The following is a 72,089-nucleotide window of genomic DNA, read 5'->3' on the forward strand; positions in this document are numbered from 1 at the left end:
GTCTAGTCTCCTCAATAGGCTCTCCCTATATATGTGCAGCTCTAATAATAATAGCCCAAGGCATCTCTGATCTTGATATCTTATAACTTTGGCTAGTGGTCCAAAACCCTCTTTGAATACGTAGTGAAAACGGCCTCGTATCTCATAGTAGAATGGGTAGTGACAGATGTGATGTAACTTTGTCTCTGGCTCTATATGGCATAGCTGACAAATTCTAGCCTCTACAGCAGGTACTCCTCTAAATCTACCAGTCTCAATCTCTAATTGATGTGACAATGTGTGCATGTATCCAATAGCACATTGTAACCTATGGGATAGATGAGTGTCCATGTAGGCGAGTCTGATCACAAAACCATCCTCTTTAAGCTCAAGGAGATGCTCTCTGTAGAAATCCATCTTGGTGCCAAGCACACACATAGGATGAATCCATGTCCTCCTAATGTCTAATTGAATCAAGTCCTATCTGATGAGGTGAGTGATCTCAATTCGTGTGAGAGACAAGGAGGGTGTGTCCAGCGAATACTCAAAAGGGGGTAGTCTATCCATATCAAAACCATGCAGCTTACAACAAGCTATCATTTGTGCATACCAACAAGCGGTGTCTCCCTGTGAGGCTAGCTGTCAAGAAGACTCCAATGCTAGATGGGCATATCTGTCTCTAGGAGATCCCAACAGATCTAATAAGTGCCTCGATGACCAGTGGTGGAGTAGCGAGCTCTGCACAGATAATCTCATGTGGTATAGAGAGCTTGGCTCTAATCATCAAGAAATCATAGAGACCAGAGGCCTCTCCATGCACTTCCATCCATCAGTACTGCCAGCCCGTCGGCTATGGCGGTCCACTAACTTGGCTCTCAAATCTGCACCCCACAAAGCATAGCTGATGTGACCAAAGTATCAAAAAGGCATAGTTTCATTTGACTTTCCTGAAACTGAACCTGCCAACAGATCCTTGTTGGGTTAAAGGCCCGTGTGCCCGGCTGCCCGTTGTTCAGCCACCCATGTACAGCCATTCATTTACTCATTCATAATAACTATACTCATAACTACACATTGTAGTGTGAGTACCGCCCCGCCATACACTGTGTCTATCTCCTTCTTCGTGTTGGCTCTGTGTGTGTGTGCTCTCCGATCCCAACAAGTGGTATCAGAGCTTGGTAGTGAGAGCATTGAGAGCTTCATCATCATTGTTGAGTGTGTTGAAACTTGCTGCTGTTTCATTGCCGTTTTTCGATTTCGCGCATGCGCGCATTTCTAAAGAGCAGAAGGTTTTTCTGAGCTTGGCATTGGAAGGTTCAGCACTCCGCGAGTATTTTCAACAGGCGTCCTAGGATTTAACCCCCCTTTCGGAGCCATTCGTGCCATTAGAAATCCCATCCGAGCTACAGACTAGGAGCTGCGTTTTTCAGCTCTCTTTGGTAGTTTTCTGCTTCCAGAGATTCCATAGCCATTATAGGTGCCATTGGTGTAGTGTCTTCCACTTACGTGAGCCCACAGCTCATTTGAGAGTGTGTAGCCTCTTCTTGGAGTGGCCTCATACACACAGATAGAGTGGGAGTTTGGCGACATTGTCTTCTTCGACTACAGGTACAGGTACAGGTACAGGTGCAGGTACAGGTATAGGTACGGGTATAGGTTACAGGTTACAGGGAGCTTTGGTCACAGGTTTCTTATGTGGTTACAAAACATGTATTTTGACTGTGGGACAACCATGTATATGGTTGTGGTTTGAGTGGGAGCTTCTACTCTTCTGGGCAGTCTGTTTATGCGTGTTCTTGAGCTACAGGTTTACATCATCTATGTATGTTGATGGATGTGGATATGGCAGTTTGACAGACACTCTTTATGCATGATATTGTGGAGATTTGGTTCACTTATACATAGAGCGGGTTTGCTCTTGCTTGCAGTGTTGCGGTTTGAGTACGGACAGGTACTTGGTTGACAGTAGAGATTGGACTTCGTTGAGCTTGTGCATTGGTTATATGCACACTTGGATCCATTTATGCTCACGGATTTGTGTAAGTTTGGTCAGCTTATGTCTCTATTGTGGTTATTCAGACATGGAGTATGTTTATGTTTCTATGACAGCTCATTGTTGATGCATTTTGTGGCACGGTTTGCCTAGGCCGGTTGAGTTACAGGTGTCACGGGTTTATGCATTTGTTTGTGGATTTCTACGTACATATTTTGACCATATTATGGGCTGATTTATACTCTATGCGTTTGCTCTTTGATTGAGCAGCAGGTGTTGTCAGATTTGCAACACTACTTTGTTGTGGCAGTTTGTTGGTTGGTTACAGGTTTCTCATTGTTGCATTCTTGTTGTAATGGGCACTAAAGAGGACACAGTTTTCAATATTGAGAAATTGGATGGTGCTAATTTCTCATATTGGAAGATCAGATTTGGGATGTCTTGGTGCAGAAGAAACAGATTCGACCTCTAAAGTTGCATGGAGTTAAGCCAGAGAACATGGAGAGGGATGATTGGGAGGAGTTGGATGAGATGTGCAGGTCTACCATTAGGCTTTCCCTTTCAAAGTCTGTTTATTACAATGTGAAAGATGCACAAGGTGGAGCTTATGAGCTATGGCAGCGGATTTGCGATATGTATGATAAGCATTCGGCTGCTTCTATGGTGTATTGGATTAAAAAGCTTATTGATTTGCGAATGGAGGAAGGTGCTTCCATGAATGCGCATTTGAATGAGTTCAATACAATTTTCAGCCAACTTGCTACGCAGAAAATTACGTTTGAGGACAACGTAAAAGCTATGTTTTTACTTGTCACGTTGCCTGAGTCATGGGACACATTTAGGACAGCCATAAGTAACTCGATTCCTGCAGATGAGTTGACAAGTACTAATGTGGAGTCTAGTCTTCTCACGGAAGAGATTAATCGAAAGAATAATGCAGGTAGTAAGTCTTCTAGTGCAATGGTTGTCAGAGGCAGGACTATAGACAAGTATAAGTCCAACAGGGGTAAATCTAGAAGCAAGTCCCGTGCAGGCACAAGTAAAAAGGATGTGGAATGTTTTCATTGTGGTAGAAAAGGCCATTTCAAAAAGGATTGCTACAAGTGGAAAAGGGAAAATGGAGATGGTAAGAAGAAAGACCATGATGCTAAGGACAAGCCTAAGTCCAATGTCAAGATTGAGGAGTTAAATGCAACACATGGAGAGTGTAGCTCTCAAGATGACCATGTATGTGCTCCGACTAGTGCTACTAGTGAAGAGCTTGGTGATGTGTTGCTTGCATCCTATTTTGATGACGCTTTTCTTCTCACTCATGAGCGTAGTATGCCTATGGATTGGGTCATTGACAGTGGTGCTTCTTTTCACGTTACGCCTCATAGGTCGTGGTTTCATGACTATGATGCTTCGAGCACAGGTACTGTCAGGATTGCCGATGGGCGTTCTATGCAGATTCATGGCATTGGGGATATTCATTTGGCTATGCCAAACTCTACTACGTTTGTCTTGCAGCGTGTGCGTCATGTGCCGGCTCTTGCAAAAAGCTTGATTAGTGTGGGTCAGTTGGATTCACTTGGTTTCAATGTATCTTTTGGTGATGGAGGTTGGAAAATCACTAAGGGCATCCTTGTTTTGGTTAAAGGTGCTAAGAGGAATACGTTGTATTCCCTTTGTGTAGCTAGTGTGGCTGATCACATTGTGGGGATCACTGAGCAACCTCCTGCTTCTTTATGGCATCAGTGTTTGGGGCATATGTCACTAAAAGGTTTGAAGTTGTTGGCACGTGCGGATTACATTCCCGTTTCAGATTTTGGTGGTTTTGAGTTTTGTGAGCATTGCCTTTATGGTCGACATGCTCGGTCTTCTCATAAGAAAAGTGTTCCACACAGATCTTTGGAAAAGCTAGCTTTGGTGCATAGTGATGTATGTGGGCCGATGCCCAATGCTTCTCTTGGAGGTGCTATGTACTTTGTTACGTTCATTGATGATGCTAGCAGGAAGGTATGGGCATACCCCATTCGTAAGAAGGATATGGTGTTTGATATATTTAAGCAATGGTTGGCTTTTGTTGAGAACAAATCAGGTTGTAAGTTGAAGTGCTTACGTACGGACAATGGGGGTGAATTTATGTCTCATGCTTTCACAACATTATGTGTTGAGAAGGGTATACGGCGCGAGCTTAGTGCTCCCTATACACCTCCTCAAAATGGTGTGGCAGAGCGCATGAACAGGACTATACAGGAAAAAGTCCGTAGTATGCTTTCTATGGCTGGTTTGTCAAATGGATTTTGGGCTGAAGCTGTTGCCACTTCTGTGCATTTGATAAATCGTTCACCTAGTGTTCCTTTGGGCTTCAAAGTGCCTGAAGAGGTATGGACAGGTTTGCCACCTTCGTATGGTCACCTTCGTGTTTTTGGCTGTGAAGCTTATGTACATGTACCTAAGGCAAAACGCAGCAAATTGGATCCAAAGAGCAAGAGATGTATCTTCTTGGGTTATGGTAGCTCTGGTGAGATGGGTTATTGATTGTGGGATCCTATTGACAAGAAGATTGTGCGCAGCCATGATGTTGTTTTTCATGAGGACTCTATGTATAGAGCATCACCGCGAACGGTTGAGGTTCAGCGTGTGATATTTAAGGAGGATGGTCATCGGTATGATGGTCCCATGGCTGCTCGTGGGCAGCCCATTGACCCTCAAGTGGGAGATCAGCCCTTGTTGGGAGATCATGTAGATGTGGGACAGCCAGATGCACCTCCTGCACAGTCTTTGAGGCGTTCAGAGCGGCGTGCAAGACAGCCTCAGCGTTTTGTGCCTTCTATGGATTATGTATTGTTGACTGATTGCGGGGAGCCATCATGTTATGATGAGGCCATGTTTAGTGTTGACAAGCTCAAGTGGGAGCAGGCTATGCAGTCAGAGATGGATTCGTTGATCCAAAATGAAACGTGGGAGCTTACTCCTTTGCCAAAGGGTAAGAAGGCACTACCATGCAAGTGGGTTTACAAGATAAAATTGTGTTCAATGGATGCAAAGCCTAGGTACAAAGCAAGGCTTGTGGCTAAAGGATTCAAGCAACAGAAGGGCATTGATTTTGACGAGATCTTCTCCCCAGTGGTGAAGATGTCTACTTTGCGTTTGTTGTTTGCTTTGGTAGCTACAGAAGACATGGAGTTGAAGCAAATGGATGTAAAAACAGCTTTGTTACATCCGGACTTGCACGAGGATTTGTACATGGAGCAACCAAGTGGGTTTGTTATTCATGGCTCAAAGAAGATGGTATGCCGGCTTCTTAAGACCTTGTATGGGTTGAAGCAATCATCTCGTGAATGGTATCGTAAGTTTGATGCATTCATGAGTTCATTGGGCTATGTACGCAGTTATGAGGACCCATGCCTCTATACTCTCAAGGCTGCAGATGGTAGTCTTATTGTTTTGGTTTTGTATGTGGATGACATGCTGATCGCAAGGAAGTGTATTTCTGATGTGGATGCCTTGAAACATAGGCTACATGAGACCTTTTCCATGAAGGATCTTGGGGATGCCAGTCATATTTTGGGTATGCGGATCACTCGTGATCGTTCTCACAAGATGCTCTTTCTTAGTCAGAAAGAGTACATTGACAGGGTGCTTGAGCGTTTTCATATGGAAGGGGCGAAGGCCATTAGTACCCCGTTGCCTCCATATGTAAAACTCAGCCATGATGACTGCCCTCAGACAGATTTGGAGACTACAGAGATGTCTCAGATTCCCTATGCGTCAGCTGTTGGTTCCTTGATGTATGCCATGGTGGCTACGCATCCAGATCTTGCTCATGCAGTTGGTGTGGTTAGCAGGTACATGTCTAACCCGGGCAAGCGTCATTGGGATGCAGTGAGAGGTATTCTCAGATACTTGAGAGGGACTTCAGAGTTGTCCCTATGTTATGGTGAGAAGGATATGTCTGTTTGCGGATATACAGATTCAGACTATGCAGGGTCAGTGGACTCGAGGAAGTCTACTAGCGGCTATGTGTTCATAGTTGCAGGTGGACCGGTTTCGTGGGCATCACGTTTACAGCCATGCGTTGCTTTGAGCACTACAGAGGCTGAATATATGGCTGCCACTGAGGCTGCCAAGGAGGCCGTATGGCTCTCACGACTAGTGGGAGATCTTGGTATGGCTGGTGATGCTCCGATTCTACATTGTGATAGCCAGAGTGCCATAGCGTTGGCACGGAATCCTGTCTTCCATGCGAAGACAAAGCACATTGAGGTGAGGTATCACTTCATACGAGAGGTGCTAGAGGACAAGCGCATAGAGCTTGTCAAGGTACACACTGACGATAACCCTGCTGATCTACTCACGAAGTCGTTACCCTCAGCGGTTTGCACTCTGTAGATCGCTGATGGGTATGGCTTGACTTCTTTTGCTGTACTTTGGCCACTTTAAAGGCACACTGCCTTTAAGTGGGATATTGTTGGGTTAAAGGCCCGTGTGCCCGGCTGCCCGTTGTTCAGCCGCCCATGTACAGCCATTCATTTACTCATTCATAATAACTATACTCATAACTACACATTGTAGTGTGAGTACCGCCCCGCCATACACTCTGTCTATCTCCTTCTTCGTGTTGGCTCTCTGTGTGTGTGCTCTCCGATCCCAACAATCCTCTCGATCTTCCCTAATGGCGCATATGCTCTCGTTAGTCTAGTCTCTCCTGCTCTCCTCAAAGAAAACACTGGGCCACTAAAGGCCACACCAAGGTAAGTGTATGCATCTGTATAATCCACCATCACCTGACCATACACAAAGTTAGGTGCAAATCTCCTGACCCACTATGGTGTGGTGTTGAACACCATAATGTTGGTCTTTCCAAGGTTCACCAATAAGCTGATATCACTGGCAAATGTGTGCAATGTATCCAAATGTCATTCCATTCCCTTTGGTGAATCTGAGATCAACACAATATCATTCGCATGTAATAGCAAATAGATCCATGGACCTGCTAAATGTGCTCCTCTATCGCCTCTCCTCTCAATGCATTCTAAAACCTCATCCACATAAATACCAAATAAAGTAAATGAGAGTGGTGATGGGGGCTTTTCACAAGCCAAGCTCCCATACCCCTCTTCTCTCGTCCCCACCCCATGAAAACCCCCTCTTAGGGAGGGAGTGATAAAAAGCATTGGAAAAAAGTAAGAAAAAAATAAAGTATGACTATGTAAATATATGAGAAAGGTAAAATTGGCCACCTCATGCCTGCGGGGTAGCCCATCCCCACCTTGCCTCCTTTTTCTTCACTGTTGCCCCGCCATGTGTCCCTTTTCCTCTCCTCCACTCAAAAGGTCAACCCCCTCTCTCTTCCCCTTGTCCTTTCTCCTTTCTCTCTCCCCTCAAGCTACCCCACCTCTCACCAATAATGCATTATAACTCACCAATAATGCACCAACTCACATGCAACTTACCCTATCTTCCAAAATAGTATACCCCACCCCCTCTTTCTCTCTCCTATCATATCCCATGACCCAAATACCCCCCTCTCTCTCTAAAGGGCGCCATGTCTCTTGTCTTGTAGCTAAATAACCTCCCCCACACTCACACACACTCAGTTTCACTGAAAAAGGTGCCCATAGACCCATCCCCACCCGGTGGTTACCTGATTTTTCTTGTGTTCACACACATCTGCACACAGATTCACCTCTGAACACACTCCCCTCTCTCCCCTCTTGTAATTACTTTATTCTCCATGTCACCTCTCACTTTTTTTCATCAACCCATCTCTCTCTCTTAGTCTCTCTCTCATGAGACTGCTGTTCTGTCACATATACACACAGCCAGACAAGTGGGGCCCACAGTCACATGGCCTATGTAGATAATGATTTCTTCATTTCTAAATTCTAGAATTTCTCCCCCCTCCTCCCCTATATAAAGAGGGGTCACCATCACACTAAGGACACAACATCACCAAAGAACATACTATGCACTGTGTGTGCCTAGTGCACACACACACACCCACACCATCACCATCACCGCAATCACCCTGCTCGTCTTGAGCATGACCTCTACACCCTTGGCTATGGAAGATGAAGGGCAACTAAATGAAGGATGATGTCCATAACCCTCGTGCGAGTCTTCGCCATCAACTCCCACCTATCCACCATGTGCTCTACCACTCTCTCCCTTCTCATTCCCCTACCCTATGCTCCCAATTTCATCACCTTATTCTCTAAATAAAGCTTGAGGTTTTGTGAGTATGTTTTCTTGCAATGTTTTGCCCATGTGAGGTGTGCGAAATCGCCACCTAGTCTTGTGTTTGGAGTGAGCTTGTGTATGTGTGAAGGGTGTGCGGATTCACCATCCTTTTGTGGTGCCTAAGTACTAAGCCGCTATACCCCCTCCCTCACTCTCTCTCTCTCTCTCTCTCTCTCTCTCTCTCTCTCTCTCTCTCTCTCTCTCTCTCTCACTTGATCTCATTCCCTTTCCTCTTCATCACTACTCCCAAGCATCCATCTATCTTGGATGAAAACTTTGTTATGGTGGTGTGTTGTTTGCGTCCTAGCCGCTGAAGCTAGGTGGTGCCCCCTGTTTGCTTTACCGTGACAGGCTCGAGGCGCGCCATTCGGTCCCCGGTGTTTTAGAGGCCGTCAGGGTTCGGGGTTCGCTTTGCTCCCGTCAGTGGATTCACCCCAATAGTGGAGTTAAAAAGCTCAGACATCCCCTCAGGGGTGTGGACTTGACCCACAAATTTCCTGTACAGGGCCATGATCCCCGAAATAAGCTATGTGGGTACACCCATCTCCTGTAGTTTGTGCATCAATCAGGCTCTAGAGACTGTATCAAATGCTTTGCAAAAGTACAGTAAATCCTCCTACCATGTGATCTACCCTCCTCAATAATAGCTATGAGTGTCAATATGTGATCAAGAGTGGAAAAACCTCTCCTGAAACCCGCCTGTCTTTATGTTTGTATGCCTTCTCTCTGTGCCCATCTACTCAATTACTGCTCAAGAATAGAAGCATACAACCTAGCGAGTGTGTGCCCAATCATAATGGTGCAATAGTTCCCATGCATCATTGGATCTCCTGCCTTGAAGATAGGCACAACAATCAACATACTCCGAGTATCAGGAAAACCCTTACATATGGCTCAATTGAACATCAATGTTAGAAGTTCTGCAAGCATATCTCAGGCATGTATAAAGTTCTCCTCTACCAATCCATGATCATATGTTGTCCTAGTCCTCATCATATCTCGGGCATGTATAAAGTTCTCCTCTACCAATCCATGATCATATGCTGTCCTAGTCCTCATCCTGTCAATAGCTTTCTTCACAATCTCAGCAGTAAAGAAAATGCATGTCTCTAGACATGGCATTGGGGACTCTGGTAGAGGCAACTGTCCTAAAAGTATGTAAAGAGATGCTACATACTCACCCCAAATCTCAATTGATGTGATAGCCAGTGGAGGGGAGTGCAGAAAGAATCTCCATGCTTCACCTGAGTCCTGGCTCAAAAATAGCTTATACACAACACCTTCTCTAGTTGAGCGAGATAAGCCGTTTTCTTCTGTTGCACAAGCTGTCAAGAGGAAATCTGTGATTGTCTATGAGTAATGAGTCCCAAAGACACCTCTCTCTCAAGTGTGGCTCTTGTTTCTCTACACTCATCATACCAACTGTTCTGGGTATGCTCCCAATGGTGTATGCGTTCAAGATGGCTTGTGGGTATGCCTCTACTACTGCATCATGTAATGTCTTTGTCAATAACTGGGTGAGATCCTCTAATGGGAGTCCCAGATCCTCGGTAGCTAAGCATCTATACATGCCATCCATGTAGACAGATTCAGTCTTTGTCGTGAAACTGTATCGGTATGTGTGGATGTTTGTGTCGATCGAGTTGTGTTGAACTAAAAAGAGACGGTAAATGTGAGAAGGGCATGATCTGCTACTACTTTGATAGGCCTAGGCCCGACTGTAAGATCTTGAATAGAGGGTATAAAATTGGGTCGTGCCAAAACATAATCCATTGTGCTAGACCCATGTCTGTGAGGAAAACAAGTGAACCCACTCAATGCTGGAGATCTCTCTGGACCATTCAAAATGGCCGGTCCGTGTGCAGTCCCCATGTCTATAAAATATCCCCCATAACCCGTGCTCTCCTCATCCTACAAACATCTGGCCAAACCCATATCACTGACATCCACTTGTCTCAACATCTCCTCTGAGGTATCGTAGAAGACTGTGAGAGTGCTCCATCTTGGCATTGAAGTCCCCTAGAAGGATAGCATCCCCATCCCTAGAGAAATCCCATATATCCTCATCCAAAATCATATAATTTGACCGTCCCTTGCGGGATGCATAGTGAGATGTGCTTGGTGGAAAATAGCATATTGAAATGTAAAGTGGCCTCCAGTCTCCGTTGTCACCTTGACCCACATATACTTGGCATGCTCATCTCTACGGACAATACGAATGAGGGGCTGAAACTCCTCCTTGAATAAGACTGCCGCACCTCCTGACCTGCATCCTTTATACTCCAATCTCACCTCCCGTCTACAAGTAGTCTCCCACCGATACCGCAACACTCTAGGCAATGTTCCACCGAGAGTCTGGTGTGTCTCTAGGTAGAAAATAATGTCTCTTCCTCTGAAGCTATCCTCAAGGGCACCCACATCAAGTTTCAATGACATAATACAATTCCATGCTGCTAGTTTTAGGCTTGTCCCATAGTCTCGCACCGTCATGCGGTGCTTTTTTTCTCTAGAATCACTACTCTCCCTCCTCTATAAAAATCAATTTTTCCTTTCTCTCTAGCTGCCTTCATTGCCGGCATCTTCTCTTGCATGTGCGCTATCTGCGCTAGGGTGAGATCATCCCCCAAGAAAATCCCGATCTTCCTGATCGCTTGTCTTTTCTTCAAAAACTCCTTCCTAGCCTCCCAAGTAGGGAAGCACATAATGAGTGCTCTTTCTTTGGAGCTACCTGCCCCATCCTTCCCTTTCTTGCCCACTCTCCAAGCCCCTATGTGAGTAGGCTCTAGGATGTTCATTCATTTCAGATGCTCCTTAACTTCTTCTTCCACATTGTTAGTGTCTTTGAGACAAGTGACACGTACATGAAGAGCTCTCATCTTCCTCTTTTGATCCTCCTCCAAGGTCAAGTTAATGATGGTAGTTGGGGGTGTAGTAGTAGATATTCCTCCTTTTCCTTTCGTTGCCATCTCAATCAATTTCTCTGCTTCTTCTACCTTCTTTTGCGTTTGGAAGAGCCTATCTGCCCATGAGGAAGCTTCTTGTGTTTTTTGTTGCTCCTCCTCCTTAAGAGTTTTTACCTGCTCTTTGATATTGTTAAACTCCTCGATCACTTTGGGTTGGTCATCTTTAGATTTTTGTGATTTACTTTTGCATTTTGCCAACTCTCTCTTGAGTTCTTCAATCAAGACATCCTTTTCATTCATACGCTTCTCCATCTCTGATTTCAAAACCGTAAAGGTGGTTGTTGTTGCAATTAAACCCTTTCTCCAAAGGACTTGTGCTACCTGTATTTTGCCCTCGTCCTTTTTTGCACTTTTGTTGTCCATTCATCGTACCACTGGACTTTGCACTCCTCCCACAAGTTCTTTTTCCATGTCTGCTCTCATGAGTTTGAGTTCAACCCAAATCATCATCTAAACCTTTTCTTCTTGGGCTTGCCTGCTCTCGTAGAGCTTGGTGACAACACACTATCCTGCATCTTCCGTCAAAAAGTGGTTGTCGCCTTGGGTGGAGTCCGTTAGTCGTCACCCTCTTCATTCATAGATGGGTCCATCTAAGCATTCTCCACTAGGTATAGAGAGTTTTGTCCCCACGGCGCGCATCCGAAGGTTTACAAGCCTTTGATTTCCTTGCGCTCTCCGTAGAGCATAGTAGGGGGAGAGAGGGAAAAGGGGGGGAAAAGAAAGGGAAAAAGGTCTCCACTCATTTGTCTTATAGCGCTTGGGGACACATTTGCCTCGCTTATGCAATCGTGCGCGTGTCGTAGAGCAAACTAGAGAGAAGGGGATTTATCCCTCCCCTCTCTTCTATGCAATCTTCCTTCCTTCTTGCCTTGGTCCTCCGCTTCCATGTTGCTCCTCCCTCCACCCCTCCTCACGCCCTTTGGCTTCCCTGTCTGAGAGAGAGAGAGAGAGAGAGAGAGAGAGAGAGAGAGAGAGAGAGAGAGAGAGAGAGAGAGATTTTATTATCGTCCTTGAAGGTCAAATATGACCTATGGGACCAAATTTATATGTGATGTAGTATGTGTATGGCTGATGAGTGACTCTCGATGCTCCAAAATTGTGGTGATGAGAGTCGCAATGGAGAGCCCACACTTTGGCTGGGAGAGAAAGTGTGTAGGTCTAAGTTATGACTGAAAATGTGAGAGAAGCAAGTTTGGATGTGACCAAAAGCTGAGCACTCTTGTACTGTGTGGTACTCAGACTCTCGAACTTGCAGTGAGTATAATGTGCACAGTCGATTTGACTCTTCTCCATTGCCCCAACGCCCTATCTCGCATCGAAGGAAATGGGAGCTAAGCCGAATGGCTGCGATAGTTCTGATCGCCAACAAGGGGATAGGCTCAAGTGTGTAATTGTGAGTATGGTTTCCTCTTTCAGCGAAGAACATGGTTTTGTAGTTGGGGGCAATATGGGTGGCGTAATGTATGAAGCATGACCCATCGGATTTCTCCCAAGCCGTAATACATTGGCGTTGTAGAAAAGCTTCAATCACTTGGGAGTCAATTGAGCATCATGTACAAAGTGTAATGCATCCCATCTCCCAAACCACTTCTTTATGTCTTGCATCCATCCCGTGCTCAAGATCTTGCTTTTATGTGTCTTTTGAACTTTTTTGCTTGCTTCCCATGCAATTGTAGGAAGTCGATGTGAGGGGTTTTGACGCATCTTTATCATGTACTCCACAACCCTTTCCATACCCATAACCTCAATTGGAAGACATCGCGACTCAAGAAGTAGGAGCATATATGGTGTTTGTGTCTTCACTTGGAGAAAGTTTGTGAGAAAAGATTTTGGACATTCTCAAACTCTTTCCAAGTAGACTTTGAGATGCTCCCTCCCCACACTTCAACTCCATAAAGAAGAACCGGTGTCACCAATGCATCAAAAAGATACTTCTTGAGAACCCAAAACTTGATGTTTTCCGCATTACACATGTTCTCAAATGCATAATATGCTCTCTTTCCCGCTTCCAAACGATGCATAGCACATTCGTGCCACTTGTGATTGGACGGAACCTCAAGGCCAAGGTACTTAAAGCTCTCAACAACTCCAAGTGTCTCATTGTTGTACACAATGCATGGCTTCTCCTTATGGTTGGTTTTCACAAGCATAACCTTTGTCTTGGATTCATTCACAATCAGCCCACTATGAAAGCAAAAGTGCTCAAGGACAACCATAAGCTTTTGTGCATCTTCTAAAGTGTGTGCTAGAAGCACTACATCATCCGCATACAGCAAAAGCATGATTACCGCATTGCAAATAGTGACCTCTTCGATGCCTTCTTCTTGCATAAACTCAAGTACCCTTTGTTCCAATTGATCGATGCATAGGCCAAAGAGAGTTGGTGACAACGGACATCCTTGTTTAACCCCAATAGTGCTTACAAATTTTTTAAGAATTTCTCTTCCCATGCGCAATTGACAAATCACCTTCTCATAAATTCCAGAAACCGCAAGCATAAACTCACTTGGCACTTGGAGTTCTTCCATCCTTCTCCACAAATTGTTACGTGGAATCATATCAAAGGCTTTCTTAAAGTCCACAAAACAACAATACAATTTCTTGCCTTTCAACTGACTTTCCTCTATGAGAACACGAAGAGTGACAAGATGATCGATGGTGCTATGGCATCGATGAAAACCCGCTTGTCCCTTTGCACGATTGTCATTATCTTCAGCCCAATCTCTCAATTTCATCTCCATTATGCACCCAAACAACTTTCCCATAAGAGACCCAATCATTATAGTTCGGTAGTTGTTTACATTCTTTACATCCCTTCCTTTATGCAAAGGCTTAACCCAATTAGTACTCCAATCATAAGGCATATCATGTTGAAGTGCAAGATTGAACATATCACACATCCTCTCATGGGTAAAATCTCTCGTCCATTTGATCGTCTCCGGATTGATACCTTGAAGATCTCCCGCTTTGCGAGTGGCCAACTTTTCAAGCCCACCGCATACATCCTCAATAGTAAAAAAAGAAGGCATACATGGGAGTGAACCATAAAATGGCATTTTTTCAGCATTTGCTTGCTCATATAATTTCCTACAATGTGTGTACATATGCACAAGGCTCAAATTACCAAAATTCTCAACCCGCTTGCCCCTCAAGTTTCTCCAAAATCTTCCACATGCATGTGCCTTTTCTTGGACTGGAAAAGTTGTTGCTTTACTTCCCATCTTCTTCTCTTCTTTTGAATCAATGCCTTGTATGTATGCAAATGACTTTGATAGTTGTCTTTGTCCATAGTTGCATCAAGATTTATCAAGGACTTTCGAGCATCTTGACATTTTTTTGTCAAACCACCTTTTGCTTGATCTATCTTTGTTGATACCATGGAGATGCTTTATAGCAAAGCATTCTTCGGCACAAGAACAAATAACTTTCTTGAAAGCTTCCCATTTAGTTTCCAATGGTGCATCATATTGAAGCTTATTCATCCATAAATTTTGCTCAACCATTTCACTGTACATTGGTGAGCGTTTGAAATCCATACATAGTGATAATTTCTCTTTCCTTTGGCTGAGATTATCATGCTTAGTTGCTTCTCCACATGAAAGGTCAATACATAAGGTGCGATGGTCGGATTCCGGGGTCCATTGGCCAAACATAAAACTCTTTATGTAATACATGATGGCTTCAGAGAGTAGCATATAGTCAATCACACTATCCCCATTATGTCTCCTACATGTATATCCATTGGTTCCACTCCACAAAGATACACCATTGGCAATGAGCATGCATGTGCTTTTACACATGTGTAAAAGTAACTTCCATAGTGATCCCGCTCTTTCTCATCCATTGAAGAACAATCATACAAGTGAACTTCCTCCAACTCCCTTGAAATGTACGGCATATCAAATTGTTGATATCATGTTGCAATGTTTTTGTGCGAGCATTCATATCCCCAAATACAATAACATCACCTTCCCCTTTGAAATAAGCAATGTCCTCTTCTAAATCAAAAAATGAATGATCTCTATCCATGCAAGCATAAAAGGGAGAATCATGATGAAGAATGTAGCAACCGGCTACAAAAATGGGTGCTCTTTTTGGTGTCATAATTTTCAGCCATACATAACATTTGTACTTGCATCTTTCACAATTGATACAAAATCTTCCAATCCTTTCTTAACCATACATGCTACCCCTCCTTGTTCTCTTTGTTGCTTAAGATTCTTTGACCACATCGATGAATGTACATTGTAATTCTCCAAGCCGTTAATCCTTTGTGTATCATGCTCCCAAGCTTCAACAAGAAGTACAACATTGGCTTTGCTTGTTAGTTCATCAATGCCAACCCCCGCATTCCATGGGTATCCATTACAATTCCAAAAGCATATTTTCAATTGTAACTCGGTCTCATAGGTCACGCCTCCCTATTTGCTCGAGGGACTTGCCTCCTCCTTGGGCACATTTTCTTCATGAGAGATCTCCTTGTTTTTCTTATTCTTTTCCTCATATGCCTTGCGACACATATTTTTCTGCTTAATAGTGCGATCTTCACATACAAAACATTTTGTATCCCTCAAATAGATCCAACTATTATCAAGGATAATCTTTCACTTGGTCTCATCCTACATGGTGCATACAATTGGCCGTTCTCCCAAGCAAGGAGCTCCTTGCTTCCCCACTCTATGTGCTCCATAGACCATAACTCCAGACATGCCAAAGTGGGTTTTGAAGAAATCTTCAATAACAATGGCAAGAGAAGGAGGTGTCTCTACCTTCTCGGGAATTCCACGAATAACAATGTTCTTGGAACGTCTCTCCCGTTCCTTCAACTCCTCCACATCCACAATCTCAGCATTCTTTGTTTGAGCCATATCTTACATGAGTGAGGAATTAGTAACCACATTGCTACCGAGAGAGAGAGAGAGAGAGAGAGAGAGAGAGAGAGAGAGAGAGAGAGAGACCTACTATAGAGAGAGAAAATGAGGGGGGAGAGAGAGAGAGAGAGATACTGTTGACCTGAAGAAACAATGAAGCCCGGATTAGGGGTTTGTTGAGTTCTGCGCACTAGCCTTCATACCTACGTGTTGCCTTGCTAGAGATGGAGAAAGAGAAGAGAGACCTGTCGACGAGTTAGGATTTTGCCATGGCGTGCTGCCTTGAGGGATCCCCCCTTCTCCCCTATTCCCCTCCTTCTTCTCATTGTCTTTGATGCCTGTTACACACCGAGGGTAGGTTAGGACTGGAGAGAGAGAGAGAGAGAGAGAGAGAGAGAGAGAGAGAGAGAGAGAGAGAGAGAGAGAGAGAGAGAGAGATGGTGGGTGTGGCCCATGGAGGGAGTGGGATGAGAGAGAGAGAGAGAGAGAGAGAGAGAGAGAGAGAGAGAGAGATGGCGGGTGGGGCCCACGAGGGGAGTGGGATGGGGGGGGGGGAAGAAGAGAGAGAGAGAGAGAGAGAGAGAGAGAGAGAGAGAGAGAGAGAGAGAGAGAGAGAGAGAGAGAGAGAGATAGTTCTATTATCGTCCTCGGAGGTCAACTATGACCTATGGAACACACGCACAGAAGAGAGAGAGAGATTTTAGATAGATTTTATTATCGTCCTCGAAGGTCAAATATGACCTATGGGACCAAAGTTACATGTGATGTAGTATGTGTCTGGCTGATGAGTGACTCTCGATGCTCCAAAACTGTGGTGATGAGAGTCGCAATGGAGAGCCCACACTGTGGCTGGGAGAGGGAAGTGTGTAGGTCTAAGTCATGGATGAAAATGTGAGAGAAGCAAGTTCGGATGTGACTAAAAGTTGAGCACTCTAGTAGTAGTGTGGTACTCAAACTCTTGAACTTGCAGTGAGCATAACGTGCACAATCGATTTGACTCTTCTCCATTGCCCCAACGCCCTATCTCACATCAAAGGAAATGGGAGCTAAGCCGAATGGCTGTGATAGTGTGTTGCACCGACAAGGGGATAGGCTCAAGCATGTTAATGTGAGTACGGTGTCGTGCTATGACACGTACATAGTGGGAACGCATCCTACAAGAGTTATCTTGTAACTTTTTAGATACATAGTTATATTTTCTATAATGTAAATATGCATTCTATCTGATCCTATTATTTATCTCAAGGGTAACCTATTCTTACTTTACCATCAGAAAATACTATGGAAAAAGCGTCAATAGCTCCGCCTCTTTAACTTGGGGCAAAAAGCATTGATTCTTTATTTCTACTATCTCGTTATCATCTCACACCCTAGCTAGATCCTATATCTATGGTAAACTCCAATATATATATATATATATATATTCTATGTATTTTTTATATTTTTCTTATATTTCTTTTTAAATAGCTACTAGGAGGGAATCAAATCTTAGTGGGACACTAAGTGGCATGATTTCAAAGATACACTTATTTTAATTCATTATTGTAAGCATGATTACAAAACTTTGTCAATGAGCAATGTCATGCTTTCATATGGCATGAGGTGTCCTTTGGAATCAAATGAAAGTCTAGGCTAAGGAGACCACAAGAAGACTTTTGCTGCCAGAAATGGACCCTATTTTGATGAAGTTTTTACACAAGGTTCCAATCCGAATTGGAAAATGATTTTAAAATGAAAATCGTAGCTAATGAGCTGAAGTTTCTGCCTATATTTTTACTTTTTTATTTGGAGCCACGGTTGAGGAGATATGATCAAAATACTGGACCCCAATCTGCCCACATCATGCAGGGACAGCTCATTTCCAACTTTTCCAGTTGCTATTCACACTGGCTCCTCTCTTCTTGTGTAAACCCTTGGGGGTTCCCTTCACCTATAAAAAGAGACCTCTTTTTCCTTGAAAGGAAACGGAGGCATTCAAACCATTGATGAGAGGAATTCTTGAGGGAGTGAGTAGTAATGAATAATTGTACTTAGTCATTAACATAAGCCCAAGCCTACACTTTCTCCTAAAGGAAGACTAGCCATTCTTGTACGCTATCCTTGGAAGATCAACTCTAATCAAAGAAGATCTTGCACTTGGCGTATCAATCAAAGTGGAGTTCTCCCCTCTTCTTCTCTCTCCATCAATAATGGTGCCAAAGGGTTTGTCAAGTAAGATGTGTTCTACATTGATGTTTTCTTGATTTCTTGTTGTTTTCTTTTTCATCTCTAATCTAACATATATCTCCTTAACCAAATCTATCTCTCTCACTCTTAGTAATTCATCCTCTCTACAAATTTTAGGTTCTCCTTGCTACAGGTACATCTCTCCCCGCAGTATCCTTATTGCCTACGGGCAAAAATAGGGCGTGGGAGGGAAACTCTCTTCTCTTCTCTTATCTCATATCTACATTTTACACATACTAGAGTTATCCTAGATGAATAATCCACATGATGATAATTTCTATCGCTTGCACTCTGTACGATCGATTAGAATTAACGTATGGATTAGCCGTAAAATACACTTTCAACAACGTATAGTGTTTCTCTTTGGCCTATAAAGGCTCAATGAAATACTTCTATCATCGGATCCCATTATACTACCTCTCATAGACTATAACTTTTCTTTTGACATAAGCGTAGTTATCTTGCTATGAACCAAGAGGATTTGTACACACAATTAATCCTAATCACTAGACAAAATATATATATTATGGTAAACACAAAACTACAATTCCAAAGAACAATTCGTAGCCTATTTGGTATGCCATTAACTCATCTATTAACCCTTTCATACTACCCATGATACGATATGATCATAGCCTTGATGTTTTCATCTTTGTGTTGTTTTGACACTCTCTTTTGTGTTCTTTCTTTGTGTGTGTGAGTGCAAGAGAGAAAGAGTGGGGCTTCTTTGATTGCACTTCTTTCCAAACCCTAGTCTTCATGGCATCTATGGTTTAACTCCTTCATATAGTTTTGGAGTTCTCTCACAAACTCTCACAGCCATAAGCACGGTGCTTTCCCAGCAAGACCGCAAATTTCTCGACAACGGTTTCCTCTTTCAACGAAGAACATAGTTTTCTAGTTGGGGGCAATATGGATGGTGTAATGTATGAAGCGTGACCCATTGTATTTCTCCCAAGTCGTAATACATTGGCGTTGTAGAAAAGCTTCATTCACTTGGGAGTCAAGTGAAGCATCATGTAGCAAGTATAATGCATCCCATCTCCCAAACCACTTATTTATGTATTGCATCCATCCCATGCTCAAGATCTTGCTTTTATCCGTTGTTGGGCAAAAGAAAAAGTGGGACACCTCTATAGCTTTATAGCCCAATAGCGTTAAAACCTCAACCTCAGCACCAAAAATGTATACCAGAATGACTCTTCATAAAACCCAACCAAAAGACCTATGCTCCCTTGGGAATTTACCAGCCACACTCCTACCCAAAGGACCATAGCACATAGGAGAAAAACCTTGTCACAAAACACGAATTTTCAGCACACGCCGACCAATGTATACGAAGACAAGGGCCTCCCCTTTCAAAATTGAACATCAAAACCCACAACTTCAACATCAATTCCACAATTTATTGATACATGCCCTCCCAATCTGCCTACACACAATTTGCCACTAGGCTGCCATAGCCATAACCCTGCATAGAACTACTTGTAACCTGAAGAGCACAACTCCAATTGGGCACTTTAAAGCTTGGACGAAAGCTTGAAAAATTACTGGCGAGAAAGCTGAAGATGACCAAAATTGAATCTACACATCGCTACATGCAAAATTGACGCGAACAAAGAGCTATCTTGGTACGACTACGCATAGAGAAAGCAAGGCGGGGGCAAAAAACTGCATCAAAAAGCATGGAGAAACCCAAACGACTACAAACCTGCAAATTTCTGATCTTTGGCTGAACTTTTTTAAGTTTGTACATGAGTTTTAGTTATATACAAGTCTCACTCACTCACGGGCACTTGTAGTAACCCAACAGTTGGTGTTATGCTATCGACTTGCCCTGCATGTACATGTGCTTGCTAAAGCAATCTAAAAAGCCCACAAAAATAAAGCCCACACACACTTTTTACATCAGGTGTCATGTCCATATGTACAAATTTACAGAAAACGGGGTTCTCAAAATGCACGCAATATAGGTTGCCAAACCCCCATTCTAATAGAGCATTCATGCTCAACAATAGACTATGCAAAAGCTTATGTACAAAGATACATCGTGTACAAATACATCAGCATCATTACCCTTACCACGATCAAATGGAAAAGTATTATCCCTTGCATCCATCGTGCACACAAAATGGCATCCTTCAAAGTCATAAGGACAATCATCAATCACTAGCGAGCTCCAACCATCAAGGTTCATGTCTTACAAACCAAAAGGCCATGGATCAACATTCTCACCATCATGAGATGTATCACTCACACCAAACCAAGACAAAACATCCATTATATCCATGTCATCATGGTTGTCCCAACTTTCCAAGTTACAATCCTCTTCAACATCCACACATGCATGTGAGGTTTTCATAAGCTTGTTCACCCTTGACAATGCCTGACACACCCTGAGTTGCATCTCCTCATCCATCTCAACTTGTGGATCATCAAAGCCCTAATCAAGACTACCATCACAATCCACATCACTTAAATCAACCTCTTTCTCACAATAAAAATCATAACTAGCAAGAAACTCAATGCCACCAATAGCGTCATCAATATCACAAACATCATTCTCAGCATCCCAAATGGGCCCACATGGCCACAAGTCATTTGGATACCCTGTCAACTCATTTGAATGAGAAGAGAAAATTTCACCCAGAATCTCAACATGCATGTCATCTTCACCACAAGTAGGAGAATCAATCAGCATGTGATCCAAATACATAGAAGTATGAAAGACCTCATCTTCACAAGCATTTTTATAGGGAACCAAATCACCAAACCAAGCATTTGTATAGGGAACCAAATCACCATGTCATTGCTCTATTTGTCATATATGCACTCCAAGGTTTTACAATATTTCTTGCATATAAATCCTCACTAGTGTGTGTATCATCAAGAGACAAAACCTCATCTTCTACGTCTAACTCAACCTCATCATCACTACTACAATCATCACTAGTGATAGAGGAGCTCTTGGGTGAAATGTATGAAGAAGTAGAAGATTGGTTGACATTTTCCAACCATTTTCCTTGCTTCAAGAAATCAACAATGCTCTTCACATCCAACAAGTCAGTGCAAGCAACCTCAATGTCCATACTTCCTGGAAGAGTACTAATAAACAAGAATTTCTCTCCCTTTGCATCCAGAACTATATCCTCAAGAACCTCTAGCTATATCCAACAAGTCAGTGCAAGCAACCTCAATGCCCATACATCCTGGAAGAGTACCAATAAACAAGAATTTCTCTCCCTTTGCATCCAGAACTATATCCTCAAGACCCTCTAGCTCCTGCTTTAAAGAGCTAAACCTCATGTAGTGCTTAGCTTCAACTACTTCATCACATCATTCATCCTAAATAAGGCATCATTGAGCTTGACCATGGCCGCAATTGTATATATACACCATCAAGGTTGAAGGTAACTTGAAGCACTCCTCGGTGGGGGCACCAAAACACTGTTGGGCAAGGGGAAAAAGTGGAACACCTCTATAGCTTTATAGCCCAAGAGCATTAAATTCTCAACCTCAGCACCAAAAACTTATACCAAAACCACTCTTAAAAAACCCAACCAAAAGGCCTATGCTCCCTTGGGAATTTACCAGCCACATGCCCACCCAAAGGACCATAGCACATAGGAGAAAAAACCTGTCAAAGCCCGGATTTTCAGCACACGTCGACCAATGCATATGAAGACAAGGGCCTCCCCTTTCAAAATTGAACATAAAAAACCCACAACTTCAACATCAATTCCACAACTTATAGATACATGCCCTCCCAATGTGCCTGCACACAATTTGCCACTAGGCTGCCATAGCCATAATCCTACAGAGAACTAGTCGTAACCTGAAGAGTGCAGCTCAAATTGGGGCACTTTCAAGCTTGGAAGAAATCTTAAAAAATGACTGGTGAGAAAGCTGAATATGACCAAAATTGAATCTACACGCCGCTACATGCAAAATTGATGCAAACAGAGAGCTGTCCCGATATGACTACGCGTAGAGAAAGCAAGGCGGGGGCAAAAAATTGCATCAAAAAGCATGGAGAAGCCCAATGTGACATAAAGAGAGAGAGAGAGAGAGAGAGAGAGAGAGAGAGGGGGGGGGGGGGTCGTAGGAGAGAGAATAAAGTTGAGGAGAGAGGAAAAGAATATTTTTGGAATCTATTTGTTGGATTCTAAAAAAGCGCTCATAGAAAAATGCTCGCCAAAAAATATCCCTTGATACAGACAAAAGGTTCTTTTTTATCCCAGGTACATAAAGTGCATCAACAAATGTGAAAGAGCTGCCATTCGCAGCAATAAACACAATCTTTTCCACTCCCTGGACCAGATAAGAGGCATTGTTGGCACAAGTGAGTGTATTTCCATGAGGGACAGACTCGAGAGAGGTAAACAAGTCACGATGTGAGGTAATGTGCTTTGTAGCACCATTATCAAAGTACCACACATGTGAATCTACGACAAGTGACATACATGCATCATGAACAAAAGGATAATAAGTGCACTCTGCACTATATGCCCACTTTGCATCTACATCAGCATCAGAAGATTCTACAATAGTTGCACTTGTAGTAGAACTAGCCTCTTTCTTCTTGGCCTCTTTTGCCTTCAATTTAGGACACAGGTTAATCAAGTGATCATTAGCTTTACAATAATGAAAACACATGTTCTTTTTGTCCTTTTCACCATAAATCCCGAACGAGGTGCTGCCAGCAGAAGCATTAGGAACAAGTGATTTGCCACTCGCTGAAGAACCATGATAAGTGACTACATTGTTGTTACCACCTTTTCTTTGAGCAGATGCAAGGTGACAAATTTATTTTCAAGATGTAATAAAAAAGTTAGTAGTGTGGGATGCAAATTTTGTATATGTGCATGTTAGTGATGTGTGTGAACACACTTAAGACCCCCCCCCCCCCCCCCCCCCCCCCCCCCCCCCCCCCCCCCCCCCCCCCCGTGCATTGTATGCTCATCACTCTAGGGCTAACTTACCTATCTATTTGTGCACTAATCACTACACTCGCTATTATGTGCCTTGAGCTTCTTCATATTCTCGTTATGTGTACATCCCTGCAACCCTAATTCCAACTATTGTTATCAGAGCAATTTGTGTCCTACTAGGCTTAGTCGCCAGCACCCCCTGCTCAGGTTCTTTGAATTGGGTGAGCCTTGGTGAGCATCAACAAGTCGAGTAATACTTTGGGCAAGCTCATAGACCTTGGTGTGCTCAAAATTCTAATTCGGGCTCATTTCGGCCTCCGTTTCCACTACAGGTACTACTAAACATGCTATTTTTTCCTTTGTGGAGAATTTTTGTCAGTGAAATTTTTGCAGGTCCTACTTTGTTTTTCCTCTTTTAGAGCAATTTTTACGTTAGGTTCAACCACGCCATGGCTGACAAAAACAAAAATGTTTGCTACTGAGGACAAATTGGATGGGGATAACTATTCAATGTCGCCTTAAATGATGGTGCATGTTCTTTTGTCAAAGAGCATCGGGAATGTTGTGCAAGGGCATTGATGTACGTCCAACTCCTATGGATACATGCTTTGTTGAGGATGTTGCTGGTTCTAGCAAATTTGTTGTTGCTAGATTTGTTTTGCCTACGACTGAGCAATGTCATTGGGATGTAAGAGATGCACAAGCTCATGCATTGATTGCATTATTTGTGAAGCGCACTATTACTCCTCACATTTCTTAGCAAGGTTAGTAAAATTGGCTTGCGATACTTTGGTTGGTCTTTATGCAAGTTGCAATGAGACTAAAATTGCATTGATGCATAAAGAGCTAGAATCAAAGATCATGCAAGAGGAAGATGACCTAAAAAAAATTCTTGCTAGTAGCAAGGATATCAATGAGCAATTCATTTTTGTAGGTGAAGCTATTTCGGATAGTTCACTTGTGCAAACAATCCTTGATGTGTTTTGAGACTCTTATTAAACTTTTTCTAGTACTTGGAGACTTATGACTAAAGGAAACCGTGAAGCTGTTAAGTTTGATACATTATGCACATTGCTATTATAGGAGTCACTTTCAAGAAAGAACAAGGATAAATAGCATGCGGTTGAATGAGAGTTGAATAAGATTTTTTTGTTGCTCAAAGAGGAGGTGGTAATAGCAATGCACCCACTTCTCGTGGTCCTTCCATGAGAAGCAAATCACCAGTGTCTAGTGCTTTTGCTGGCAGCAACTCATCTAGGAATTCTAGTGAAAAAGATAAGAAGAAGATGTGTTGCCATTATTGCAAGTCTAATGATCACTTGATAAAGCAATTCCCTAAGTTGAAGGCAAAAGAAGCCAAGAAGAAAAAGGATGGATCTACCACCATTGTAGCTATTGTACAGTCTTTTGTAAATGGTGATTGTGATGTTGATATAGATGCAAAGTGGGCATTTAACATAGAGTGTACTTATGAGCCTTCTATCCATGATGCATGTATGTCAATTGTTGTAGAGTTAAATGTTTGGTCCTTTGATACTGGTGCTACAAAGCACAATGATTTGTTTGCCTCTCTCAAGGCTTTCCCTCATGAGATTATGGTCGCATGTGGCACCAATGCCTCTTACATGATCAAGGGAGTTGGAATTATTGTGCTAATTGGTGCAAATGGAATTTATTTCACACTCGTTGATGCACTTTATGTAGCAGGGATAAAAAAGAACCTTTTGTCGTATTTGCACTTGGCAGACTTGGTCTTTTGTCGAATTTGTGGATGATAGATATCTAGTACATGATGTCAGCTTTGGCGATGAAATTGTTGCATCTGGCACGTTGTGCCATGGGCTGTATAAGATCACTTTGTGTGACAAGTGTGGACAAAATTTTGCTAGTTCAGTTGTGGATTCAAAGACTGTTTCAGATGCCAAACTTTGGCATGCACATTTTGAGCATCTGCGTTTGCAAAAATCTAATATGGTTGCTTCTTTGACACCACTTCAATCATCTTCCAATCATGTTTGTGAAGGCTATACTTTGAGTAAGATGCAATGTTCAAAGTTTCCAAAGGATGGTTCAATAAGGCCTCATGCAGGTTACAACTTGTGCATAATGATGTTTGTGGACCTATGCAAACTCCACATGGTTGGATAATTATGTGTGCTTCATGACTTTCATTGATGATTACTCCAAACATGTATGGGTGTATGTATTTGCTTAAATCTAAGTCCAAAATGTTCATTTGTTTCAAGCAATTTCTGGTTATGGCTGAAAATGTCTCTAAATGTACCATGGACACCCTCCATTCAGATCGAGGTGGAAGTATATGTCTTATGAGTGAATTTTTGGCTAGTCGTGGGATAAAACACCAATGTATAGTGCCGTATATACCTCATCAAAATGGTGTTGTTGAAAGAACAATAGGTTGCTTGCAAAGATGGCATGATCTATGGTCAAGAGTCAAGTTTTACCACGATTGTAATGGCTTGAGATTGTCACGTATGCTACTTATGTACTTAACACGTCCTACCAAAGCCTTACAATTTGTGACTCCTTATGAAGCATGGCATGATAAGAAGCCATCTATTGATCACATGCGCATTTTCAGTTGTTTAGCTTATGCTTTGGTGCCACAAATACAATGCAAAAAATTGGATGATAAGGCTATCAATGAAAGATTTTGTTCGAACTTTGTTATCGTGTACCAACGATAATAACATAACATTTATGACACTTTTTTGCCTCTTTTTAATGGTGGAAACTTGAAGGTAAGTTTCAATGAGACAAAGGCACAACCCATGGGGGTTCTCAAAAATACTATAGATCAACATATTACTGATGCACATGTACATGATGTACTTGTTGTGGAAAAGGTTGCAAATGAAGAGGCTAGGGGTATGCCAAAATGGATGGTGCATACTTTGTGTGATAGTAAATTGGATCCACCTATATCTAGTCGTACTCATTCAGGTTCTTGACATGCATTATATGTGTCATATTGTTATGCTTTGGCTATTTCTAGGTTATGTGATGAAGAGGAACCTCTTTCTTTTGATGAAGCATAGAATTCAAAAAATATTAGATGGTTGCAATGCAATCAGAATATGATACACTTATAGAGAATGAAACATAGACTTTATGTGATTTGCCTCCTGGCAAAAATGCCATTGGTATAAAGTGGGTTTACAAGTTGAAATGTAAGCCAGATGGTGAGATTGATCGTTACAAGGCTAGACTTGTTGCAAAAGGTTATGAACAACAGAAAGGCAGTGACTATGAAGAGACTTTTGCTCCCATTTGTGGTATGACTACTATTTGTTTTCTATGTGCATTGGCAACTAACTTTGAATGGAATGTGCATCATTAGAAATTGTTGCTGCTTTCTTGATTGGTGATATATTTGAGGAAGCATATGTAAAACCGCCGCGTGGTTTTGTCAAGATAGGACAAGAAAAGAAAGTGTGCAAATGTAAGAAAGCTTTATAAGGGTTGAATCAGTCTCGTTGGGCTTAGTCTAAGAAAACTGACACTTCTGGTTAAACAAGGCTTTCATAATAGTACAATTGAAAGCATTTTGTATGTCAAGCGTGAGGGTGATGTTTTTGTTTTGTATGTAGATGATTTGTTGATTACTGGTACATATGAGATACACATTGTTGCATTCAAGGCTAAATTGAATGCCACTTTCAAGATAAAAGACTTAGGGCTTTTGCATCATTCCTTGGGCATACAATTTAAGTAGTGTGTATTGCTTTGTGTCAAGCAAGATACATTGAAACATTACTATGTAAATTTGGACTTGAGGACTGCAAACCTATTGCTACTCCAATGGAAACATGATTGAAATTGATTCTTCATGATATTTGCAATCTCATAAGTCAACAATTTATCTATAGCCCAGGATCGGGCTAGGATCTAAGCATTGCTAGTCTCTTAAAAGGATCTTTTGCTACTTGAGTGGCACTTTACATCTTGGGTTGTTGTGTTCCAAGGGGGGGGTCTTTGTCAAAGGGGCATGCTTTTTCGGATTGAGATTGGATTGGTTGCTATGACACAAGAGCGTCCTCAAGTGGTTTTTTGTTTCATGATCATGAGTTCGAAGCTTTTCGTAAAGCTTTTGGGCTTCCTTCCCTTTGTGGATTGATCATGTTGTTAGGGCATGGCACTTCCCTGTACACTATGTGCCAACTCTTGTTCACCGCATCACTTCTGGGGGGGGTTTGCTACCATATATTGTGTGGTAGTGCTATGTGTAAACACACTTAGGACTGTCGTGGCACTTTCTCCCTCACTAGGACGTTTCCCCCCCTCTGCATTGTATATACACCCATCACTCTAAGGCTATTTTATCTTTCTATTGCGCACTAAGCAATACACCTTGAGCTTCTTCGTCTTCTCTAAGTTGTGTGTGCTTCCCTAATTCCAATAATTTTAGAGGACGAAGGGCAACTACTAAAAATCATATCCCAATTTAAAAAAATCCATTTACCCAAAAATAGCAAGATGATTGAAAAACGATACCTAGTGACCAAAAAGTTTAGGACTCTAGAAACTTGTGAATAGGTGTAGCTCTTCTAGCAATGGCGAAAAGTATAAAACCATTTTACATTAGAGGTAACAACAACTTATCCCAAGATTACTTACAAAGTATCTCAAAGAACAACGGTAAGAGGAACAAAATAACTTTTTATGTGAGATAGATTATAGAGCAATTGTCTTTTTTTTTTCAAGTAAAAAAGATGACGTATGTTCCTACAATTTTGAGAAAATATAAATTTGCTAGAATCTAGAGAGATTCTCATTAGAGATAGAAGTGTGCATGCGCTCTGTGTGTGTGTGTGTGTGGAGTGCGCACGCCTTCACCCTTGCATGCGATGTGCTGTTTTCTGCAATTGCAAAGAAAAGGCCTCATTTTTGGACAATTTTCTCCTTTGCGCTATTTTTGGCTGCTTAGTCGAGGGTTGTTGGAGAAAGAGGGGGAGATCCACGAGGAGATGGGGAAGGGCTGATGGTTAGGGGCATGTTGCAGAAAGAGGGCAAGAGGCGTCGAGGGTGGCGGAGGTAGGAAGGGATGTTTAGAGAGCTGCTGCAGAAAGAGGGAAGGAGGCGTAGAGGGTGGCAGAGGTAGGAGGGTAGAGGGAGGTGAGGGGGATAAAGGGAATCTAGCAATCTAATGCATTCTATTTCAGTTATACTAGTATGTACCATAAAAAAATACAAGATAATACAAAACACAAGGAATGATGATGCAAAACTATACCCTGCCACTCCACTAACCAAGCACACGACGCACGATAACTCGAACAATCATACAATGAACACGGGGAGGCCACTTTGAGGGATGCCATGAGGCCATCTTATGTGAACTTTTGGCTAGACACATTCCGTCAGATCTTCTTAAGAAACATCCACACAAAGAGGATAATTCAAATGTATGAATAAAACTCACCGAAAACCTTATGTCCTTTCTTACACAAGAGAAGGGAAGTTCGAGGGATTAAGGTCAACTTAGGGTGGAGCTATGTGCAAATGAGTCATAAGAATACAATCGAAAAACACACATGCAAATCTTGATACTTATGTTAGTGCCTTTGAGAAACGAGTGTTGGGCAACAATATCAAGAAGATGACTTAAAGGACATCCTTGGTGAATGGATCTAGCTAGAGCGAGTGAAGGGCCATTGATGATATGATAAGAGGCTTCTACTAGACCTCCTGGGTACCTACTGGTTCCTTTAAAAAAGAAAGGCTTTTTTTCGAAGATGCTTTAGAATCTCCCATTCACTCAAAGCTTTGCACTCAATGCGCTATTCTTGTCGTCCCCCACCCTTTGCCTCCACCCTCGTCCCCATCTTTCCCTCTCTTTGCTCCTCCCTCCCCCAAGCTTTCTGTTGCTCCAAATGTCTGTGCTTTCTTACAACAGCTACCCCTTGCAATGACAACCCTGATCACAAGATAGAGGGAGAGAGGTACAAATAACCTAAACAGAAACGTCTATGAGACAAAGACGCGACAAAGAAGGGTGCTTGTCCGCGACAACAGCAAATCAACAAGGCTTGAGAGAGAGAGAGAGAGAGAGAGGAGAGAGAGAGAGAGAGAGAGAACAAATAGATTGCCCCTCCTCCCTGCACATCGACAACCCTGACCTCAATCCCATCGTGTTAATTCTCTCAACACACAATTTGCATCAATGCTCACCTTCTGCATGATTGAGATCGATCGATAGAGAGAGAAAGAGAGAGAGAAAGAGAGAGAGAGAGAGAGAGAGAGAGATGCATGGGAGTGTATTCGTTGCAAAGCATCTCCGGAATAATTAGCATTTTTTCAAATCGTGGGCACATACTAGGCCTATATGTAGGACCTACTGAAACACTCACTTTTATTCATTTCTTGCGAGATGCCTCCGAATCCCATTCTCACCTTACAATACTTCCTATATTCCTTCCATTTAAAAATGCAAACAATGGGTTCAATCTTGGTCAAACGATGCAATACCCCAACTCTCCTAACCACTCCAAATATCGCACGAAGCTACAAGATCTCTGCAATTCTCAACCCTTAAAAAAAGCTATCTGCGCTTGCCAGCTCCTTAGCTACTCCAAGGCAACAACGCCCCCTTGCCCCCCGCCCCACGCGACGGAGTCTGCACACTCCTGACTTGCTTCGCTCGGTACTTGCATCTCTCTCCTCGAAACCTTCACGAGCATTTGAAGTTGATTCTGAGTTATTTTACGATTAAACGCGAGCTGGTACCCCCTACTGGCAGCTTCGATATTATATTGTAGGCGAATCTCCCTGGATGCCTTTCCTGGCTTTCTCTAGCGCACACGAAGCAACAAAACTCAGGACCTTCCCAAGGATTTGAACTTTGACAGACTCAACTTCCAATCACTGCTCTAACCACCAGAGCAAGGCACAATTGTTGCTTTCAGCTTGGAACCTATAATAAAGAAAAATATATTCAACCCCCTCCCAGTCCCTTCTCCATCTCAGGTGCTACTACCTCTTGTTGAGGGTGACGCCGCAACCTTGCTGCTCAGGCCTACGGGACGACCTTGCCCCCCACGTGCGTGCATTGGCGTCTGGTTGCTTGAGGCATCTGCACAAGATTCCATTTGTAATTTGTATTCCAAAATGGGTAGCACATACACTAGGCCTATAAACTCATTTTAAGCAAAGAGTGAAGGAGATATGGGAAGAATGTGTTATTCTTGTCGTCCCCCACCCTCTGCCTCCGCCCTCATCCCCATCTTCCCCTCACTTTGCTCCTCCCTCCCCCAAGCTTTCTGTTGCTCCAAATGTCCGTGCTTTCTTACAGCAGCTACCCCTTGCAATGACAACCCTTATCACAAGATAGAGGGAGAGAGGCACAAATAACCTAAACAAAAAGGGCTATGAGACAAAGACGCGACAAAGAAGGGTGCTTGTCCGCGACAACAACAGATCAACAAGGCTTGAGAGAGAGAGAGAGAGAGAGAGAGAGAGAGAGAGAGAGAGAGAGAGAGAGAGAGAGAGAGAGAGATCTGCATGGAACATCACACATGGAGCCATCTGCATGATCGAGAGAGAGAGAGAGAAAGAAAGAGAGATCTGCATGGGAGTGTATTCGTTGCAAAGCATCTCCCTGGATTTCAAAATAATTAGCATTTTTTCAAATTGTGGGCACATACTAGGCCTATATGTAGGACCTACTGAAAACTCTCACTTTTATTCATTTCTTGTGAGATGCCTCCCAATCCCATTCTCACCTTACAATACTTCCTATATTCCTTCCATTTAAAAATGCAAACAATGGGTTCAATCTTGGGTCAAACGATGCAATAACCCATCTTCCCCTCGCTTTGCTCCTCCCTCCCCCAAGCTTTTCGTTGCTCCAAATGTCCGTGATTTCTTACAGCAGCTACCCCTTGCAATGACAACCCTTATCACAAGATAGAGGGAGAGAGGCACAAATAACCTAAACAGAAGGGCTATGAGACAAAGACGCGACAAAGAAGGGTGCTTGTCCGCGACAACAACAGATCAACAAGGCGAGAGAGAGAGAGAGAGAGAGAGAGAGAGAGAGAGAGAGAGAGAGAGATCTGCATGGAACATCACACATGGAGCCATCTGCATGATCGAGAGAGAGAGAGAGAGAAAGAAAGAGAGATCTGCATGGGAGTGTATTCGTTGCAAAGCATCTCCCTGGATTTCAAAATAATTAGCATTTTTTCAAATTGTGGGCACATACTAGGCCTATATGTAGGACCTACTGACAACTCTCACTTTTATTCATTTCTTGCGAGATGCCTTCGAATCCCATTCTCACCTTACAATACTTCCTATATTCCTTCCATTTAAAAATGCAAACAATGGGTTCAATCTTGGGTCAAACGATCCAATAACCCAACTCTCCTAACCACTCCAAATATTGCATGAAGCTACAAGATCTCTGCAATTCTCAACCTTAAAAAAAGCTATCTGCGCTTGCCAGCTCCTTAGCTACTCCAAGGCAACAACGCCCCCCGCCCCACGGGACGGAGTCTGCACACTCCTGACTTGCTTCGCTCGATACTTGCATGTCTCTCCTCGAAACCTTCGCGAGCATCTGAAGTTGATTCTGAGTTATTTTACGATTAAACGCCAGCTGGTACCCCCTACTGGTAGCTTCGATATTATATTGCAGGCAAATCTCCCCAAATGACTTTCCTGGCTTTCTCTGGCGCACACGGAGCAAAAAACTCAGGACCTTCCCAAGGATCTGAACTTTGACAGACTCAACTTCTAATCGCTGCTCTAACCACTAGAGCAAGGCACAATCGTTGCTTCAAGCTTGGAACCTGTAATAAAGAAAAATACATTTAACCCCCTCCCAGTCCCTTCTCCATCTCAGGCGCTGTTGCCTCTTGCTGAGGGTGACGCCGCAACCTTGCTGCTCACGATGACCTTGCCCCCCACGTGCGTGCATTGGCATCTGGTTGCTTGAGGCATCCACGCAAAATTCCATCCGTAATTTGTTTTCCAAAATGGGTAGCACATACAGTAGGCCTATAAACTCATTTTAAGCAAAGAGTGAAGGAGATATGAGAAGAGGCTTGATGACATCTTGTAATGAGTAAGCCTAGGAGTGAGTAAGCCTAGGAGTGGTTTCTCTGTCAAGCACAAAACTTGTAATCCTTTGACCCAGAAGGCTTGGTGTATATGTCTGATGTTCTTAATACTATCCACTCACAATTGTGAGTTTTGCACCCTTATTAAAAAAAGAAAAAAAAAAGAAGGAAAAAAAAAAAAAAAAGGAGGCGGCTTGAGAAGAGAGCGAGGCCATTAACTCATTTTAAGCATAGCTTTATGAATGAAGCAAGGCCATAGGCTTCATCATTTTCTACAAACCGAACAGATGGAGATGGCCATCAGCGCTTCCATGAGAAGAGCACTGTTGGCCGCTTCCGTCAACAGGAGGGTTCCTCATCCTCCTCGTCCTCTATCAACCATCAGCTACAGAGGCAGCTTGCGCCTCTCGCGGGAATTAAATCCTCTGCCATTCCACTATATAGGCGCACAGCGAGCCTTCACCTCGCTCGCTGCAGGTCCGACTCTCCGCTGCTCTCTCTCTCTCTCTCTCACACACACACACACACACACACTCTCTCTCTCTCTCTCTCTCTCTCTCTCTCTCTCTCTCTCTCTCTCTCTCGGTCTTCGTCGACCTGAATTTTTCTTTGTTGTCTCTTGGCCCAGTCGCAGGCAACACTGACCTGCAAGAAGAGACAAAGGGAAGCTTGCAGTACTCTCTGAGGTCAGTTCTTCTCATATTTGCATATTTCACATTGGGTTCTCCGGAATTGAGTATAGTGAGGTCCAAGGACTTTTGCCAAGGTTACATCTGAGTAGCAGGTGGATGGTTTACGCTCAATCCAGCATGTACATGCAGGAGTGATGTTTTCTTTTGGGTACATCATCTGCCGCTCAAGAGGTCATAAGCTGGTCAATCTACAAAATATATAGAGTACCTCGTGCTACATGTGAAGTGAGACCTTCCCACCATTGTTTTAATTTTGATGATGATTAAAAACGGCGATCTTGAGACAAATTGTTCGGAATAAGGAGCTTGGCTGCATTGCCTGTCTGTAGATTGATCATGCATGCCATGCCTCATGGGGCAAGTGTGTTGTATTTAAATAAATCAATAGTGAGCAGTATGGCCATTCCATCATGCTGAGGTCCATTGAATATCTGCTTGCAGTGCAGCGGTGCATGAAGATCTTCAACGCATTTTCACAGCGATGGGCCTTTATGAAAGTAGCAATGGAGAGCAGATAAGTGTCTCAGGTCAAAGAAAAGCCATATATCTTCTGGAAAGTCTGTCATCATAGTTATTTATGGATTCTAGTTTTGGTGCTGCCCAGGCAAAACTATGACATGGGGGATACCAAGTGAATGGTATATGAAGTGGTGCTTGGATGGGCGGTTTTATGAGAGGTTTTCCAATGCCGAAATAACTCAGGAATGGGGCCATGATGGCAAAAATACATGGTATGCAGATATTTCAGGACGTGTGCTGTGTTTGGGGATGGATGAAGCTGAGGTATGTTCCTCCATTATGATTTGTTACAGTTGCCTTCCTTGCGATCTGTTGAGGTGCAAAATTTTGTTGATCGTTAAAACTTGTTTGTGTGACAGGCATGCCTGTTGACAGCTTGGATCAGAATGGGATATTGGGTCACAGAGGAAGCCCAGAAATTTCTCGAAATAAAGCACAAGCCAGAAGCTTCCACTTCAACTGAGGTGGCTTTTACTGTTCAACTTAAGAAAAAAGAGGTGAGATTATTTGTTCACATAAGAACGAATACAACAGCTTATTGGACGAGAAAATTAAGACTTATCAGTGCCAGGTGTTTTTAAAAGCTGGATAGATAGCATTGCCTGTATAAGAGGTGGTACAGCTGCATCAAAAGGCTCAAGGTGGTTGGAAAGCTGGGATTACCAGTTTTTAGTGAGTTGAGCTAGCTCTACTAGTATTTCTAGTGCTTTAAGCTAATGCCAAATAATAGCATACACTTGGAGGTCTACGGAAAGGACCCGTAGTGTTCTTTCCTGTGACGAAGGTGTCATCGTCAAGATAGGGAATGCGATGACGATGTCGACAACGACGATGGTGTCGATGACGACGGCGTCAAGGTTGAAAACTGAAAACGCTAGACTTCCTGTTGGAGATCTTCTACTGATGCGGCACTACGGCTGGGATTTGCAACCGCAGAGTCGCACTTGGGCTGAAATGCAAAAACGCTAGGCTGATCTGGCTGAAAATGCAAAACGCTAGGCTGATCTGGGTTCTGTTTGGCCGATGCGGCGAGGATCTGCAACAGAATGGGGAGGATATGCGAAGCTAAGGGCTGAACTGAAAACGCTGGTGGCTAATGGCTGAAAACGCTGATTTGCTGATGCTGAAAACTCGGCTGAACTGTTGAGAAAACGTTAAGGGTGCCTGCCAGTCTGCTGCGGTGCCTCCCCTTTCTGTGTCCCTACTTCTTCTGCTTCTACTGATTGCCCAATGGTTTCTTTTATAGCTGTTTAGCAATTCGCACTACCTACTTTTCCAACAAAAGTCACTTATTAAATAATAAGTGAAAAATGTGTACTTTGGCAAAAAGGGTTCTATGCTCTGGAAAATGCTCATGTTGAAATGACTATACTGTGCAAGAGAGGGTATGCAACTATGACAGATCTGGGCATGCTGTTACAAAGTGATGACGTGGCTACCCAGAGCAGAAACCCTAATTCCTGCAAAACCCTAATTTTTGCCAGAAACCCTAATTTCTGGAAACTATAACCCTAACTGCTGGCTGAAACCCTAATGTGGCTGGAAACCCTAAATTTGGCGGCTGAAATGCCGCGTAGCAAGGGTATGGATTTTCGGAATTTGCGGAGCTGAAAAAGCAGATTTTGAGCGACACAATTTGATGCTTTTAGCTCTACGCTTTGGAGATAGAGAGAGAAAGGGAATACTTGCTTTATTTTACTCTCTTGAGAGAGAGAGAGAGAGAGAAGTTTTGCTTTTGTTCTGGAAGCTTTTGGGGCTCTGCTTTTGGGCATCCTTGTAATCTTTAAATAAGCGGTGAGGGGCTCACTCTGCAGAGTATCTGGATGTAGAGTCTGAGAGTGAAACCCTAATCGCTCTCTTGTACTTTGACATTGATTTAATACATAAAGAAATACCGAAAGGGGCACGAGTCTTTGGGGTCAATATCTCTAGGCACAGAACTCCGCCGGGTTAGTGCAAATCTATTGTGATCTGTGAATTGTTTTGAAGTGGTTATTTGGTGCTGTCGCGATTGATTCTTGACTTGGAGTGTCCAAGTCTGTTACACATGCACATCCTGCTAGAGGCTCACAAAGTGCCACGCTTAGTCCTAAGCTAGGCTATGATTGATGCTAGACTATGGCAGAAACATGTCCACGTGGCGCAAGTGAAGTGCGCACATGACATCCATCCTTGTTAAAAGTGAGGCACAAATGCTGAACTTCTATCTGTACTCTTGATGCTGACTGATGAATGCTTCTGATGCTGTGGATACATAAACCAATGCAGATTCCTCCGAAACGAGGGATTGATGGTACTGCGGGTGCTGTGGGTACTGCTGGCAATGCAAACACCGCGTAAGGGTCACTGTCCAGCCTTACTACGATTGCCGAATATCAGCTTGGGCTCTATACCAGATAGTGCTGACTCTGCCTGCTGTAGCAAGAGCTGTTTCTCGAACACTGACCGTGGTGAAAACATCACCGGTGTTGATGGATTGAGGTTTGGTTCCGGAGTCCTTTCCAAAGGTTCAATGACGAGGGAATGGATGCACGCTACATGCGAATGTGAATGCGAATTCAGAAGAGGTTAGGGATCCTGTCTCCAACTCCTTCCATATCTGCATACAATGCTAGGAGATCTTGGTACTCAAGATCTAGGTTCTCGTGTATCCGCTGTCGATTTTCCTTCAAAGACATGGTAATGTCCATGGTCGGGACTCAAAGATTCTTCAGGAAAAAAAACTTGGCAAGGTTCTTTAGGTTCTTTGGTTCAACTTGGGTTCTTGGGTTCTTGGGGTTCTTTGGTCTTCCCTTGAGTTTCCGAAGCTGAAGCACACACATAGCTCTGATAGCAATGTCAGGTGCAGCGCACACAGAGCTTTGATACCAATGTCAGGTGCAACATATGAGAATAAGGATTTTTGCTCGGATCTAGTACTCCGCACACAAACACAAGGAAATAGCCAAGACCAACGGCTTCCGGGACAAAGCATCTGCCACCAAGTTCTTCTGTCTCTACACATGGACAATCTGGAAGTGAAATTGTGGTAAAATGTAAGCTCACCGTGTCTGCTTTCCGATAGCTGCTTGTGTGACAAGAAGTAGCGTAAACTTTGATGATCAGTGAAGACCGTAAAATCGGCTGTGAGTAGGTAATGTCGCCACTGAGTAAGAGCATGGATAACTGCCAATGACTTCTGTAAATCCGGCAAAGTCAAAACTGGTCCTGTAGTCAATTTGTCTTTCAATGTCTGAAAGGTAGTCACCTTTGTGGGTCCCCACGAGAAAAGGGACTCCTTTCTGTGTCAAGATATGCAAAGGGGAAGCAACCTCTGCAAACTTTTTAATGAACTGCCGGTAGTAAGAACATAAGTCCAAGAAGCTTCTAACTTCATGGACATTCTTCAAATCGGGCCAATCACATATAGTCTCAATCTTGGCCGGGTCCATCTGCACTCTTGCTTCTGAGACGATGTGTCCCAAAAAGTGTATCTCTGATAAGAAAAATTCACTCTTCTTTGCATTGATCACCAAGTTGTGATCTCTCAATGCGTGAAAGACCTATAAGCAGATGTTCTCTATGTTCTGCCTCATCCTTGGAGAAAACAATAATGTCATCAAAGAAAGTGCCAACAAAAGATTTGTACTCTTTGAAAATCCTGTCCATCATCTGGTTAAACGTCGTTGGAGCATTGGTAAGGCCAAAAAGCATCACCAAAAATTCAAATAAACCGAAGGTCGTTCGAAAAGCTGTCTTATAGATATCTCCCAGCACGATTCGGATCTGATGATATCTGCTCTTCAAATCGATCCTACTGAAACAAGAGGATCCCTGTAGTGTGTCAAGAATATCATCGATCCTCAGAATCGGAAATCTGTCCTTGATGGCGATTTTATTGAGAGCTCTATAATCAATGCACATTCTCCAAGTCTTCAAAACCAACAACACCGGAGAGCAGTAAGGTGAAGTACTCGGCTGGAGAAGACCCTTTTCCAAGAGGTCTTTCACTTGGTTCATAATCTCTTCATTCTACACAGTAAAGTGGCCGGTTCCGTGGTGTGCTTCCAGGTATCAGATCAATGGTATGATCCTCAAGATGAGCTGGTGGCAACTCGCTTGGCAGGCCCACAAAGAAGCAATTTGCATGAGAAAATCTTGGTGTTCTTTATCTAGTTCAGACATATTTGTCCTATGTTCATAATTCAACTCTTTCAAAAAGATATAGTAAACAAACAGATTGGATTTCACCAATTTCAAAACGGTCAAAGCCAATACAATAGGGACAGACTCGCCCTTCAGTTTCACGTCAAGTACAATGTTATGGCCCTTTTCAGTAGTCAATGTCGCTTTCTTCACCCAATAATCGACCACGGCGTTGTTCTTATGGTACCAAGGGACTCCAAGGAGGACATCACAACCTTCCAAGGGCATTAAGTAGAAGTCTTCGTGCCCCAAATACCCTTGACAATGCAACCAAAGTTTGCCAATGACGGGTGTAATGGCCACGTCTCTGTCGGGTGCCGCTAGAACTGCCTCTGCTTGTGGTCCCATCTGATCGGGTGTAATCTCGAGCCGCGTCGCCAATTCAGGTGAAATGAAGTTGGTTTTGGCTCCTCCATCAAAGAAAATCAGGGCTTCTTGATCTTTCACTTTGCCCCAAGCTTGGCAAAGTTCTGTACTTTCATCAATAGTGCTTGGGTCAATACCCATGCAATCTGGAACTAGTCCTGCTTTTTCGTCCACGTTTCTCAGCTCCTCTCGAACTCTCTGACTTGTCTTCATTCTGTTCTTGTTGTGCCTTTTTAGGGCACTTTGCGGAGACATACCCATGTTCCCTGCATCCAAAACACTTCCCCTCTTTGATGTAGTTGGCCCTCTCTCGAAGAGTGAGCTGGGGTTGTGAATCCTTATCTTTCTTTTCTTGGGGGCTCTTTTTCTTTCTACTTTCATTATTAGAAGTCTGTTCGGTTCTCTGAGTCAAGATCTCATATGTGGGGTAAGTCACATTGCCTGAATGTATGGCAAAACCCTGTTTCGCATGACCCATCAATTCTTGAATAGAATTTGACTTTTGTTCTAAGCAGTGATCTTGGATCTCTGTAGTAGGTCCGCATCAAAACCGCTCAATTTGTTCTTTGAACGAGATTTTCTTAAATGAAGAAGCTGGTAGAAAAGAGCTCGAAAATCTCTCGCAATACGTGTCTAGAGAATCTCTCTTGGTTATCCGAAGATCATTCTAAGCAATTCTTTCATCTCATTCGTACTCCTGAGTCAAGAAGAAATAAAAAGCCTTTTGAATTTCAACCATTTAACTGGAGCTTCCTTGTTCAGTAGAAGGGTGGACCACCATTTTCAAGCATTTTCCTTGAAGAAAGAGGTAGCCCTCCGAATCTTGGAGTGCTCTGAGTAATGCTCTCTAGAGAAAGCTATGTCAAACTGCTGTTTGAAGGCCAAAGCCCTCGAAGCATCTTGGAATCCAAAAAAAGTGTCAAACTTAATTGATTGTCCACCTTCTTTAAATTCTCTAACTTTCTTGCTTTTATCTTCAAGGAAGTCATACTTTATAGAAATTCTTCTTTGCGTAAACCTGTGATTGTCGGAGTCCGAACTATTTGAGGACGAGTCCTCTGTAGAACTGTTAGAAACTGGGCAAAACTTAGGCTTCTTTGCTTTTTCTTGCCCGTTCCGAATCTTTGCTTTTTCGCTTTGCTGTCTTCTTCGCTCGAGTCAGAAGAGCTAGAAGGACTGCTAGAAGAAGATGAAGAAGAAGATGTTGGAATTAGGGTTGCAGAGAAACACACAGCTTGGAGAAGACGAAGGAAGCTCAAGGCACACAATAGAGAGTGTTTCACTTAGTGTGCAATGGAAAGATTGATAGCCCTAGAGTGATGGGCGTATATACAATGCACGGGGGAAAAAACCTCCTAAAGAGGGAAAAAATGCCCCGGTGGTCCTAGTGTGTTCATACACATCACTACCACATGTATATGGTAACAAATCCCCCCTGGAGTTATGTGGTGAACGAGAGCTGGCACATGAGTAAAGGGAAGTGCCATGCCCTGAGGACAGGATCAGTCCACAGAGGGGAGTAAGCCTAAAGCTTTGCGGAAAGCTTCAAGCTTCTCACGAGACAATGCCTTTGTGAAAAGATCTGCAAGGTTGTCCTGTGTTGGCACATAAGCCAAGCTGATCTCTCCTGCTGAGAGCCTCTCCCTGACATAGTGGTAATGCACCTCAATGTGCTTTGTGCGAGCATGAAAAACTGGGTTCCTCGCAACTGCCAATGCGCTCTGACTGTCAATGTAGATAGTGTTGGCAGTGTCGTGTCCAACACCCAAATCAGCCATAAGGCGTCTGAGCCATACACACTCAACCGTAGCTGTGAAGACAGCCTTGTACTCAGCCTCACAACTCGAAGTGGCCACAGTAGGTTGCTTCTTGCTCAACCATGATATACATGAACTTCCAAGCATGAAACAAAAACCTGATGTGGACACTCGCGTGTCAAAACAACCAGCCCAATCTGAGTCCGAAAAAGCATGTAAGTCTGGCGGCAATGATCCCCCCTTGGGATAAAACAAGCCAAGATGTAAAGTGCCACTAAGGTAGCGGAAAATTCTCTTGACAGTCTGCCAATGCTTAGACCCTGGGCTATGCATAAATCTGCTGACCTGTGAGACTGCAAACTGAATATCCGGCCTCGTGTTGCATACATAAATGAAGCAGCCAACAACAGTTTGGTAAAGAGTGACATCAGCAGGATCGCCAGCATCATGTAGACTCAACTTCAAACCTGTTTCCATGGGAGTGGCAATAGGTTTGCAATCCTCAAGTCCAAACTTACATAGCAATGTCTCTATGTAACTTTTCTGACACAAGGCAATACCACCATCACACTGCTTAAACTGTATACAAAAGTAATGATGCAACAGCCCCAAATCTTTCATCTTGAAAGTAGCATTCAAATCAGCCTTAAATTCAGCAATATGTCTCTCATTTGGTCCAGTGATCAGCAAATCATCAACATAAAGAACCACGATGAGAAATACATCACCCTCACGCTTTACATACAACGTGCTTTCTGTTGGACTGTTACGAAAGCCTTGTTTGACCAAATGAGTGCCAGCTTTCTCATAGCAAGCATGAGGAGATTGCTTCAACCCATACAAAGCCTTGTTACATTTGCACACTTTGTCCTCTTGTCCTTTTATGACAAAACCGCGAGGCTGCGTTACATAAACTTCCTCAAATATGTCACCATTCAAGAAAGCAGTAACAATGTCTGATTGATGTACATCCCAACCAAAATGAGATGCCAATACACATAGAAAACGCACAGTAGTCATACAACAAGTGGGAGCAAAAGTCTCTTCATAATCTACGCCTTTTTGCTGTGCATAACCCTTTGCAACAAGTCGAGCCTTATGGCGATCGATCTCACCATCCGGCTTGTGTTTCAACTTGTAAACCCACTTCGTACCAATGGCCTTTTTGCCAGGAGGCAAATCACATAAAGTCCATGTGTCATTTTCTATAAGTGCATCATATTCTGATTGCATGGCAGCCATCCAATTTTCTGAATTCTGTGCTTCATCAAAGGTCAGAGGCTCTTCAACATCATGTAAGCTAGACACAACCAAAGCATAACAATTTGATGCATAAGATGCATGGCGAGAGCCTGAACGAGTACGACTAGCAAAGGTGCATCCAATTTACTGTCACGCAAAGTGTGCACCAGCCATTTTGGCATACCTCTAGCGTGCTCATTTTCAGCCCTTTCCTCATCAAGTACATCATGTACATCTGCATCAGCAATAGGCCGATCTAAAACATTTTCAGAAACCCCCATAGGCTGTACATTTGCCTCATTGGAACTTACATTCGTATTTCCACCACTGAAAAGAGACAACAAAGTGTCATAAATGTCCTGTGAGCTTACATTACTGTCTCTAGTACATGACAGCAAGGGCTGAACAGAATCTTCCACAAACACTACATCCCGAGAAACCAGAATACGTTTTGTTTGCGGATGATACAACCTGTAACCTTTGCTTTCAGCACTATAACCAACAAAAATACATTTGACAGTCTTATCATCCAATTTTCTGCGCTGCACTTGTGGCACCAAAGCATATGCCAAACAGCCAAAAACACGCATGTGCTCAATAGAAGGCTTTCTATCATGCCATGCTTCATATGGAGTAATAGACTGCAAAGCTTTTGTAGGACACCTGTTAAGTACATAAGTGGCACACATATGGCCTCAAGCCAAAAAGAATGCGGTAAAGCTTGACTCTTGACCATACATCGTGCCATTTCCGTCAGTGACCTGTTTTTCCTTTCAGCAACACCATTTTGCTGAGGCGTATAAGGCACTGTACATTGGTGTTTTATCCCACGACTAGCCAGAAATGCATTAAATTCACGAGACATATACTCCCCCCCTCGATCGGAACGGAGGGTGCCCATAGTACATTTCGAGACATTTTCAGCCATAGCCAGAAATTGTTTGAAGCACATAAAAACTTCGGACTTCGCTTTAAGCGGAAATACCCATGCATGCCTGGAGTAATCATCAATGAAAGTCACGAAGTACAGGTAATTGCCCAAGGACGGAGTTTGCATGGGTCCACAAACATCACTATGCACAAGCTGCAACCTGCATGTGGCCCGAACTGAACCATCCTTTGGAAACTTAGAACGTTGCATCTTACCCAAAATACAGCCTTCACAAACATGTTTGACAGGTGCTTGAAGAGGCGGCAAAGAAGCAATCATATTAGATTTCTGCAAACGCAGCAAACTGGCAAAATTCAGATGACCAAAACGTGCATGCCAAAGTTTTGCATCTGAAATAGCCCTTGAATCTGCAACAGCATTTGCAAAATTTTGTCCACACTTGTTATACAAAGTGAGCTTATACAGCCCACGGCACAAAAGGCCAGATGCAACAATTTCATCACCAAAACTGAGATCATGAATTGTACATTTGTCATACACAAATTTGACTACAAGTCCAAGTCTAGCAAGTGCGGATACAGACAAGAGATTCTTCTTGATCCTAGGTACATAAAGTACATCAACAAGTGTGAAAGAACTGCCATTAGCAGCAGTAAGCACAATCTTTCTAACTCCCTGAACTGGATAAGAGGCGTTGTTGGCACAAGTGACTGAATTCCCATGAGGGACAGACTCGAGAGAGGTAAACAATTCACGATGTGAGGTAATGTGCTTTGTAGCACCACTGTCGAAATACCACACATGTGAATCTGCAGCAACTGACAAGCATGCATCATGGACAACAGGATTGTAAGTGCACTCTGCGCTAAAAGCCCATTCTGCATCAACATCAGCAGCACAGCCTCCTTTCACAAAAGACTCAACAATGGTTGCATTTGTAGTGGAACTAGCATTTGCAGTGGAACCACCCTCTTTCTTCTTAGCCTCTTTGGCCTTCAACTTAGGACACGACTTGATCAAGTGATCATTGGCTTTACAATAATGGCAACGCATCTTCTTTTTGCCCTTATCACCAGAATTACCAGATGAAGTACTGTCAGCAGAAGTATTAGGAATATAATTTTTGCCACTCGCAGCAGAACCATAAGAAGTGGCTACATTACTGTTACCACCCTTTCTTTGAGAAGCAATAAAAGCCTGTTCAACTGCACGCTGCCTAGTCCTGTTTTTTCTAGAAAGTGACTCTTGCAACAACAATGTGCATAATGCATCAAACTTGACAACTTCAGGATTTCCTTGGGTCATCAGTCTCCAAGTACTAGCAAAAGTCTGGTAGGAATCTGGTAAGGCATCAAGAACAGTCTGCACAAGGGAACTGTTTGAAATGACTTCACCTGCAGAAATAAGCTGCTCATTGATATCCTTGACACTAGCAAGGAAAGTGTCCATATCATCTTCCTCATGCATAATCTTCGACTCCAGCTCTTTACGCAGCAAAGCAATTTTAGCCTCATTGCGGCTTGCATAAAGACCTGCTAAAATATCCCAAGCTTGTTTTGCAGATTTTGCTGAACGGATGTGAGGAACAATGGTGTGCTTCACAGACAACGCAATCAATGCATGAACCTGCGCATCCTTAACATCCCAACGAGCTTGTTCTGCCGTAGGCAAAACAACTCTAAAAGCTGCAATCCTTGCAGCAAGACCTGCAACATCGCCTACATCCTCAGAACCAGGACGTACATCAATGCCCTGCACAATGTTCCAGACACTCTTTGACACAAGAACATGTTGCATCATATAAGCCCACATAGGGTAGTTGTCCCCATCCAACCTGTTCTCAACAGCAAACATCTTGAACACATCTGTGTTGTTGTTGTCAGCCATGGTAAATGCTGCACCTGATGTGAAAACTGCCTGAAAATAGGAGAAAAGGAGCGGGAACAACTTGTGCTATATAGCACAACCCGTAGAAGACTATAAGGCACCTATTATGCAGAAAACGGCACTGACAGAAGTTCTGCACAAAATGACGAAATAGCCTGTGCAGCACTGCCTGTAGTGGAAACGGAGGCCGAAATGAGCCCAAATCAAAATTCTGAGCAGACCAAGCTCTTTGAGCTCACCCAAAAGTTTTGTTGATCTGCGAACGCTTGCCAAAGCTCACTGAAATCGGAGAAAGTGAGCAGGCGTGTGCTGGAGCAGCTGGCGACTAAGCTCGGGAGGACGTGACCTGCTCTGATACCAATTTTTGGAATTAGGGTTGCAGAGAAACACACAGCTTGGAGAAGACGAAGGAAGCTCAAGGCACACAATAGAGAGTGTTTCACTTAGTGTGCAATGGAAAGATTGATAGCCCTAGAGTGATGGGCGTATATACAATGCACGGGGGAAAAAACCTCCTAAAGAGGGAAAAAATGCCCCGGCGGTCCTAGCGTGTTCACACACATCACTACCACATGTATATGGTAACAGAAGAACTGGATACTCCTTCAAATCGCACACGCTTCTTCTGCTTTCTTGTTGATGCAAAGGTAGATTGACGACCCAAATAACCTGGGAAGTCGGTTCCTTTCTTCTGCTTTTTGTCGTGCTTTTTGGCTTTGTTGTTTGCGTCCAAAAGCTGACTGATCCGTGTATCAACCAGCAGGAGGTTTCTTGAGTGCCGGTTTGATGGGTGGCTTTGGGATATCCCACAGGTGGAGTGTGATTTGTATGCCTTACTCTATTGGGAGGCTATTGCTCCAATTCATGATATGAGGGGACATCGGGAAAGTGAAAGGCGACCTGAAGATGTTGGCACCAGTGCATCCGTGGCTTTAGCAGCAGTAGCTTCAATGTCCTCTTCCTTCGCATCTAGGGAGGAGAGTCAAGAGGATGAGGCAGGGGTTGATTCTTAGGAGACAAATGGTTGAGCATGTTGGTGCTATTCCCATCAGATTATCAATTATGCTCCATTCTTTTTGTATTTGCGGTGATTTATGTATTTGGATCATATTGCAAGCCGTCACTCATGACTTGGTCACTTTTTGCTTTGTTTATGACATTGGATTATGGATAGTGTGACTCCTTGCAGCTTATGCATATTCATGACTCGTACTTATGGCAGGATGTATGATGTAGCTTGGTTTGGGTCTCTCTTTGAAGTTGTAGTTTCCTGGGTTCCAAGTAACTAGTTCAAACTTTCAATTGAGAATAGTGGTCTTTCAATTAGTATTGATCTGTTGTTCTATTATCTAGGCTTTGTGCTGTATCAGTTATGTTGAAGTCCTATAGTATTTTGTACATTATGCTCATTTTTTGATTAACCATTTTTGAACTGGTCTGGCTTTGAACGAAACCCTGAAACTCCGTTTTGGTTTTTGCCGTTTCTGTTTCTTGTGGTGTCTTTGCCCAACATACCGGCGGCGGACAATTGTTAGATCGTAAATGTTGTCATTGTTAAACCTAACTCTATCAGCTATTTGGTACGAAACAAGAGAGATGATATTTTCTTGTCTGTAATACCTTGGTTGTCAGTGCATCTGTATGTGTTTGTGGGAGGATTTATTGATATCTTGCTAGTCGGGATGTTTTAGAACTCCATTGCATGGTGTAGCTGATGGTTATATGATCTTGTAGATGATTTTCCTGGCTTCATAGTTTTCACTTTCCATAAAGAAAAGATATTCATCCAAATTTGTTTGCACTATACTTGTATGTATTCGTCCCCCCAAGTTTTGATAATACCATCACCCTTGTTGTCACATGAGTTTACGTCTGCTCGTGAATGCAAAATCTTAGATTTTAATTTACTTAGACCAAAATTAAAAGGATGTTTGCACCATGTATATTTACGAGTTATCGTTGTTTTACCTTAGTTCTTCAACAAAAAGCTACATAAATACATTGGTGGTCTGTTGCAATGTCTTTTCCCAGTTGCCCAATCTGCAAATGATTCTGGTGTCTGCCAACTTGGATGGTAACTGCTCTGTAGGTGGTGGCACATATTCTGGTTAACAGAGACACTTGGCTTCCAGTAGGAATAACTTTTGTGCAAGGTCGTCTTGGTCGTGGTTGGGATTTCTTCAATTGGCAGAAACCTTTGGTATGTATGATCATGGCTCTGGAACACTTGATATGTTGTAAGCTGGTAATAGGACGTTTCGACTTCTGTATGCTAAGGATTAAATTTTTCAGACAAATCGTAGCTTGAAGCTCCCTTTGCTTGCCATACGCCGATCAACAAGTACGCGAGAGAATTTTGAGATTGTAAAATCTTCAGTGGAGAGAGATGAAGATGATTCTATCTACGCGCTCGTGGGATCAAGGATGCGTCCGAGGCACAATATTCGATATCCAAAGTTGGAGCTTTATAGATCCTGCCCACCTTCGGTGCAGGCAAGTGATGGTTGAATGTGCTCTACATTGTCTGCTCTGCAAGTAATTGACCTGTGTTCATCTTATGACTCACCTTGAACGTCGGTTCTTGGCAGATGAACAAATCAAGGACAGGTCATTATGTGATTCGCCCCTTAATCAATGGAAGAGAAGCTGGAAATTTCATTGTTGATACAGGCACAGGCACACTGGCCATCACACAAAGAATGGTAAAGTTTGTTGCAGATTATGATCATAATTTGTTCACCTGCAGTTTTACTTCGTTAGTCGGATTATCCATGTGCTGTGCCCATCTCAATCAGGTATCTCCCATACTCTGTAAACTAATCAGCATCCTCTGAGGTCTTGGAGAGCCCTATCTCACTAGAGTCTAGCTCTCTCAACATCGCCTAAGAAGTGTCAAAGAAGGATGCCTGATGACCGGCTGTCCTAGCATCGAAATCGCCAAGTTGGATGACATCTCCATCAGGCAAGGACTACAATAGAGTGTCAATGCATCTGCTGATGGTCAAGGGAACCTAGATCCAATAGTTGTCCTCAGAATATCCTTTAGAGTGGATGGTTAGATATGAATGTGCGTATTACAGAAAGTTGAATTGTTGTGTCTGTTCAATTCAAACAAAAGAGCATCTCTCTATATTAGCTCACTCCAAAATAATCCTCTCCTTTGTAAGTATAGGGAAAAATTAGCATCAGGCTCTGATTTTTGCATGCACATTTTTAGAATACGTGCAGTTTGCATGGCTCCACTCTGCAGATACCAATTTTTTTGTCTTTCTGTTTCAAGTGAAGTCTGTTGTGAGTTAATTAATGAGGCAGAATCTTGATTGCTGACTCTAACAAATTGTTTTCAAGTGGGAGAGTCACACCTTGCACTCTACTGTATGGATGACAAGTTGTAATGTTGAAATAGGCAAGGCAGCTTGGTCTATCTACCTTTGGGGAGGTACATGCTACGAGCATTTCTGGCGGTCACACAGTAAGGCAGCTGCTCTATTACAAGCGTGCATATTGAACAATATTATACAGTTGAAAATAGTTTTTTCTATTTTTGTTGAGTCCATTGTCAGTAACTGTGTTTAGTTTGTTACAGTTGTCAACGCGTTTTTCCCGAGGATCTAGCTTTCAACTTGGACCCTTATCAATCAAGGACCCTGTCTTTGTGCAAGTAAGTTTGACCAAGCGATTTGCTTCAGAACCGTGTTTTGTTAGTTGATTCTCCTTGGGTTTATATTCAGCATCTTGATCCAGTTGTTGATTATTTTTTCCTCCTGTTTTCTGGAGACTTTCTTAGAAGGGTCCATGTGCTGAATGTTTCCATAAATGTGCAGATTGGTATAGACAAGCTGCTGAAAGATGCTGAAGGGCTTTGTGGGTTTGACATATTTTATGACTCTATAGTAGAAATGTCATCTAGGGACTGCATGATGTCTTTGTATGATCCAGCAAGTTTTGAAGCATCACCACGAGGCAAGGGACTACAGTGGCAGGTTAGATTTCTCAGAAGGTCATGCTTCTATACACTTAAATCATTGTCCATGTTGATTTGTGTTTGCATCCACTACATTGTGTACAGCAAGATTGCTTTTGCATGGTTTTGAAATGGGTAAGGGTATACACTAGTGTTCTGTATTTTCAACATACAATTGGTCAGAAAAGCAATATCAATACACACACACATGGGGTTTCTCGTACATGCACATCACGCTCCATGCACATGCACATCCACATCCACCCACACTAGCATGTGCACAAATGCACCCACCTGGTACCTTGTGCACACACCTACTTACATTTGTTTGTCGAGTGCTAGTCTTGGAAGTCTTGCATCCCTGGAGGGATGACAATTTTTTTTTACTTACACGGTTATAGTATATGTGCTCATGTGTTGTGTGGGAGCATACGTTGGTTCTGTAAAATGTGTGGATGAAAGATGTAGCTTTCCTGATCTCAGTTTTGGTAATGTTGTAGAATCTAATTCCAGCTTTGTAGCTTACCTAGAAATTGAGAATATTCTCTTTTGTTATGTCTATGTTGTTATGAGAGTTGAAGTTTAGGAATTGATTGATCGTATGTCAACTAAGCTTCTCAATTATCTTGCCCATCAGTTTTTTTAAACTAATTTGTAAGAGGTTATTTTTTTGTTTTTGCTTTTATCTTTTCTTTCTTGGATCAGAAATCAAGTTTTAATTAATGTTCGTATGTGTGTGTTCTTGAGAACCCAACACACACACACACACACACCCCCCCCCCCCCCCCCCCCCCCCCCCCCCGGGGCGGGCTTTCGATGCGCACAGGAACATGCATCCATGTGGCATAAATTTTCTTCCTGTATCATGATTCTTTCAGTTTGTTTTTCCTGCGCAGAAAATGTACTTGTATGATAGGGTCCCTCATCTGCTTGCTAAAGTAAATGGGAGGGAAGTACTGCTGATGCTGGACACAGGCGCTGCAGGTCCAGGATTAATGTTTCCGAGCAGTGCTGTACAAGGTTTTGATGATCAGCAAACAGCAGACATGCCAGCAACACTAGGAAGAGGGAGGACACTCTATTTCTCTCAAGTGGGTGGTTCTTGTTCAGCTAGCTCTTGTAGGATTACATTGCCTCACTAGTTCACAGATTCATTAAACTGCAGGTTTTATTTGATCCTCGTTTTGGTTATGTTCTCTGCAGGCGGATTATGGAAATGTTCAAACTTTTGAAATTGGTGGTTGCGTGTTCAAGGATTTGACAGCCATGGTTCCGAATAAAACTGGGCAGCAAATGGGGCTTTCAGGATATAGTGCTGGGGTGGTTTGTGCCGAAATGCTGAGACACTTCAATGTGGTATTGGATTATGCAAATGGTCGCATGGCTTTCGTAGATCAGAGATTCAGGAGGAGACCGTCAAGATATTAAATTAATGGCCAGCTGTGATTCTTGCATATTGATGTAGTAATGGAAGGCCCCTCTTGTTTAATGTTTATAGTAGGGGCCTGTATCTTCAATATTCTTGTGTATATATTGACATTCGAGGTTGTTCCATGCAGTCTTGGAACAATAGCAGGTGGCTTGTTGTTTAAATCAGTTTCCACTTTTTAACAGAAAGGGCCACCTTCATGCATCATACGTTTGCCAGGGATACATGGTTGTCTTGCAGGCTTGGGGCCCTCATTAGTACAGTACTAGTTTATTTTCATGGCTCCTAGCAGTCGCTAGATTGGATGTAATGTGGACATGCCTCTATGTGCCACGTGACTTGCACGACTACATCTTCAAGCCAATGTTTGTCTATAGAGCCTAGGGGATTTTGTATCGACAATTATGTGAGCTTGGTTGAAGGACCTGCATGTCCAGATGAGTCCTCGTAGGCCTCTTTGGTTTGCTCAAGATGTTTGGCGAGTGCTAGTACACTCTGGTGGGGATGCGACAACTGCTGCATGTAGGGTAGGGTAAGAGGCATGTGGAGAAGCTTTTGTTTTGGCATTAACCAATAATCCAAAATAATTAGAATTTACCCGTGTTTTGAGTGTGTGGCTTATCTTTTTCCCAGAAAGATTTTGAATGGGAGTATTATTCGGTAGCCTATGATGGCAAGGAAAGTGATTGCCGCAGATAACCCGTGCTCCCAAAATCATCGGCAACGTTTGAATAACTCTCTCTCCAATCTGCTTGGAGACATTCATCAATTTGGAGGGATGTGATCATTGGTATGTAAAAATCTTTGGTGGTACATAGGTGTGGATCAAACCCACTCCCTTAGCACATTTTATTGCAATCAAGAGTCAAATGGTTCAAATGCAGGATGATGACAACAGGGGTTTGCAAGTATGCGAGCCTACAATCATAGCGACATGTTGCAGAGAGGAGGAATCATTTAGAGCTTCTATCATCCAACAATTATGTAGAAGGCCCCTTAAGGGCCTCTATTTTTTATTACTTGGCAGTCTTCTGATCGCCATGTAATCAGACATCATCCAAGAGGATATTCTTTAACGACAAACTTGAGGTCTATATTGGAGTTATGTACCAAGGCAAGAGGGGATGTCACATACACATTGCCACAAGACGTTTTATTACTATATTTTTAAAGCCAAGGTTTCTCTAGTCAATACTACGTCTAATGGAGTTGATGGCTAGATCTTCTTGTGGATGACAACCATGAGTCTATTCTTTTAATGGTGGATCTTGGCTTATCCTGAATTCATCTAGGTACATACAACAATAGCATGTAGATTAGGATAAGATCGAATCAAATGTCTATAACCTAAAATTGCACATTTTTGTCCGATTTAAAGGGCATCCTCAATACTCGAGGTTGGGCTCAAAGCTGAGCTAGTATATAAGAGAGCCTAGGGCCATCCTAGTGCATGGATTTTGTAAATTGTGAGCCACATTTGTAGCATTTTATTTCTTCCTCATCTGGTGCTTATTTAATCCCCTCTTTGAAACTAATCTCCTGGTTTTTGGAGCGGCCCAAGGCCTCTTGTCCATTTTATTAGCTCTGTTGCTCATCAACATCTCCATTTGTCCTATATTATCTCCTTCCATTGCTATAACATTTTCTAAAGGTGCACTTTTGTATCCTGCATTTAGACAGAGGTCTCACATTGGATGTGCAAATTAGTCCATTTTTATCTTGGTGACCATACATAACCCGCATTAAGTCAGTCACATTGCTCCACCAGGTTTGTTGCATCGTAGAGATGCTTCTTATAAAGAGTTGTGGCTCCAATCCTCCTAGACATCTCAACCTGTAGATAGAGATGTGTTGTGCATGCAACTTCCAAGTGTAGCCACACTAAAGGCTTCAGATAGAGAGGTGCCTTGCATGCAACTTCCAAGTGTAGCCACCATCATTGTGCATGGCCTTTGAGGGTGGGGAGTTGATTCATCTGGGTTGAGGCCTAGTAAACAACTGTTGATGAGAATTTGATATGAATAGATGAGGGGTGCAAGGGGACTTTTGTGAACAAGAGGGGCTTGCTAGAAGTTCACCATTTTGGTTGCATTTTGCTCGAAAGCCCCAAGTTTTTTCCTATATGGGATATATATTGTAACATCCTAATTCATCACCATGCTACTGTATTAAAATCACATTTCAGACCCTAATGAAGTGAAGTTCATAGGTGGAAACTTTTCTTGTTGAAAATTGGACAAGAAAAGGAAGGAGACCAATAAGAAAGAATGAGATTGCACATACTGCCATGATGCATATAGAGATGTCTCCCTTGTTGGGTTTCCCAAGCGATAATCTGCAACAAAAGAGGATGGGTAATTGAGCCGTGTTTGCTCAATAAGAATCATGTTGGTTACATAGATAGAATGTCTCCATTGTTCTTGCATGTGATAGCATTAACCTCTTCAACTTTTGCCTTGCGCTCCTCCTCTTTCTTGGCTTCATCACACTTTTCTTTCTTCTTATCCTCCTTTCACTTCCAACAATTTCTTTTTAGTGCCCTCTCTTCAATGCTTGGAATGTTGACTTTGATATTTTGCTCTATTTGGTTGGCATGAGAAGCATGATAAATGTGTGCAACATGTGATGGATTTTACCAATCACTACACACATATTGGATCTAATACTTTATATGATCTAATTCCAAGACTTTCTAATCCATTGAGCCTTTTGGAGTCATTGCCAAAGTCTTGCGTATCTAGGAAGCCCATGATGGAGGGGACGATACTCGGGGTGTTTTGATTACCTTGCTCACATGACTATGACCCATTGTGCATTGCCCATATTTGTAAATCCTTCGTTGAATGCATCAAAGAGGATTGTAGTCAAATTGTTTGAGAGGCAACAAACATATGGGTTATGTCAAATAAGAGCATACCTAGGTGGTAAAAATAAGTTAAAGGTATGTTCTTTTTGTATGGCAGGGGACAAATGTTAATGTCGCTTCTATAATTAGACCCTTCATGTGTATTAAATAGTTGCTATTATTGGTACTGTGTAGTTGAAACCTCTTCAATCAAGAAGCTACACAATGGACATCTGAATACACCCTTGATTGACCAGTAATGCAATGGTAATTATTCTTAATTACTCGTGCCTTGGTTGTGTTATCACATATGTATTGTAGCTCTTGATGCTATTATTATTTGATTTGTAGGTGGTGGCATTCCTATAGTGTGTTCTTCTCATGAGGCAGAGGTTGATTAGTAGTAATGCCTTGCCAAGAATTTATTTTCCTACTCAAAGATAGAGTTGCCATCAATGAAAATTGGTATTGACAATTAAACAAGCTCATATGTCATGTATATTGTCGGTGTGGTTGCCTCATGAACTTGGAATTTCCATTGTTGCTTTCTTAATCTTATAGACGTTGTGAACTAGTCTTCCTTCGATCAACCATCCTGTTCCAATTTGAGTACCACCCTAATTAAGAAAGAGAAAGAGATGTATAGCAAGAATGGAGGTTAGGGAAGTCATTTTTCAACCCTACATGCGGTTTGTTTTTTAAATATGTGGATTGAATATAGAGGGGCGATACAAAGGTTACTATCGAGAGAAATAAAGTTCTCCAAGTGGTAGGGTGGATGCAAATAGCACAAATGGAAGTAGAATGACTTGATTCAATAGGGGATTATTATATAAACGGATGAAAGGATTCTTTTACATATCAAAATATTAAAAAAAAAATCAATTAGTCAAGACTTCACATCAAATGCATGCCTAACTCCCTTCTTCACTAAGGCTTGTTTGAGAAAGTCAAAAATGAAACACAGAGAGAGAGAGAGAGAGAGAGAGAGAGAGAGAGAGAGAGAGAGAGAGAGAGAGAGAGAGAGAGAGAGAGAGAGAAGAAAATTTGAGCTCCTTGAAAAACGTATCCTCTATATACCGCTCTCTCTCATCCCTTCACTTTTAGGTCTAGGAGATGAAGAGGCGAGGGGAATAGATCTTTGATTCTTGCATGAGAAAACTATATGAAAATATAAAATTTGCTAGTTTCCTAAAGACTTGGTAAAAACCATGTTTCTCTAAAGCATCAACAAAGAGCAAGGCTAATGGAGATTCCTCCCTCGTTGATGATGTTATCCTTTCCCAATTGTCCATGGGGATGGCAAAGAAGAAGGGTACATTCTTCTTTGCAATACCCAAGAAGAAGGGTATGTTCTATCTTGGCCCTACAACCAACATGCAATGATGTGCAATATGTGTGTTTGTTTAAATGGATGCATTTTGGTACAACACACAAGGAGCAGTCAAAGGGTGAAGGAGGAGCACAGAATATGTGTTTGCAAATAAAAAAGTGTACTCTTGCTTACGAAATTACGCCGCTTTTTAATTCCTTGTCCCCTTCTATGCATAACAAGCCACACCCATGTAAGAGGGTGTCAATGGAGGATATTGATTGGGTCACCCTACTTGATTTTGATCTCTAAAGATGCATATGTAGTTGCTATTTTGGTGGTGCAAGAACTCAACATATTACTATGCCATCCCCCACTACTAATTTTGCCCCATGAATGTAAACTTGTGTAATGAATGCAATGCCTAGTTGTTACCCCCTATGTAGAAGCACGCTTATCAATATAGAATTCTTCTATTCTCCAACTTTTTGCACTTCCTTTTTTTGAGCTTGCTTTAGTCTCTAAAAAATTTGTTTGCTTTGGGCAATGTACCTTAAGGCCATGTAATGACACTGTCTCTCATATGTGCCAGGAAAACTTACAGAAGCATACATGTGACTTTCATGCACGACATCAAATGCGAATCAAGGAAAAGTGAAACTTTTTGATGATGTATTGAATTCATTTGTATTGGAATGATGAGAGAAAGCTAGATATAGTATGGCCTAATGGACCTATGGTAGTCCTAGAGTGGACATGGGCACGTGATTGCTGGTAATATCCAACATTACATGACCCTTAATATTTATGGAACCCACTTTCAAGCCACATTGAATGTAGGGCCTTAATACTGGATTTGATGGGTGTGTTGATGTATAGGTGGCATGCAGACATCAATGAGGAAGTGAAGGAGTGGACCTATTATGTCATTGAAGTGTGTGAAAATGATATATGCTGGCACTATAAGAGATGGGATGATTAGTTTATGAGGTGAAGAAAAAAGTACTTCTCAATTAATTTTTGAAGTTTTGTAAAGAAACAAAATTCATAGTGGTGCTTCAATGTATGCCTTAGCTTAGTTAACCACCTAATACCTAGGTTTTTTGAGGCAAGAGAATTGTACGAAACAGATTCTCAATTTTTTGGGGGGGAGCCTATCTTCCTCAAGTTATGGATATAATTTTGAGAAAATTTCCCCAAGTTCAGTGATTTCACAAGTATCTTGCTTGATGATAGCCCCTATAAGTGTCTACTAAACACATCCCACACTTTTTGTATATTGCCAAAGGTTGGAACCATGGGAACGAATCGGCTATGGTGGTTTCTCATCATGAGGGTTATTGATTGGCGATGGCAATGGACATTGTGCAAGCATTTAAAATATCTTTCACACCAAGATGTCTTCATAGTGTTGGATACTCCACCAAAGAACAAAGGACAACTTTTGAATATAACAAGCCAAAATAGCTAGCTAATTTGAATTCAAAATTCCCTCCATATTCAACTTAGAATCTAGCAAGAAAATTTATGTAATGTAACATATCTATGTAAAAACCATGATGTGTGATTCCTAATCTAATGTTTTTGCTGAAATTGGACATTATATGTAGAGGTTATGCAAGGCCAAAAAAATTAAAATTGTTGACCTCGTTTTTTTCAAGGAGGGGTGGGGGTGTTTGCATTCTTTGACCACTCTTATATCTCTCTTACACAACTGACCTTCTTGCACACATGATGTGCACCTATTTGTCATAATTTCAATCACCTACATAATCTTATAATTTTAATCACCTACATAATCTTATGGCAAGCTAGGAGGCCCTCCTAGACCCATTCTCTTCCTAGTGATTCAACTTTGCTACCCTGTAACACAATAGCTTCAAAGTAGTGGTAAAGAATGAGTCTTAAATTCTATAGCACTTCAAATCATCAGGAACTTTAAAGCACAACATCATTAAAGCAGCGAGAGTGAGAGAGTATTAGGGTCCACTTAAAAGTTGAAACGTAAAAACTTTAAATCACAAAATCAACATATAAACACTTCAAGTACTAAGCATGTAGATTTAAGGTATCGAGCGAGCATGGATTTTTAATTGCATGATGTCATGAACTATGACTTGTGAAAATGGATTCAATAATGTCTCCTTGGGCATGTTAATAACAAAGTTACTGACATAATTGGAAGGAGACTAGAAGAAGCCTATTCTCCGAGTTAGATAAGTAGGAGAGGGATTTTTTCGATGGGTTCTACAAAAATATTGGAGGGATAGGTGATTTGTGCAATGGGCCAAAATGGGGTGCCAAATCTTCCCCCATTTTGGAGGCAAGTATAGAAGGGACCTCCTCCCACTTCGCTAGGATTGCCGTTTCCAAGGCATCCAACTCTCCCTCTATTCTTGTATTTGATTTTTGGGACCTAGGTAATCTAAATTTTTTACATAATGTAGACGTTACTTAAATTTTTTGATCATGAAATCTAAATTAGGTTTTCTTGTACACAATAGTATCTTGCTTCTTTGGTGGTCTATCCTAGCACTGTTTGCTCTGAGTAGTAGCTCCCTTCAAGAGGTAACGGAGGTGAGGTGCTTGAGTCATCATTACTATTATAGGCATGCGTTGCTCCTCATGAATCTCACCACACAATTGGCTCCATTAATTAGTTCTCTTGCTTCTTGGTGGGTCTATCATAGCACCGTTTATTTTGGGTTAGTAGCTTCCGCTAAAGAGGTATGGGAGGTGAGGTGCTTGGGTCATTGCTCCTATTACTACTAGAATGTATTGCCCCTCTTGCAACTCACCATATGGCTACTTACATCGATTAGCCCTCTTGCTTCTTGGGTGATCTATCCTAGTGCCGTTTAGTCTAGATAGTAGCTTCCCTTGAAGAGGCATGTCATAAAATATAATATCTAAATTGACCAAATGATTTTCTCATATTAAACTGATCACTTAATATGGGAAGATAAAAGGGGAACAAGAGTTAATATATATATATATATATATGTGCTTCTAGACCTATCTCAACAGGGGACCAAAAGGAGAAATGGTTGCATCTCAATAGGGGTCCAAAAGGAGACGGTCTACCAGAGAGCAATGTACAATAAGTGCTTCTATATTTACCTCAGCAAGGGACCAAGAGGAGAGATGGTCACATCTCAAAAGGGGTCCAAACGGAGGTAGTCTAGCAACGTGCATCTAATGGAGCTTAAAAGACCTTAGGGTTAGATTCATTAAAGACCTCCAAAAGTTAGTGTTAAAAAGTCCTTTGACCTTACGCAAGCTAGGGCTAACCTCGAGGTGACAATCGTACCCAAGCATGAGGTGCTAAGACGCTTAAAGTGCTTGTAAGAACCTTGCCCAAAGCTTGAGGTGATTTTTATGCTTAAATGACTAAGGTTTTTGAAATGTTAAATTCAAAGATAAATTCTAAAGAGGCATGAACGTCCATGCTTGATTGACTAAGGATTGAAGTCTTCAATTCAAAGCAAATGATTTAAGAAGCATAAAAGACACATGCTTGCTTGATTGACTAAGTCCTTGAAGCATTCAATTCAACTAAATGACTTAATAAACATAAAAGACACATGTTCAAATGATCCTCCACATGTGGCCCTCATGATGTGCTTGAATGCTATTGGTTAAGTTTTAAAGGGGTCCAATGAGAATTTAGATACATAAAAATAAATAATTAAGTTATTTCTCTCAAAGAGAAAAAGAGGACACATGTCCAAATGAAATTATAAAATAATACGAGGGAGGGAGAGAGAGAGAGAGAGAGAGAGAGAGAGAGAGAGAGAGAGAGAGTGGACCAAGCATGAGAGGGGGGGGGGGGGGTATACTCTCCCCCCCCCCCCCCCACACACACACACACACATTCTCTCATTGTGTGGAGTGCAAAATTTAAGAGCTCCATCTCCTTCTCCAAGCTTGTGGAGAAGTGGAAAGCCTACACCAACACTCTTGGCTATGGAATGCAGATCCAACCACGAGCCATGCTTCAATGCTTAAGCTTGTCATCTTCTTCATCTTCATTACTATGCTATTATGCTATGCTAAGCAAGAAGAGTGATGATAAGTGAAGAACTATTTCTTTCTCCTATGGAATGTTTCTTCGTCTTCCTCTTCCCTACCCTCATTCTCTGCTAGCTCTCTCCACCTTCGAAGGTGTTTGAGGCCTTGGGACTGAGGCTTGGGATAGTTAATGCTTTTTGCAAAGTTTATGTTAAGCTCGTGATGCATGAAGCTTTCCATCTTCATAGCATCACCAAGGTCACAAGGAACACAAAGATTGTATTGTAACAAAGTATCTCTCTTGATGGGAGAATCTATAATAAAAATGACTTTTGCAAGGGGGACCGGCTCCAAGTAAATCCGATCCTTAACTATTGCTGTGTTCTCTAACACTCTCTCTCTTGCAAAAGTATTGTTCATGCCAAGTTAACTAAGTACTATGTTCATGTTGCTACCATCAATTAAGTTCACCCTCTATGTTCTCAAAGTAATCTCACAAAAATGTTCACTCTAATTCTCTTAATTCTGGTATTCTTAAAGTTCATAGGCCATTTTCATTACATTGGTATCAGAGCATTTGGTTTCTCTTTTCTTGCTTAAGAAGAGAGGTCCTTAAGTAGCCTATTAATGGTTGATTTTGTTAATTATATTAGGATAAGTGGGATTGGGATCTATTATCGATTTTTTTGAGCTCACTATGTGGGATGTGCACACCTCGGGAGCTTTGGTTTTAATAATGGGGTCTTTTTAGACTTGCCTACGGCTTTACCATTATTGAGCCATAAGAAGTCCAAAAGGAGCTATCCCTCGGCAATTCTGCTATGTTAGACCCACCTCACTACTCTCTATAATTAACCAATTCGAGGAGATGGGTGTAGATACTTAAGTGCTTATTTTCAAAGGCTAAGAGGAGTAGCAACTAAGGTTTTGAATTTCCAAAGAATACACTAAGTAAACACATTAGTATAATTAACATGACTGACAATAACCAAGAGAGTAGAATGAACATTGATAACTTTGATTTTGCACATGAAGGTGTTAATGATGATGCCCCCATGTTTATCAATTATCTTGTTACTAGGTTTCATTAACCTATGGGCAACCCTACTTTGCAAGCCAAAGTTACCCAACAACTTTGTGCTTATGGGATTTCCCTTCCTCTCCAAGAGAAGAGAGAGTTTAGGAGACCTCTTGATGAGACTCCCAAAAGAAGACTCTCTCCCATAAGAGCAGAGGAATCCAAAGAACAAGAAAGAAGTGAATCCCTAAGTTCCTCTAAAGATGTGGCTCCATGAAGACGGAGGTCCAGACTATCGCCATCTCCTCCCAAGAGGAAGCGATCAATCCATAGTTCTTCTCCTTGTCACTCCGAAAGGGAAGAGAGGAAACAAAGGAAGAAAAAGGAAAGAAAGAGGTCACCCTCTTCTCCTTCTTCTTCACCTTCCTCCTCTTCCAACGAAAGCAATAGTTATTCTCCTAGAGAATACAAGAGAAGAGGACATCGTAAAACTTACCCAGCATGGCTAAGGTCCCAAAAGCTCAATAAATTCAAAGAGGGAGGAAAGAGTATCTCTTTTCTTACCTATGATGACACCTTTGGTGCCACCGACAAAGTATTGGCCTTCATCCAACAATTTGATGTGGACTTTGGAGACGAGGGCTTAATGGAGTCCTCCAAGCTACACCATGTAGCTATGCACTCTCAAAAAATTCTACTCATCAATGGTGGGCTAGCCTTCATGGCAACGGAGAAGCCCCAAAGACATGGAAAACTCTACGAGTTTCCATCATGAAGAAATTCCTTGCAAGCGATGCAAAGGACAAAGTGCTTACCGAATGGCGGAGCCTGAAGTTGCTCTTCAACGAGTCTATCCACAAATATGTTGACAAGTTTTGGGATTTACATCTCAAAGCTACAGTCTTTCAAAGGATAGACTTTGTCTAACAAATGCAACAATTTTGTGCGGTATTACTTGAAGAAATGGCCGAGTATGTGAACACAGAGTGGTCTAGCACTATCACCAAAGTCATCCACGACACTATGGTTGCTTCAAGGATCAATTTCCAACAAGGGGTGATAAGAAATTTCAAGCCCATGGAAAACAAGGATCGAAATGCTTAAAACTCTTCCCAAGGCAACACCAACACCAACAACAGCAAGGCCAAAGAGAAAAGAGCTTACAAAGGTAAAAATAAGCTCTCTCCCAAAGAATTAGAGGTTTTTTTTTGTAAAGACCATAAATGCTTTAAGTGTGGGGAGCAAGGACATGGTTAACGTTCTTGCCCCAAAATAAATGTATGCAATGACACTCCTAGAGCTACCATGGTTGAAGCTCCAAAAGAGGATGCTCATTGCAAAGGCTCATCACTCTCCTATGCTTGGAAAAAAGGGAGCATGATGCCTTCATCTTGTTTGACCCTGGCTCTACTCATAACTTCATATCAACGGAGTTGGCCACCAAGTTGGGCATTCAAGCTTTTGAGATGGGAGATACTGTAACTACTGACACAGCTTTCAAGGGATAGCAAGCCTTCGTTACTCTCTTGATTGGGAAGTTGAGGCTTCATGTCCAAAGCTATGTCAACAAAGAAGAGTTTTTTTTGAATCTCTCCAACATGAGGATGTTATCCTAGGGACACCATGGTTCAATCGCATGGCTGCCAACATGAAATCCCCTGAAAGGAGAATCTATTTCACCTACAGGGAAAAGAGCATGTACATAGATTCTAATGATTCGAGGAGCACCATATCCTTGGTAAATATGCTTACCTTTGATAAGTCAATAAAAAGCTCTATTTTTGCGTATATGATTTTTGTTAGAGAATCTGTAAATGATTCCAATGTTTTCACAAATATCAATAAAGGGAATCAAGAGGAATTAGAGTTGTCTAATGTTCTAAATGGATTCCAAGATGTTTTCATTGATGGCATCCCTAGGAGCTACCTCCAAAACAAGGGGATGATGACCATGCAATAGAGCTTCTACTAGGAAGCTCACCTCCTAATAAACCTCCTTATTGAGTTCACAAGCTCAACAAGAGGAGATCATGAGTCAAGTGCATGAATTGGTGGAAAAAGGAATGGTGAGGCCTAGCTCCTCTCCATTCTGTTCACCATTGATTTTAGTGCAAAAGAAAGATGACACATATCACATGTGTGTCGACTATAGAGCACTAAATAGGATCACTATAAAAAAAAGATTTCCCGTGCTGCAGGTAGAAGATCTATTTACAAGTTTTGGCTTGACAAATGCTCCAACCGCATTCAAACTCACGATGGACAAAAATCTTCAGGCCACTCAAATTCTCTTGAGGAGTACAAGTGACACCTCGAGGTAATCTTTCAAGTTGTGAGAGAGAATACGCTTTTCATTAATCAAAAGAAAAGTGAATTTTCCCTACAAGAGATTCAATATTTAGGTCACATTATCTCTCAAGATGGTATATGTATGAATCCATCAAAGTTGGAGGTAATAAAAGCATGGCCTAATCCAAGGAACCTATATGAGCAAGAAGCTTTATTGATATGTGTGCACACTATAGATGCTTCATAGCAAAATTCTCTCAAATAGCAGGACCATTGCATAACTTAACAAGGAAGAATGTTAAGTACTCATGGATTGCTAAGAACAAAATGCTTTTGACAAGCTCAAAGAGAAGCTTACCTCCTAACCAGTCCTTATGCTTCCAGATCTCTCAAAGCCATTTGAGGTCCAATGTGATGCTTGTGGTGATTGCCTTAGAGCTGTTTTGCTTCAAGAAGGGCATGCTATAGCATACGAGAGCCGAAGGCTCAATGCCAAGGAACGGGTCTTGGGCATATACGCAAAAGAGCTTTAAGCTATTCTACATGCCCTAGACACATGAAAGCACTATCTCTTCGGGGCTCCATTCGTCCTACGAATGGATCACAAAGTCTCAAGTACTTCATGACGAAAACCAAGCTTTCCGACAAACAAATGAGGTGCACAAAATTTTATTTCGCAATTTAAATTTCATATTGCTCACATTGCTGGCAATCACAATCAAGTGGTCGATGCACTTTCACAATGACCAAGGGTAAATGTGGTGTCTATAGCAACTCACAATGATCTATCTTTTATGATAGATGAGTATGCTACTGACCAAGACTTTAAGTAGATAATTATAGCCTTTGCATTAGGGAAGAAAAATAGAAGCATTTACCTTGAAGGATGGTTATCTTCCAAATGGCAATAGGCTATGTTTTACTCACCCTTACAATAAGAAAGTCATGTATGAATCCCATGTTTCTCCTTATATGGGAAAAATAAGGAGTCCATAATCTACTCTTCAAGGAGTAGAAGTGTATTTCTGTTGGTCTACCATGAAAACTAAACATACAAGAGTATGTTTCAAAATGCATGGTGTACCAAAAATTGAAATTTGATCGAGGGAAGCAAATTGGATTGTTTCAATCAACAAGCTTAGCAAGACAACACACTCTATGCCTGTCAAAAAGACTATTAAGGCACATCAAACGACAACCCTCTCTAGATCTCAAATTTTCAAGTATCATGGCTTGCCAACATCCATAGTGTCGGACAAAGATCCTAGAATGACCAGTAATTTCTAGAAGGGTCTCTTTGAAAATCTAGGAAGTAGATTAAATTTCTCTTTTGGCCTATCATCCACAAACGGATGACTAAAGTGAAATAACTAATCTAACGATTCTTGAATCTACTAAAACCCCATGTCACCTTTCGAGGTTAAAGAGGGAAGATCCAAAAGTCCCCTACTACTTAAGGTATATGGGAAGATCTTCACTGCTGATGAATATAGCCGAGACTTACAAGAATCTTTTCCAAAGAGTAAAAAGGGTTATATCCATCTTACAGCAAAGGAAAAAAGGGTTGCTTTTAATAAGCACAGAAGAGCCTTAGCCTTTAAGAAAAATGATTGGGTCTTGCTAAAGTTTCTCAAGGCTCATCTAAGGCATACTACGGGTAAGTTTTTTACGGGCCACCAAGAATATTATGCTAAACTAGCAAAAAGATACTATGGCCCTTTTTAAATTCTTAAGCCAATCAATGAGATGTCTTATCAATTATTGTTGCCCAACCATTGGCTCATTCACAATGTTAACCATGTGAGCTTACTCAAGCCTTACAAAGGAGAGCCACAAAAAGAACCAATAATGGAGGACCCGCTAGAGATCGAAGATCAAGAAGAGGTGTTGCAGCCTGAATCAATTCTTCGATACACGAAGACAAGGTACTAAGAAACAGTAAGATTATCCAATGATATCTTGTTAAGTTTAAGAATTATCCTATTTAAAGATGCTAGATGGATAAGGAACCTAGCTTAAGGATAATATGAACCTTGTCAATGCTTACAATGCTAAACTAGAGTAAGCAAATGAAAATACATTTTAAATGAATAATTTTTTTGACTTATGAGACTCATTCTCTTTCTTTTATCGTGCACAAAATTTAAGAAGTATGCATGCTTAGGATCATGTTTGTGGTGACGACGTCTCCCAAACACCAAGTAAAACTCATCACTCTACTTTGAAAATATGATATGGACTAAAGAGCAGACATGCTCGCAACAGCTAAGTCTCTCAAGCACCAAATGGATTAGTCATCCATTCTGGAATGATGTGGTAGGGTAAAAAGGGATCCTCTACCCGCTAAGAAACATGGAGTAATGACTAGACTTTATCTTCTCTACCTTATAGTCGAAGATGATTATGATTTCAAGAGAGAGGTAATGTCATAAAATCTAATATCTAGCTAACCCAAATGATTTTCTCATATTAAATTGATCATTTAATGTGGAGAATAAACGGGAACAAGAGTTAGAATAGAGACATGTGCTTCTAAACCTATCTCAGCAGGGGACCAAAAGTAGAAATAGTTGCATCTCAATAGGGGTCCAAAAAGAGACAGTCTACAAAAGAGCATGTGCAATAAGTGCTTCTAGATTTACCTCAACAAGGGACCAAGAGGAGAGATGGTTACATCTCAAAAGGGGTCCAAACGGAGGTAGTCTATCAAAGAGCAACGTGCATCTAATGGAGCTTAAAAGACCTTAGGATTAGCTTCATTAAAGACCTCCAAAAGTTCGTGTTAAAAAGTCCTTTGATCTTACACAAGCTAGGGCTAACCTTGAGGTGGGAATCGTACCCAAGCATGAGGTGCTAAGACGCTTAAAAGGGAACTTTGCCCAAAGCTTGAGGTGATTTTTATGCTTAAATGACTAAGGTTTTTGAAATGTTAAATTCAAAGATAAATTCTCAAGAGGCATAATCGTCCATATTTGATTGACTAAGGCTTGAAGTATTCAATCAAAACAAATGACTTAAAAAGCATAAAAAACAAATGCTTTTTTGATTGACTAAGTCCTTGAAGTATTCAATTCAACCAAATGACTTAATAAGCATAAAAGACACATGTTCAAATGATCCTCCACATGTGGCCCTCATGATGTGCTTGAATGCTATTGGTTAGGTTTTAAAGCAGTCCAATGAGAATTTAGATACATAAAAATAAATAATTAAGTTCTTTCTTTCAAAGAGGGAAAAGAGGACACATGTCCAAATGAAAGAATAAAATAATAAGAGAGAGAGAGAGAGAGAGAGAGAGAGAGAGAGAGAGAGAGAGGTGTGGACCAATCATGAGAGGGGGGTATACTCTCCCACACACACACACACACACACATTCTCTCATTGTGTGGAGTGCAAAATATAAGAGCTCCATCTCCTTCTCCAAGCGTGTGGAGAAGTCCACAGCCTACACCAACACTCTTGGCTATGGAATGAAAATCCAACCAAGATCCATGCTTCAATGCTTAAGCTTGCCATCTTCTTCATCTTCATTACTATGCTATTATGCTATGCTAAGCAAGAAGAGTGATGATAAGTGAGGAACTATTTCTTTCTCCTATGGAATGTTTCTTCTTCCTCTTCCCTATCCTCATTCCCCGCTAGTTCTCTCCACCTTCGAAGGTGTTTGAGGCCTTGGGATAGTTAATGCTTTTTGCAAAGTTTATGTGCTCATGATGCATGAAGCTTTCCATTTTCATAGCATCACTAAGGTCACAAGGAGCACAAAGATTGTATTGTAACAAAGTCTCTCTCTTGATGGAGAATCTATAATACAAACGCCTTTTGGAGGGGGAATCGGCTCCAAGTAAATACGGTCCTCAACTATTGTCATGTTGTCAAGTGAGGAACTATTTCTTTCTCCTATGGAATGTTTCTTCTTCCTCTTCCCTACCCTCATTCCCCACTAGTTCTCTTCACCTTCGAAGGTGTTTGAGGCCTTGGGATAGTTAATGCTTTTTTCAAAGTTTATGTGCTCATGATGCATGAAGCTTTCCATTTTCATAGTGAGCGGTCCGGGGCGGGCAACAAGAAGAGCAACCTCTAGACACCCTTCAAGGCTCCCGTGCTTCTCAATGGGGCTGGGGCAAAACACAACACAAAACAAAACAACAAACCCACAGCCAAATCCCAACTACACAAGGGGCACCACCTAGTTTAAGAGCGAACTAGGACGCAAAAGAGGAGAATCGTTAGAGCAACCCACAAACAAGCAAGGAATTTACACTAACCCTAACACCAATGGAACACTCTCACACACTAAAACACGAGAGAGAGAGAGAGAGAGAGAGAGAGAGAGAGAGAGAGAGAGCGATATGGTGTACAACTTAGCTTCAACTTTATATTTTGCACAAAAAGGAACTTAGAGCTTGCGGGATCAAGTGACAAGATTTGGTTATAGCATCACTAGCACATTGTCTTAGGGTTATGGGAGCCCTCTCACCATCCACCCTCTTACAATGGTATCCAAACAATAGCCAATGAATCACAAGCAACAAAACAACAACCTTCAATGAAACAAGTCACCTTATAAAGCTGAATGAGTTTGCCAAGCTGAATTGGAGGAGAAGTGTGAGCCTTTGGACATGAATTGCACCCAAAACTACCAATTCATTGATGTTGGGGTAGATACAACAATGGTAGGAAGAATATCTTCTACTCGCACTCACTCAAACTAGCTCAAGCTTTTCTATGTACCAAGGTGATGGTGTATAGAAAGCTTACTCTCTCTTTACAACCAAGATAGAACTGGCGTGTGGTACGCTCAATCTAGTGTGCAATGGTATAGTGATGTCTTTTACAAGGAGGAATGGGTTCTATTTATAGGTTTTAGAATCCTTGATTAGGATTAAGTCTAATCACTTTTATTAGCAAAGATCAAGGATTATGAATTTTTATGAATTTCAAATGAGAATGGGGTCTCTCTTTTCTCTTGAGTCACATGGACGTGGGCTCAAGTAAGAGAATTATTGATGTGGTGAAAGGAGAGAAACTTCCATGGGAGTGAGTGAATTTGTTTTACTTGTGCGGTTGCCTACTCCATATGTTGATAGTGTGGGTGCATTTTTACAAGAGAAGTTAGTTGTTGGTGGTAATAATCACTAGAATTGTTAGTGATACATTTACAATGGGTAGGATGAGTTGATTTGATGAAGGAAGAGGGGTGAATTAAAAGAGAATCATTGAGATGGTGAAGCTTTGAAGAAGCTTGAACTCACCCTTGTGTAGATTGTGGAAAAAATGACCGCTGGTCTTCTTCTTCTTCTTCGCTTCTTTACGCCGCCGCCACGGTTGACCACCACGATGAAAAGAGGATTTGTTGATGAAAAATCCTCAATTTGCAGAAGTTATCATGGTTAAGATGCTGAATTTTAGATATTTTAAGGAGAGGTAAATGAAATTGTAACATAGAAGCAATAGAGAGAGACATGGAGAGGGTGTATGTATGTAGAGGTTCATAAAAGAACTATAGGGATGAGAGAGAAGGGTAATGGTGAAGAGGGTGGGAGAAGCCATGGAAATTGCAGGTTTGAGTGAGGGAAGGAGAGGGAGCGATGTGTAAGAGTGAGTAGGTGTGTGCAAGGGTGAGAGAAGACTAAGGGCTACTTGTGAGAAACGTGGGCAGACTGGGGTCCACTCAAAAAATCATATCTCACCGCTGGTAGCTCCAAAAATCATGAAAAAATTTGAGTTGATTATTCAGAGCGTGGGCTACATTTTCTCTTTTGACCACCGCTTCAAATTTGGAGTGGAGATAGGTGCCAAAATTCTCACTAAAAAGCCTGTTTTTATGCCTGCAAAAGTCTTTTAGTGGCCCCCTCCTTTGTTGAATTTGTACAATGCATCCAAGAGTGAGCCCCTCCTTTGTCATATTATAATACAAAGCATCCAAGTTGCCCTTGACCCATGCATGGAGGAGGATTATTGGTGAATAAAGAAATATATACATGGTGGGACTAGTGTATGGACTATTCATGGACTTTAGCTCAATGAGCACATGGTGTTAGAATAATGAGTAAAAATAATAATAAAAATATGGAGGAGTTATGGATATGGAAGGATATTGGAATCATATGATATGGTCCCTCCTTGAATTATTTTGGGTGAAAGAGGAAAAGGTATGCAAGTAAATAATATAAAAAACGTAACCAATGAGTAGAAATCAATTTTTTGTTTTCACGAGCGTGAGGGTGAAAATGTGGGAGTGATTTGTATAAAGGAAAAATATGAGGTTAGAGTATGTACATATTGGCAAAAAATATAATTATGGTGTAAGAGGATGAAAGAAGGTGTACATAGGTTTAATAAAACACACACCTAAGTAGAAATATTTAAATAAAATACCAAAATAATTTAAAAAAATCCCTATATTTAGGCCATATATACAATGAAATATTTACACACAAAGAGACCATAATATACTTTTATTTTTTTATTTTTTTTATTTTTTTGGCTCAACTAGCCCAGTGACTAGCTAGCTGAGGGTTTTTAAGAAGATATGGGAAAAGCCCCCTAACTCACACATGCCTATGTACAGTGAAATGGTAGGGATAGCCATAGCGTTTGGGTGAATTTGGTAGGGTGGAGTAACTTACTATGGCAATTATGGAAAGCCGAAAAACGGCTATCATTAGCCCTCCCCCAGGATGATGGTATATTCATGTACCATCATAGAGCATCTTTTCCAAAGAGAGTGTTTCAAAGTCCTTGACGAGATATGAGACAGCGGCCTTTGGACAGATCTTTGGTAGATCCTTTGGTAGAAGGCAACTCAAATAGGGCTTCAAGCGATACCCGTTTACCTTCTTGGAGTGCTCTTTACCATTCAAGTCCATAAGCTGATAGTAACTAGAATTGAAAGCCTTCTTGACTATGTATGGCCCTTGCCATCTAGTTTCAAACTTGGCATCAAAACGATTGTCAAGTCGATTGTCATACCTTAGCACAAGCTCTCCTTCCTTGATGCCTTTGTCCTTCAGTTTCTTGTCGTGCGTTTCTTTCGCTTGTGTGGCTTTCCTCTTGTAGCACTCATATGCTGCTTCTCTTTTCCACTCAAGCTCCACTAACGTAAGAAGTCGATCCATCCATACCTCTTGATCATCTTGTGCTCCTTTGCCATGAAGTCGCATTGTTGGAATGTTGAGCTCGATAGGCTGCAAAGCCTCTTGACCATAGACCAAGTGAAATGGTGTGAACTCCGTGGCTTCCCTACATGTGGTTCGATATGCCCACAAGGCAAGAAGTCATCCCATAATTTTGTCTTGTTTTGCACCATCTTTCTAATGATTCCTGCAATGACACCGTTAGCCTTCTCCACCAAACCATTTGACTGTGGGTAGTATGGTGTGCTATGACGATGTAGAATGTGAAGCTCTTCACAAACTTCTGTGAGCAAGCCCTTCCTAAACCCTGGACCATTATCAGAAACAATCTCCAAAGGTGTGCCAAATGTGCAACAAATGTGATTGTACACAAACTTGCTAACTGTCCTCTCATTCACTCTTGCCACACTTTGAGCTTCCACCCACCTAGTCATATAGTCTACAGCCACTAGAATGTAGAGTTTACCATTTTTTGTCCTAGGCAGAGGACCCATAGCATCAATGCCCCACTTTTCAAAGGGTCCATTTGCAAGAACTATTTGCCTCGGGCCATGCACCAACCTTCTATTTCCATTTATCTAACAATTGTTACAGCTTTTACACCAATGTTGAACATCCACATGCAAGCTTGGCCAAACATACCCCGCAAGCAAAATCTTCTTCATAGTTGATTCTTGGGCAAAATGACCACCACATGCCTCTTCATGCAAAACTTTTAGAATGGCTGGAATTTCCTCGATAGTTGGTACTCTTCTGCACACTTGATCCTTCCCTTTTTGATAGAGGGAGCCTTCTAGGAAGAGATAGAAACTTGCCTTCTTCATGAGTCTCCTCTTCTGAGCCTTCGTGAAGTCTTGTGGAAACTCACCCTCCAAAATGTAGCCAATAATGGGAGCCAATGACTCCAATCCCTAGTATCTCGGTTGCTTGACAGCTGCTGCCACCATGATGACCTGCACTTCTCTCTCAACACATGTAATTGCTTGTTGTGCAAGTAAATCGGCATCTTCATTTTGTTTCCTCGGAATATGATATAGTTGCACTTCTTCAAACTGATTAAACATCCTACGAATGGCATGAAATTTTGTCCTTAAGCTTTCATTCTTGCATGCCCAAATGCCTAAAATCTGTTTAACAATGAGAAGTGCATCTCCCTTTACCATGATACGTTTTATCCCTTGGCCAATGCACATCTTCAAACCATGAAGTAGTGTGTCGTATTCTGCTTCATTGTTGCTAGTTGAACCTGGTAGATTGACCTTCTCTTTCATGACCACCTCTCCACTTGGGTTGAGCAACATTAGCCCTCCCCCTGCTTTCCCTGTGGCTCGTCGAAAAGCTCCATCAAAGAACAAGGTAAAAGCATTGGGAATACTTTTTGGTGGTGGCAATGGTAGAGTCTTTACTTGAGGCACCTTAATTTCCTTCTCATGTACCCTATAAGTGAGAATCCCTGCCAATTGTGCACGCACACTATCTTCTACCTTGAAAGAGTATTGGAACTCTTGCAACTCCATAATCCACTTTGAGATCCTAGTACTAAGATTCATTTGAGATGACACCCAAGGGAACAAATTTTCTGCAGTGAGAATTACAAAAGGTTTTGGTAGCAGGTAGGGTCTAAACTTCCTCACCGCAAACATGAGAGAAAGCATCATGAGTTCTGCTTCTGTGTAGTCTCTCTCCAAAGCATTCATGACCCTACTAGCAAAGTAGATGGGTCGCATCCTTGTACTGTGGGGATCTTGTTGTAGCAACACAGCACCAATTGTTTCCCTTCCAACACTAGAGCTAACAAAGAATGTGTACTCCCAACAAGGAGGCATGAGTGTTGGTAGCTCTGACAAAATGACTTTAATGTTACAAAAATACTCTTCAAGCTCATCAGACCATGCAAATTCTACTTGTTGTGTCAACTTTTGCAAAGGATGAAGCAACTCCGAGGCTAAGTGAATGAAGCGTGACATATACTTCACCTTCTGAATGAAAGAGATGACCTCCTTAAGACTCTTCGGTGATGGGAGCTCAATAAGAGCCTTTGCCTTTGAAGGATCCACCTCAATGCCTTTATAGGAAACCTTGTGACCGAGCAAGATCACTTCATCCTCACCTATGTGGCACTTGTCGGGGTTGAGTTGACCTCCCATGTCGTAGAGCTTCTTTAAACCTTCTTCTACCCTTTGTAGATACAATGATTTTGAGCTATAAATGCAGAAATCATCAATGAACACCCTAATTGACTTTCCAAAGAATGCTTGAAACACCATGTTCATGAAACGTTGGAATGTTGCAGGAGCATTTGTCAAACCAAATGGCATGACTCTAAAAGCATAACAACCCCAAGGAGTGATAAAGGTTATTTTCAATTGATCTTCCAATGCGATACCTATTTGAAAGTAGCCTGAGTAGCCATCACACACAGTGTACTTCTCATGACCAACTACCTCATTTAGTATCTCATCCTGAAATGGGAGGGGAAAGTGATCTCTTTTTGTTGCCTCATTGAGTGGACGGTAATCCACACACACCCTCCACTTTCCGTTTTTCTTAGGAGTGACAACAACGGGAGAGACCCACTCTGAATTCTCCACTGGATAAATGAAACCTGCTGCTAGAAGCTTTCTTACCTCCTTGAGTAAAGCCTGCTCCTTGATGACTCCTAGCCCTCGTAGCTTCTGAGCCTTAGGTGTGGCCTCTGGCTTCAACTCAATTTTGTGTTGAACAGCATCTACTCCACGCACATCGGTGTAGTCTTTAGCAAAAAGCCTAGGAAATTTCCTTAGCACACATTTGAACTCCTCTCTTTCATCCTTTGTAAGTGTTGTAGATAGCATACCTTCTAGCATTCTTTCATCTTCCACTTTTTGGTTCTCTTGGGAACCTACCTCTTCCAAACCTTGACAAGAGGTCTCTTGGTTGGTTGGCTTAAACCTTACCCCTATGACTTCAATGGAAGACTCCTCTTCAGTAATGATGCCGCTACTTTCTTCTTCTGAAGTGTTATCAGTCCAACCTTCTTCCGTCTCACTTTGAGATGATTCTTCATGGAGCTCCTCTTGGCGTTGCTCTATGTTTATTTCTCTGTATCTCAATTTTTGTATGGTTGATGTTGTTTAAAATGCTAAAATACAACGAATTTAATTTGGATTGCTTTCGTGACTAGAAACAACGAAGAGGTAGGGCCTAGTAGAGTATCCTTATGGCATGACTTCATTACGCCACCTTTGAATGCTACATCCCAAAGCGACAAGCAGAAGGTTGCCAAAAATTCAATGGGGCTTAAATGGAAATTTGCCTCTAATTTATCTAGATTAATGGAGTGAAATCAACCTATGTTGTCTATCAAAATCAAGGGGTGTGCCTATGATAAAGGAACAATTGCTTTTGGAAATTAGATAACCCAAGGAGAAAAATGCAAAGGTGCTAGGGTGGATCAGGCTACAAAGTACCATTGAGCTTTATTAGGAAAGATGTGCCACCAAATAAGAGACCTGCTTTCTCAATGCAAAACATGGGTTACAAAGGACACAATAAAAACAAGCACCTTGCTTGAATTTTAGGTTGGTACTTATGAGACTAGGCAAGTTAGCTTGGTTAACAACTTTCGCACCATCATTTTGGAGGTGCAAGTTTTTTGTTGTATTGGGTCCTCATTATCCATAATCACAAGAGATGCATGGAGGCATGCAAGGAAGCAGATCGGGGAATTTGACGCACGGTTTAACCCACCAACTCATCATAAGAGGAGGAATGAATTTTTTGGATAAGTGCCTTAAGAACACCCTATACTCTGGAAACTGTACAAAAACTTATGGCTAACACAGTGGATCAATCTGGTTGTACTATAATTGATGATGGTTTGTTTCATGTCCAAAGATGCCCCTTTGATAAATATAATGTTGGTTTATCCTCATGGGGAAAATTCATAGGTAACATCGTCGATTGATGACTCATGAGAGCTAAAATATGGAAAATTCATAGGTAACATCGTCGATGAGGCTATTACTCAACTTGGACCATAAAACAATGATGAGAATATGATAAACTTGGACCATAAAATGTGGTCCAAGTGATTATGGAAAATGTTAGAAATTGTAGGGTAGTAGGACAGATTTTGGAGGATTGGTAACACCCATATCCTTAGTTTGGTGTTAGAAGATTGGTATAAAAGTGGTGATACCAAAGGGTTCAAGATATTGTAGACATTGCCAATAACATTTTAAAGTTTGTGCTGAAACTTGTATTGGATATGTATTGTCAAGACATGT

General features: G+C 41.9%; 1 protein-coding gene across 1 annotated transcript; it reads left to right on the top strand.

The window, feature by feature from the left end:
* The first annotated feature begins 32,527 nt into the window (after window positions 1-32,527).
* On the top strand, window positions 32,528-49,414 carry LOC147428440 (uncharacterized). Its single transcript, XM_086497757.1, has 13 exons — window positions 32,528-32,751; window positions 32,903-32,960; window positions 33,408-33,493; window positions 33,571-33,749; window positions 33,845-33,982; window positions 45,904-46,014; window positions 46,107-46,307; window positions 46,403-46,516; window positions 47,221-47,286; window positions 47,401-47,475; window positions 47,639-47,797; window positions 48,675-48,869; window positions 48,982-49,414. The coding sequence occupies exons 1-13, from the start codon at window positions 32,562-32,564 to the stop codon at window positions 49,204-49,206; spliced, it is 1,797 nt and encodes a 598-aa protein (XP_086353883.1). The 5' UTR covers window positions 32,528-32,561; the 3' UTR covers window positions 49,207-49,414.
* Window positions 49,415-72,089: the final 22,675 nt, after the last annotated feature.

Source organism: Adiantum capillus-veneris, chromosome 23, assembly GCF_014529385.1.
Source record: "Adiantum capillus-veneris isolate H3 chromosome 23, ASM1452938v2, whole genome shotgun sequence".
In the NCBI taxonomy this organism is placed as follows: domain Eukaryota; kingdom Viridiplantae; phylum Streptophyta; class Polypodiopsida; order Polypodiales; family Pteridaceae; genus Adiantum; species Adiantum capillus-veneris.

Excerpts from the sequence above, each read along its gene's own strand:
- LOC147428440 (XM_086497757.1), top strand. The coding sequence starts at position 32,562 with ATGGAGATGGCCATCAGCGCTTCCATGAGAAGAGCACTGTTGGCCGCT. Across the intron at positions 33,494-33,570 it reads AGAGCAGATAAGTGTCTCAG|GCAAAACTATGACATGGGGG; the intron begins GTCAAAGAAAAG and ends GGTGCTGCCCAG. Across the intron at positions 46,308-46,402 it reads CCTGCCCACCTTCGGTGCAG|ATGAACAAATCAAGGACAGG; the intron begins GCAAGTGATGGT and ends GGTTCTTGGCAG.